The sequence below is a fragment of the Castanea sativa genome, chromosome 7 (genome assembly GCF_040712315.1).
Source record: "Castanea sativa cultivar Marrone di Chiusa Pesio chromosome 7, ASM4071231v1".
In the NCBI taxonomy this organism is placed as follows: Eukaryota; Viridiplantae; Streptophyta; class Magnoliopsida; order Fagales; family Fagaceae; genus Castanea; species Castanea sativa.
In genome coordinates this window covers 12,085,691-12,157,779 of record NC_134019.1, presented here as the reverse complement: position 1 = coordinate 12,157,779, position 72,089 = coordinate 12,085,691, and the positions used below count along the sequence as shown (strand labels likewise).

The window sequence follows — 72,089 nt, the reverse complement described above, 5'->3', positions numbered from 1 at the left end:
TTGCCAAAATCTAATGTGTCACATAATACATTGTTATTGAAAGGCGCAAAAGTAGTCTTTTACACGACCTTTTTGAATTTCTTCTCATTTCTTTTTCTTTTTTTTTTATATAAAAATTGAAAAATAGACATTTATAATTTTAAAGATTAAAGCTAAAGAAGAGGGCAGCAACCCTGACTAGGGCTACAATAACTTGAAGAAAAGTTCACAAGATTACATAACTTTGAAGGAGTCATTAGAACACAGGTGTCTGAAATTTATTAATACAAATTCTAAAGTTTTTTTTCACACACCACCTCATAGAGCCTAAAATATCGTCAATCCTTAAAATCTGAAATACCAAAGGAAAGCAGTGAGCTTGACAACTTAGTAAGTAAATTAAATTAAAGGTGTCCTTTGGCTTGTCAATGCATGGGTACTACAATACGAGTGCCTAGTATCGTTCACAGACCAAATCCTAGTGCTATATATTGTTTGATGGAACCCTAGAATAGAGGGAGAATACAAATGAAAGAGATGTATGACTATGACAGAAACCACTCTATTAATTTGAGCACTCTTTTCCGTTTAGGAAATGCTTAAATAGCCTACTCTAGTAGATTCTAAAGTTACCATTGCGTATCATTAGCGTAATGGTCACTCCACAAGTATAAACGCTTATGAGGTATAAGGGATAAGGGCTGAGGTTCAAGCTTCTAGGAAGGAATTTTACACACATATACACTTAGATTAATACTTAAATTAGGCTAAATTAGAATTTTTATCTTGTATAAAAAAAGAAAAGAAATCCTAAAATTTGGATTTTTCTAATGGCTTGTCCACATGAATGCTCGATGGGCACCAACCATATGGCCTAATGCCATTATGCTAACATCCTCTCCCTCACTCATCATTCATTAGGGTTGTACATGGTGTAGTGCGGTCGATAATGGGAGGAATTTTGTAGCACACCTATAGGGTGTGGTTTCCCTCATGTCTGACTGCACCTCACATGTGAAAGGGTAGGAATCGGTCTACTTCAGGTTTGGTTCAACCTAGTAGTGCGGCACAGGTAGTTCAGTGCAACAATAAAACAAACATATAATTTTTTTTTTTTTAAAAAAAAAAACCCCTAATGGAATTAGAATCATCTAACAACCCACATAGAATTATCAAACATCCCAAATATTCAAACAAACATGTTCATAATATTTCTCTAATATCCACAAAAGTTTCAAACAAATTCCCCATATTTCTAGAAGCATAGCAAGAAGCCAAGGTGTTAGGAGTTTTACTTGTTGCTAATGATGGCATGAGGAATGATAGCACTTGGGCGACATTAGGCCAGTCACTTGGCTTCATGTCTCCTTAACACATTGATGGTTCCTCATGCCAGATTAGTAATGCTCCTAAGTGTTCTTTAAGGAGGACACGCCCAATCTCCCTACTTAAGTTAGATAGATGAGTAGTTTGAGAGGGCAGCATATGGAGGCACTTTACTCCACATGATGCCCCAAGGCCATGATAGAGTAGAGTCATGGTAGGCAGAGTTGGTTTCAAGATGGGTGGTAGCAGGTGGTGTAAACCCCTGAGTGATGTGCATGGCATTGGTGGCTTGATGGTTAGCTGCTTATGTGGGCTTGGTGGCTTGTGTACAAGGCAAGGTTGGACTGCCATGATGATGTGCAATCAGATGCTGTGTGCAAGGCATAGGCTAGTGGGTGTTGGCCTAGTGCATGGACAAATGCTAGTGAGTTGATGGTAGTTACTTTGTGTGTGCGCTGCATGTAGGCATGCTGTGTGGACTATGTTGGCTAATGGGGGAGGGCTTAGGCATGGGTGAAGCCTCCCAAAACATGTGGAAGCACGTTGTGTAGCCTGTTAAGTGATGGGCAGAAGCCTTATGATCAGCTGAGACACAAGCTGCGAATGTGCTGATGTGTAAGAGCAATTACCAAGGAAGTTTTTGGTTTTCCTGATATTCAAACCTACTGTATAAGGACTTAAAACATGGAGAAGAAATCAAGACAGCAGCAATTCAAGGTGTCCTAAGTCAGACCACAAGTGGCAGGTTGTCCAAAACCCAGACTGTTATTAGGCTATAATTGTCATAACAGTTATTTTTATGTATATAACCCTAATGTTGTTGGGGGTGTCAACAGCAAAGTGTATATGGCTTTGAAAGAGAATTATGTGCATTTCTCTAGGCTTGTAAAGGGTTTCCTTTGTACTTGAGATTAAGTTAGGGGTGGGTTTCCTGTAAACATAGTGTGTGCAGTGTGTGTGTGTGTGGTGTTGGATGAAACTAAGTCAATGACTTAGGACCATCACAAGAAGAAAATTGAGTGAAAATTTTGACCCTATGATACAAGGAGATTTAGCCTACGTATTAAGCATTATACAAATTCACATACCTGAGCATCAAAACATACACTAAAATTTTCTAGATTACAGCCATGACAAAAAGGAGAGGAGGGAGGGGAAAACTTGGAGAATATGGCATTGAGATCAAAAGACGGTGGTGGTGAGTGGTGGCGAGTGGTAGAGAGAGAGAGAGAGAGAGAGGAGAAAGAAAAATCGTAGATCTAAAAGATTTCTCAAATTTAACCTAGGCTTTAACTAAAATGACACTGTTCCAATTTTCTTTTCTTCTTCCTTTTTTTTTAATTATTCTAATACTAAAAAAATGTCTCTTTGAACCTAATATTAAAATTTAAAATGGGTCCAAAATGACGTTGTTTTGTATCAAACTTTATAAAAAAAAAAAAAAAAAAAAAAACCCTTAAATGAAACAATGTCGCTTCAAACTCACTTAACCTAAACCTATTTTTCCTTCTTCTTCATTTGCCTCTCTCACTTTCATGCTATACTCAGTACTGGTATACTCTCTCTCTCTCTCTCTCTCTCTCTCTCTCTCTCAATTTCTTGTATTTTAAAACTGAAGCATGAGTATGTATTGTATATGTATATATATATGGTTGTTGGTTTGGTTTCTCTTTGGTTTGCAAATATTGCTGTCAACCACTGCACCAACCGACATCAATAACAGAAAAGGCCTACCGACCACTACTCTAGGAACCTTTGATGGAGCTTTCAATGGTCGGATTAGCATGGTTCCAAGTGGTTTTGTCGACGCTGGTGAGTTCTTGAACAGGCCTATCATATATGATGAGCACACAATCCAAAGTGCATCTCTCATCCACTTCTATGCATTTTTTTTTACACATATAAGTAGAAATGGTTTGTACATCGATAAGCCTAAACTATAAGATTTATATTGTCATATAGTTAAATTTGTAAGGTTTGTACTATTAAATTTGTAAGTACCTACCAATATCTCACTACAAAAAGAAATTTTCAAACTGACATGTAATGAATGTATTTGATAAATGTTAGAATTACAAACTATTTTATAATTTTTTTACAAATTGCTGATGTAGTGAATGATCATTAGTAAGAAAAAAAAGTAATATTAGTAGTGAACTCAGATAAGAATTAGTAAAAATTGATCACAACAATACTTTTTAAAATTGTTGTGAAATAATTTATGGCTATAACATTACTCTATAATGAATAAGTTCCTTAATGACTTTTTGTACTGCATTTAAATGTGGACACATCATCCTGTATAATAAAATTTGTAATATCATTATAATCATCCGATTTGTAGTAAGTATGTTCCTTAATATACTTAATACTCTATAATAAATATGTTCCTTAATTACTTATTATGTTATATTTAAATGTTAACACATCATCTTATATAATAAAATTTGCAATATACTTATAATCATCTCATTTGTAATATTCCTAATATCATTCAATTCCCAATGTAGTCTTTGCAAATAAGAATATAAGTGGAACAAATGATTTTTTAGAACTTTTCTCAATGATATTTGAAAACTATTGTGTCATTTGTTTGAGTAACTGCGTGCGTGCAAGAGATAAAGAGAGAGCACTTACTTTCAACAGACTGATGTTGATTTTGATTTTCTTGTGCGACACGTGGCATTCCTTCTTTTAATGTCGAAGAACCTGAGCTAACTCCTTTGGGTTTGTCAAGAATAATTGGTCGCTCTAGTGATGTAGAGTCCGTTTGGATACAGCTGAAAACTAAAAATTGAAAATTAAAAACTGAAAATACTGTAACAAAATAATTTTTAAATGTATAAATAGTGTTGTGGGTCCCATTTTTAATTTTAAAAAATTTGAAAAGTACATGAACAGTGCACCACTGTGCGGTTACAGTTCACACACCGTGGTAAACAGTACATGCTGTCTCTATTGGAACATGTGCGCAGGAAGGAAAAAAAAAATCTCAAACATGAAACGCTAGACGTAGACTCCCTATCCAAACTAAAGGTCCGTTTGGATAGAGTTTATTGCTGAAAACTGAAAACACTGTAGCAAAATAATTTTTAAATGTGTGAATAGTGTTATGGGACCTATTTTTAATATTTTTTTTCTAAATAAAATGCTTGTGGGTCTCATGAGCAATGCGTAAACAGTACAGCTACAGTGCGTGAACAGTAAAATTAGTCTCCTGCACAGTAAAATAACGTGTATAAACAGTACCGATTACTGTTCATGCACGTTGAAAAAAAAAAAAAAATAAGCAGAATCTCAAAATGTGGCCACAAAACGCACTATCCAAACTAAGCTTAAGCTGTAGCTGCATCGGACTTATCTGAAAAGTCACTGTAGCTCTTAAAGAAATTTCAGCTGCATAAATAGTTTGTTCTTTGTTGGATTCCAAAGTGGTGGGTTTATTCTCCAAAATAGAGAGGAAATTAGCTTTGAAGAGCACATTGTAAATGCTCTAAGCATAGTTATTATAATTGGATTGAAGCGGACTTGACAAGGTATAGGCTTTTAGGACATTGCGTCATATTGGTTGACTAGTGGGTTATCGACTTAGCTACAGGTTTAATTAAAATTTAAATAAAATATAAAATATGTTACAAAAATATAAAAGTTAAAAATTGATTGACCAATTTTTTAGAAATACAACAATAATATATAGTATAATATTCATGATAAAATATATAAGTATATATATATATACATAAATAATGCAATATTAATTATTGAACACTCTTTGTGTAAGGTTTTTTTTTTTTGGTGATAAAATTTTTTTTAATGAGCTCAACGATATATATCTCTCGAAAAATTCAACAATTTAAAAAAAAAAAACATATAGACTTACACAATACAAATAGATAACGTCAATACTCAGAAAAATATACAAAATTAAAAATGATAAGTTACAAAAGCATAGTGAATAGTGAGTCTAACTTATTAAAGAAATATATAATTAAAAGATACAATTATGAAAGCAAAATTAATTTAATTAAACATATATATTTATAAAATGTCAACAGATATATATGTAGGAATGACTCCTTTAGAGAAAAATACTACGAAATTTTTAAAAAAAAAATATTTAAAAAAATTAAACCATTTTCAAGTATATACATTTATACATTAAGAACTTTATACAAGTTAAAATCATACATTTTGGAAATTATAATTAATAAATCCTGAATGATATTGTATTCATTGATTTCTTTCTTTAAAATAGTCTTCTTCTTTTTCCAAAAGAAAATCATAAAAATAAATAAGAACAAATTTTTAAAGTTCGATAAATAAACTGTTTGAAGTAAATTCTTGAATTGTTTCAAGAACCTGTCCAAGTTAAATGCGTTACAAAAAACCCACCAAATTTGAGTTAACTATGAACGGGTCATATGCTCAAACATTCTAACTAACTACCAAAATCAAAATGTCACCAGATTTGGGCTGACGAGAGCCAAACATTGTCCGATCTGAGTGAAGGAGAGCCAAATGTTGTCAGATCTATGCGAAGGAGGGACAAACGTGGCCAGATCTTAGCAAAGAAGAGGCTAATCATCGCTGGATTTGGATACAGTCAGCCTTCTTTGAAGTGCTCGTCGATCGAGTTTGGTGGTTCCGGTTTTAAAATAGGAAACCCATCATTTGACTTGTCGGAGTTGGTTTCTGAGGGTTGATACCCGTTGTTGACTACCGGAGTCGTCGAATTGGGCGAAAAGTGAGTCAATTTCAAACGCTTTTTTTCTTCTTTTTTCTATTCGGCTTTCTCTTTAGTTTTCTATCATTCCTTTATTTCTTGTGTTTTGTTGGTTTCATCAGTGAGGCGCGCTTTTTCTTCTTTTTTTGGGAGATAATGTTGGGGTAGTTCAAGCTTTCTTTTTGGTAGAAGCTTGCGGTGGGTGGGTGTGTGTTGGGTTTGATGAAAGAGCTTATTAACAGGGCCGGTTTTATGCGGGCAAGTGAGACAGTTAAACTAAAGCCCCCAAGCCCTTTTCCAAAAACAAAAACACTAAAGCGCCCAGGCAAAAGAAGACCTTCTAATAAGGTCCCTAAATTTTAATTATTAAGGTTATTTTAATTAAATCTAGATATTAGTTAATAAATAAAATAATATTTTTTATCTAAAAAAAAATACTATGTTCTTAATAAACCTTAAGTGTCAGATTGTTACAGTCTATTATGTTGTTTTTGTCTATTATTAGTAAGACAAAAAAAGTAATTTAAGTAATAAATTGAAATTAAAATTAATAACAACTTAATACCTATAACCTATTATGAAGTAGCACTTCAAAATAAATAGCAAACAAAATAATTATTTTACGACAATTAAAATGACAAAATAACTAGTTCTTATCTATGCCTATTACTAATGTCATATTTTTACTTATCATTATCAAGCCAGCACATCAACAAAAGTGAAAAATTTGTCTTTTGTGTCATAGTTTTTTTATGAAAAAAAATATACACAGTTAATTAGTAATTTTATATCTAAAACAAAATAAAAGAGTTTAAAAATAATTTTTTTTCGCCTAAGACCCCATATGTCTTGATTATTAATAATGGATCTGGATATGGGGAGTTGATTGGAGGATTTGGCATATACATTTGGTTGTGGGACGTGTTCAAGGTGTAAAGTAAGTTGCATGTTTATACGAGTGATGAAAGAAATAGAAAAAAAAGTAGTGGATCTGTGGAAGGGTTTTGGAGATACCTGCAGGCTGCGGTACTTTTGATGCAGTCTTTGCTGCTGCTGTTGTTGGAGTCGTGACTTCGAGACTTTGATGGACTGAGCTTGAACTTCAGAGAAGCACGTGTACGAGCGAGCTTATAAAAATAACCAATGTTGGAGTTGCGAGTCTGAGGTAGATAACGAGACCAATCCGATTAAAGCTGGGTTGAAAAGTAGGTGATGGAAAAATTGTTTGCTGAGTGAATGGAAAATGGGGATTTTACTTTGGTTAGTATTTCCCCTTTACGTTTGGTTAGTACATAGGAAAGTTAAGGTCCTGGGGCCATCAACAATTCATAAATTACCTTTTACTTTTGGTTAGTACATAGTACATAGGAAAAGTTGCAACCAAAAAACAAAAAGTACATAGGAAAAGTTAAGGTGCTGGGCCATCGACAGGTAATCCATTTGGACGGAGGGAGAAATTATTGCACTATACCTACTCTACACGTTTTGTCAGAAGTTCACAAGTTCTGTCATAATTTGATTTTTCGAGTTTCATTGATGGCTTTTGTTCACGCGTGCTGTTAAATCTGCATGGGCACTATTTAAGTCAGCATGATTTTAGTAAAATAATCTTATTTTAATTAGAAAATCAAGAAAAACAACGCTACCTTGACGACGTGTGTTAGTCGGCAAAGAAAACAATACATTTGCATGCTTTTACTTAAATACCCTTTCAACCATTTATATCACCTCTTTTTAGCTCTTCCCCGTCCTTTGGTTTCTTCATTCATCCTTATCTTTAGATTCCCCCCCCCCCCCCCCCCCTTCCTACACAGCTACAACATGTGTGTCAGGTGCAAATACAAAGGTAATGTCAACTATTTATTTATTAATTATTGTTATTGTTATGCTTTAGCCTCAAAAAAAATAACTTTTTAAAAAAGAAATAAGACTCGTAAATTCAAATATTCATGAGATGGAACATTAAAAAAATTATCTGGAAAAAATAAGAATACATAGATAAAATTAGCGGCATAGTAAAAAAAAATTCAAAATAAACTTATATATTTAATATCTTATTAACATACATGGCTCTGGTTGGACTAGGTCGAGTGGTTATACTTATGTATGTTTAATCTCTTGTAAAGTTTGGAATTTCATTAACTATTTAAGCACTCTTTTTTCAATATATATTATTACAATTCACATAATATGCCTAAATATATTCCAAATTTTTAAATTCATCAAAATCAATTCTAAAAAATAAATCAAACTTAAAATTAAAATAAGGGTAACAAAATAAACTTAAAAATATGGTGGGTTGCTTTGGGTCAGACAAATTGAAAAAATTATCAATTTGAACTTGACACAACCTAAGACTTAGATTACATCCTTCCTATATATTTCTTTTACTTTGTTTTTAAATTGTAACTAGGAAAAAGAATCTTTCATTTTCTCTTATTTATGTTTAATTTTTTAACAAATAAACCAAAAATAAGCCAAATTTAAGCTTGACTATTAAATGAGCTAACCTCAAACATAATAATATGTCTATGAATGAGCTCAAAAAACATGATAAAAGATTTATAGGTAATTATAATTAATAATTCTATCCGTAGTAAAATTCATTGATTTGTGAAGGAGTAAAATACCTCTATGTAAACTAAAAATGTTGTGTTGAAAATAATCCAATGGCCCTTAAACAATGTTGAAGTGTTGAAAATACATCTATGTAAACTAAAAATATCAAAAGCAAAGTTCACTTTAAATTACAAATTTATTCCCTATAGTTGTTAGAAATGAGATAATTGTGTTCTTAATTTTGAGCTTAGCTATTTTGTGTCACTATAAAATAAGCATTCAAATTTACTATTTGATTCGTTAGGATAGATGCATCAATTGATGGAATAGGAATTAAATCTTATTTATGCAAATCTTTTTTTTTAATGAATTTAACTCATAATTTATGTGATTATTTAACAAGCAAAGTCATTACTAGTGTGTTTTTTGTTTTTCAAAAAATGTATGATCTTATTAACCATGAGTCCACCGACCTCCCATAATCCTAACCATGGGGTTTAAATTCCCTCTCCCCTATTGTGACTCACGTGGGACCCATAAAATAGTAGGGAAAATAAGCAATAAACTAGTTTATAATTGCACCCCAAGTGGGCACTTAATCTTAGTGAAGAATCAAGCCCAAAATTCACAACGTATAGCAAACAAAGGCTAATGGTGCTTTGTGGAAAGAGAAATCAAAATAAACTAAAATACAAGAAAGTTTAGAAAAGTACACAGGTCCAAAATTTCGACCCACTGATACTAAGAAGAGCAAACTAAGAGAGGTAGTGAGGAAAAGAGGGAAAGTTCCTCTATACTAGTACTTCCACCCCTAGGCTTTGGAATCGTAAATATTCTTGTTAGCAAATTGGGATTTTGTGTCGAAGTTTCAAGTCCAAGAGAAAAACATGATCCCCCTTTTGTGGGCTAATGGTGAGTATTTATTCTAAGTTTGGAAGATACTTATGATCGGTTTTTTGGTTGAGAAAAAGGCTTTTAGGCCTCGTTTGGTTGGAGGTGAAATAGGGAGGATGGGAAAAAAGAAGAAGAGTGAAAATAGGTGAGAGAGGTGTTTGATTAGGAGGGGGAGTGAAAGGAAATTTTGGTAGCGTTCAGGTATTTTCTCCCCTGGCCCACCAAAATCCTATCTCTCCAATTTTGAGAGAAAACTTGGGGGTTTTATTTCAACCCAATCAATTACATTTTTCCCCTCTTTCTGTAATGATAAACATGGAAATCTCAGGTAATCATTGGCATTTGATTCTGTTTCAACCAACTTAATAATATTTTCTTATTTTTTTGGTTCATGTTGCTCGTAATCTTTTTTTTCGTGTTTTTTTTTTTTAAATTTCTATTTCTTCTATTCACTGTTCGTACACTTCGTTGTTTGGGTTTTTTCTATTATTGTTGTTGTTGTGTGTTTGCGCTTATCTCACCTTTTGTCTATCTTTTGTTTTTATCAATTTCTTCCATAGTATCATCCGAATGGACAACCGATAGTCATGCCACAGGGGGAGGCCAAAATTTACCTTCTCGTTCTTTTTTTTTTTTCACCAATTTTGGATCCCGCTTCTACCTTTTAAAATAAAAACTTAAAAAAAAAAAGTGAAGTGTTCATATATAATTTTTTAAATAAATAAGTGTATAAAAAATTTTGTTTTCTTTTGTTATATTTAATAGGGATATAATTGTAAATTTATATCAACTTCATTTTTCATAGTTTTACATCTCTCCACTTTTTCATCCTCCCAATCAAACATATATGAGAGAATTTTTTTTTTTTTCTATCCTTACTTTTTATCATCTCCCCATTTTCTATCTTCCCACTTTTCCATCTCTCAAACCAAACGGACCCTTAAGGGTGTGAAGTTAGGAATCATCCCCCTTAACCCTTTAGCCTGCCTCACCCATATTTGAGGGAATGGTCAAGTACTCAAAAACTTTGCACGCCTATATTCATAAAAAGAGAAAAAAAAAAAATACTACTTGAATTTGTTATACTAATTTGAATGTGAATTGAATATTTGCTTTGTCTAAGGGTGAACTCCTTGACTTTTTTAATTTCTCCCATTTATTTCTATAACTTCGATAGAATTGCCCCTCTTCATATTAAAAAAAAATAGGCTAAAATATAAAACTTACCCTCTATGTTTCACCAGAATTCATTTCAATCCTTTAATTTTGTTTTCGTTCATTTCAGTCCTTTAACTTTCAAGTTTATTTAATTATGATTTTTCCATCAACTTTTGTTATATGTTGTGGTTAATTTTCCAAATTTTTTAATTTTTTGTTCAAATTTTTTAAATTAAAAAAATTAAATTGAATTAATGATGAAGAATATTTTCCAGATTTGAACAAAATTTGATGGAAAGTTTTTAATTGAATAAATTTGAAATTTAGAGAATTGAAATGAAAGAAAAGAAAGTTAGAGGACTGAAATGAATTCTAGAGAAATTTAAAGGACGGGTTTTGCATTTTAGCCTAAAAAAATTATACAAACAGTCTCATTTTTTTGCTTTTAATATTTGCTTTTGCTAACATATAACAAAAGTTTTTCATTTTTGTTTTGTAATATACTTATTTCAGAGAATATTACTGGAGAACTTGTGCTTTAAACTTGAATGAAAGTTAACAATTACCATAATATAGCCTTATATATACTCTTGGAAGGCTTATGTCTTAATCAAGATTATTCAAACTGACACATATGCAATTTTTTTTAAAATTTGAGATGAGAAGTTATGGACAGTGTGGCTGGGGGAAAATTATGCTGGTGTTGAATTACATTACTTTCATCTTCCATGTGCTCTGTTAAGGCCTCTAAATGAATACCTTATCAAAAACAGCAGTGCTGTAGTTTTTCTTCTGTCTAATCTCATAATTTGACGTTCATTTTTGCTTCTTTCTTATATATGTGTATATATGCCACATCTTTTGCTCATATCTTACATTTTAGTTTTTTTGCATTGTTTTCCCTGTACTTTGGCGTGTCTATCTTTACTCTGTGACATGAAATGCTGTGTGATGTATGCTATACTTTCTCAAGTTGATCATTTTAGCAAATTCTACTCCAAATCTCAAGCCTAAAGTCAAACTCAACTTCTGCTTCATATATGTACACACAGATTAACCAAGATGTAGAAGAGGACAAGAAACCTTTGATTGTAAATTTGTAACCTCGGCCCTGACCTCTTTTGCTCAGTTGGTTGCTCAATTAGCTACATCTTACATAGAAAAGTGTCGAATTCAAGGCTCCAAAGTCCATTGAGAGATTCTCTCAACACTGCAGGTATTTGCAATTGCATGATAAGTTCAACCTTTGTCTTAATGCAAGACGTTAACTTTTTTATTTTCATTTGCTATCTGCTTGAAGTTTCTTGGCTTTTGGGAAATAGTATAGAAGTGGTTTCCAAAAAAATAATTTTATTTTAATTATTTAAAATCAAAGAAGGATAGTTTTTGAAATGTTTTGGTAACACATGACATTAATCCAAACTTTAGGGATTGTTTTTGAATTTTATCCTTAAGATGCTCTATTCTATTGTATTATTCAACTCATCCTCAAAAGAAAAAGGGTAAATTACTCCAACCTCCATTTAGGTTTCACAAAATGACACACACCCCCAAATGCTTCAATAAATGACACTCCCCCCTTTGAAGTTTTATAATGCAACTGATAATTGCATTCTCTCTTACATTGACACTCTTATATGATAGAATATTCCATTAGGAAAGTAAATGTGAGTAGAGATGAACTTATTTGTTGTATTTATAAAACCTTTGGGTGGGATTTTCATCTCCTATTACATTTAAGGGAGCATAATTTTGTGAACCTCACAGGAGGTAAGTGTAATTTGCTCAAAGAAAAACTCACAAGTTATTTTTCTTCTTCTCTCTTGCTAAAGACTTTGCTCTTATGACACCTAAGAAGAGGCCTTCATCATCTTCAATCCCTAAAACCTCCAGTTATGCTTATGCTACAACCAAACGATCATCCTTCACTTTTGTTGAAACACATAAGACGGTTGTCCTCCAAGCTGGAGAGATCACAATTGAATGAAACCTTGTGATAACTTTGAGAACCAACATCTTTAAACACATGAAGGACCAACACAATGAAGGTTCTTCGAAGAAAGATTTCAGATAAATTCTGATTGGGCCCCACATTTGTTGATGAAAAACATTCGCACAATCCTTATTCCTTAAAACCTTTAATTTCACTTACTACAGCTGAAATGCTTAGGGGGAAAAATACAAATGAAATTTAATCAAGATAAATAATAATAATAATAATAATAATAATAATAATAATAAAGACCGATGTAGTCCAATCAAGATCATTAGAATACAATCCCAAGACACAAATTTATAGTCATGTACCGAATTGTGGTGCTTTTGAAACATTAAAAAGTCAACACTTTGAATCACTTAGACAACCACAAACAGTTCCCAATGTTAAGATTTAAATGTTTTATTTTATAATATTTATTGAAAGTATCTTTAGATATTTGGTAGTTTGACCAAGTCTTTAGATATTTTGGTTATTTGATCTCAGCCAGATTTCATGGCTGAGAAAGTGTCTCGCGTTGCTATCTTAGTCATTAGAAGTCTAGTAGTTTGTTTCTATTTGTTTCCTAGTTAATAGGAGTTGGTTTATAATGCCTATTTTCATGTGCTTTCAGTTCTAATGTAAAGCCTATTTATAGGCCTCCTTTCTTTATCAATAAAATGCAGAGAGTTTTACCATTCCATTCAAATACGTCTCTTTTGTTTTTTGTTTTTTCTTAACTCTGTATCAGTGGTATCAAAGCCAGCGAGTAAAGCAAGAGAGAAAGAGTCTCCAAACAGTATTGATGTCTTTAGATTCAAATTTTGTGCAGGCGGCAATCCCACGTTTTGATGGTCACTATGACCATTGGAGTATTCTAATGGAGAATTTTCTACTGTCCAAAGAGTATTGGCCGATTGTTGAATCTGGGATTCAAGCACCAGCACCAAATACAGTCTTGACAGATGCCCAGAAAACAGAGTTGGAAGGGAGAAAGCTCAAAGATTTGAAGGCAAAAAATTACCTTTTCCAGGCAATTGATCGTCACATCTTGGAAACAATTCTTAGCAAAGAAACTTCCAAAGATATTTGGGATTCCATGTAGAATAAATATGAAGGCTCTGCTAGACTGAAGCGTGCACATCTTCAAGCTTTGAGAAGAGATTTTGAGACTCTACAAATGAAGGATGGAGAATCTGTCACCAGCTATTATGCCAGGACTATGGAGATTAGCAACAAAATGCGCTTTCATGGTGAGAAGATGGAAGATGTCACCATTGTTGAAAAGATATTACGTTCTCTAACACCAAAGTTTGATTATGTCGTGTGTTCCATTGAAGAATTGAAAGACATAGATGCATTTTCTCTTGATGAACTACAGAGCTCCTTGTTGGTCCATGAACAGAAGATGAACTGTAGTTCAACTTCATAGGAGCAAGCTTTAAAGGCTTCTACCTTTACTCTAGAGGTAGAGGAAGGGGAGATCAAGGCAATAGAGATGGCAGCAGGCATTTCAAAGCTGATGATGGTCAATTTCAGGGCAAAGGCAGAGGACGAGATCAACATTTTGACAAATCCAAGGTAGAGTGCTTTAGATGTCATAAATTTGGACACTATCGTTCTGAATGTTATACTAGACTGCCTATAGACAAAGAAAAGGAACTGCAATCGAATATTGCTAAAAAGAAGGAAGTGGAAATTTTGTTAATGGTTGTTCAAGCTAATTAGGAACTTGAATATGATGTTTGGTATGTTGATACGGGCTGCAGTAACCACATGTGTGGAAGTAAGTCTTCTTTTTCTTATTTAAATGAATGCTTTCGTTCTACAGTAAGTTTTGGTGATTGTTCTACTGTGATGGTGATGGGAAAGGGTGATATAGAGATAAGAACCAAGAATGGTTTTGTAGAAACAATTTCTAATGTCTTTTACGTTCCTGACTTGAAAAGCAATTTGTTAAGTGCTGGCCAATTGAAAGAAAAGGGTTATGTAATCACTATTCAAAAGGGTGTTTGTGAGATTTATGATTCTACTAGAGGAGCCATTGCTGTTGTGCAAATGAGTTGAAACAAGTTGTTTCCATTGAAGATTACAAGTGCGCAATCTTGTTTAGTAGCTGAAGTAAAGGATTCTTCTTGGTTGTGGCATTTTTCGTTATGGCCACTTGAGTTTTGGTGGATTGAAGACCCTCCAACAAAAGAACATGGTGATGGGACTTCCTCAAACTACAACATTTTCTCAAGTTTGTGAAGAATGTGTTGTTAGCAAACAATACCGTAATCAATTCTCACAAGGAAAATCTTGGAGAGTGAAGAAAGTATTGGAGCTTGTTCATTTCGACATTTCTGGGCCGATAAAGGTAAAAGATAATTAATTACCTTTATTGATGATTATACTCGAAAAACTTGGGTTTATTATTTACAGGAAAAATCAGAAGCTTTTTGTGCATTTAAAAGTTTCAATGCTCGTGTGGAAAATGAAACAGGAAACACCATTAAGACCCTCCGAACAGATCGTGGTGGAGAATATTGTTCAACCAAATTTGAAGTTTTTTGTAAAGATCATGGTATTCAAAGAGAGCTGAAAGCAGCTTATACACCCCCAACAAAATGGTGTATGCGAGAGGAAGAACCGCACTATTATGAATATGGTGCGAAGCCTTTTGACTACAAGTAGCACTCCAAAAAGTTTATGGCCTGAAGCAGTTAATTGGAGCATTCATATATTGAACAGAAGTCCCACACTTGCTGTTCAAAATATAACACTAGAGGAAGCATGGAGTGGAAGGAAACCTACTGTAGATCATTTCCGAATTTTTGGGTGTATTGCCTATGCCCATATTCTAGATGAAAAAAGGAGGAAGCTAGATAACAAGGGAGAAAAATGCATTTTTCTTGGTGTTAGTGATACGTCAAAAGCTTATAAACTATACAATCCTAGCACCATGAAAATTGTCATCAGCCATGATGTGATATTTGATGATGAAGGCACCTGGTCATGGAATCAAAATGGTGTTAAAGAAAGTATTCCAGCAGATTTTGATGATGAAGAGAAAGGGCAGCAGCCTATGAAGAATGAGCAAGAAGAGAAAGTCACTCAAAATGTTCCAATAGCTGATCAAAGCCCACTTGTAGCTGAGTCACAAAGGCCTGAACGTGTTCGAAGAAGACCAACATGGATGTATGATTATGAGGTAATTGGAATTGATCAATTTGAAGACTCACCCACTCATTTTGCTCTGTTTTCAGATTGTGATCCTATCAGTTTTGAAATGGTTGTCAAAGAACCAAAATGGAGAAAGGCTATAGATGCTGAAATTGTAGCCATTGAAAGAAATGATACATGGGAGCTATGTGATCTTCCAAAAGGGAAAAAGACAATTGGTGTAAAGTGGGTTTATAAGACAAAGCTGAAGGAGAATGGTGAGGTTGACAAGCACAAGGCACGCTTGGTAGCTAAGGGTTACAAGCAGGAGTTTGGTGTTGAGTATAAAGAAGTTTTTGCTTCAGTTGCAAGGCATGATACAATCAGATTGGTGATTGCTATGGCAGCTCAAAAATCATGGCCTATCTTCCAATTGGACGAGAAATCAGCATTCCTCCAGGGAGATTTGAAAGAAGAGGTATTTATTGATCAACCCCCTGGTTATGTAAAACTTAGCAATGAGCATAAAGTGTATAAATTAAAGAAAGCTCTATATGGATTAAAACAAGCTTCACAGGCTTGGTATAATCGTATAGAAACTTATTTTTTGAAGGAAGGATTTCAAAAATGTCCTTATGAACACACACTTTTCATAAAAGTTGATGATGGAGGGAAAATGCTCATTGTTTGCTTATATGTAGATGATCTAATTTATATTGGAAGTAATACAACCATGGTTGAAAGCTCTAAGAAATCCATGATGTTTGAATTTGAAATGTCTGATCTTGGTATGATGCATTACTTCCTTGGCATAGAAGTAGTGCAATCAGCTAATGGGATCTTTATTTCTCAAAAGAAGTATGTGCAAGATGTTTTGGACAGGTTTCAGATGAAGGATTGCAATCCTGTAAGCACTCCAACTGAGTTTGGCTTGAAGCTAAACAAAGATCATGAAGGGAAGAAGGTGGACAGTACACTTTACAAGCAAATTGTTGGCAGTTTGATGTATTTAACTGCAACAAGGCCAAACATAATGTATTTTGTGAGTTTAATAAGTAGATATATGGAGAATCCAACAGAAATACACTTGTTAGCTGCCAAGAGAATCCTTCGTTACTTACAAGGAACTAGAGATTTTGGGTTGTTCTACAAGAAGGGTGAAAAGTTAGAATTGTTTGGGTTTACTGACAGTGATTATACAGGAGAGCAAGATGATAGAAGGAGCACTTCAGGCTATGTTTTTATGTTGGGCACATGGGCTGTATCGTGGTTTTCTAAAAAGCAACAAATTGGCTCCTTGTTAACTACAGAAGCTGAATTTATTGCTGCAACAGCTTGTGCTTGTCAAGCTATCTGGTTGAGAAGAATTCTTGAAGAGCTACAGTTCAAGCAAGTTGAAGCTACTACAGTTTTTTTGTAACAACAACTCAGCAATCAAACTCTCTAAGAATCTTGTGCTACATGGAAGAAGCAAACACATTGATGTGAAATATTATTTTTTAAGAGACCTCAGCAATGATGGAACAATAAAACTGGTTTATTGTCGAAGTGAAGACCAGGTTGCAGATATACAAACCAAGCCTCTCAAGTTGGCTACATTTGTGAAGTTGCGTGGTCTACTTGGAGTGTGTTCACATGCTGCTGCAAAGGAAGACTTTGTAGAGGGTTGATTTTGTTTTTTTTTAAAAAACTAATTTCTACAGATTTCAGTTTAAAGGAGGGTGTTAAGATTTAAATGTTTTATTTTATAATATTTATTGGAAGTATCTTTAGATATTTGGTAGTTTGACCAAGTCTTTAGATATTTTGGTTATTTGATCTCAGCCAGATTTCATGGCTGAGAAAGTGTCTCATGTTGCTATCCTAGTCATTAGAAGTCTAGTAGTTTGTTTCTATTTGTTTTCTAGTTAATAGGAGTTGGTTTATAATGTCTATTTTCATGTGCTTTCAGTTCTGATGTAAAGCCTATTTCTAGGCCTCCTTTCTTTATCAATAAAATGCAGAGAGTTTTACCATTCCATTCAAATATGTCTCTTTTATTTTTTGTTTTTTCTTAAATCTGTATCACCCAATTGGCATCATTGTCCATTAGAAGATTCTATGTTTACTTGGCTTAAAAAGAAACCCAGACCAGTATGTAGAGCGCATAATATCAGCCCAAAGTTGATAATGTAGCAAAACGAACACAATAATTGGGACACAAGCCGAAGCAATTATACCAATAGGAAGCCACGGCATTTCACTTTTAAAGACCAAAAAGCAGGTTGCACTGAAGGCTACCACCATGCCTACTATAGAGATGAAGAGTGCGGTGAGTCCCCACACCAACTTTGATGGTAATGAAACGAGGAAATCCATTTGCGTGAAACGTGATGTGAGAATTGACAAGAACACTAATATTGAAGTCGAAGACGATAACAGTGCTATTGCATCAAATATGAAAAACACCCTCAGCCAAATACTTTTCAAAAGAATAGGAGTGCCTATCTCTTGATTGCTACCACCCGGTACAGTGAAAGCTGCAGCAAAAACCACAGTGGTAATCAGTGTTGCCACAAGCATGCAATAGTTAGCTGTATCCTTCATCCACTTTTCACCATCTCTCCGTAGATTTTCATGTTCCTTTGTAAAATAAATCCCACGGTGTTAGGTTATCAGAGTTCCTTTTCTTCTGGAATGAAGGCGGTGCAATCATTTCTAGCCCCAACAGTTTTGGAGGTGTAAATTCATAAGTGTAACCACAAGAAAAGGAAACTAAAATAATACATACTGACACCCACCTTAAACCACAACAACTCCCGTTGCATTTGAAGAGCTGCTCCTGATACGATATTTAGTCGATTTAACGGAGCCAAATATCCAGCTAAGTGCATGACGTTCTCGTTTTTACCCTCGATAACATTGGTTAGAATTATTTCCTTGACAGCAACGGTCTCATATAATAGATTGAAGACACTCTCTTGCCGATTTATAACAGCAATGTTAAATAAACTTCGACCGTCTTTGTCTGTTGTCCATATGATATTAGGATAAGAGCAGATAAGTATATTAAGAAATTCACTATTCCCAAATTCTGCAGCATCATAAAGTAGAGCGCGAACTTCGTCCAACTTGTCTCTGTCTTCGAATAGTTGAACCTCGTTCGAGACTAGTTCAACCAATTCATGGACTAATGCCTGCATAGAAGTTTTGTTCTGGATACCTTTGTACCCTGGAATTTGGGAGAAAAAATCAATGCAAAAATCATTTAGTCAAAAAGAAATATTAATTATATAATCTAAGAACACAGTGTTGGAACAAACATTGGTGAGCTTTCCTCAGTTGCAATCCAAAACACTCGCACAACAATCAAAGAAAGTGACTCACACTTACAAAGTACATTAATAACCCGCTTTAATTGAGAGTGACTATACTGGGGCAGAGTTGGTTGTTGCTCTTATGGTTTTAAAAGCCAGAACGAACAAAGAATTAAAAAAAAAAATGTTATGGGTTTTATGGTCTGATTGGGGTAAAATCGATAATTCAATTCAAGATGTCATAAATAATTTAGTTAAATTATAAAAATAAATAATAAGTCTTTTTATATAACTAATAAGCTAATAGTAGTAAATATGTTAGTTAAAAATATATAATTTTTTTTTTAAATGATTTAAGTAAGCTTTTAGATCTTATATTTACAAAATAAAAATACTAAATTATAACCAAAGACTTATTTAGTATATGAATTAATTAATTATATATAATATATTAATATTTAGTTAATATATAATTATTTGGTTATTTAATTCATAACTATATATCAATTTATGCTCATTTTCGTGTTTTTATATTAATGAAATGAGATGATACTGTTTTTTTTAAGAAAAAGAAATGTCTTGATCACTAATGACTAATGGAAAAATAATTTACTACCTTGCATGCCATCAACGTGGCACCGCACGGAACACGCGCATTGAATGGAAATTTTTTAAAAAAAAGTCCATAACCAATAGAAAACTGAAACGTGGCACACCATTAAATATCTCAACTCACCCCACTTGGCCACTTCTCTCTGTGCTATCTCTCTATTTTGACATTTGCATTTCAGTTTCTTCAAATACCAATTTTAAACTTTCAAACGTTTCATATCAGTATACCACCATTGAAGCAGACGAGCAGCCAAAAAAGGCCTCAACTGAAGCACAGATCATATCATTGTAAAATTGTAAATCTGCTTCATCTTTGAGCTTCTTACTCAACCCAAAGATGGTAAATCTAATGTTTTTGCCTTTTTGGGGTCATTGTGGCCATTTTAGGCTTCACCACTACAAACTTAAGAGCATTTTCAAAAACAATATCTCTCTTTTTAATTATTATATTTTTTTGAAAACACAACGGCAGAATTCTTTATGAAGAATTGCTTAAAACCAGTTTAACTGTACCGGTTTTTGGTTTTGCCGGAAGAATCGACGGTTTCTGATTTTTTGCAATTTTTCTCTTATTTTTGGTTTTTAATAATAACAGGACCGGATTTATGTCTAGTTCTGATTTGAACAGAAAAGTTTGGTCCAATTTTTAAAACCATGGTTGCTCTTCCTCTCTCTCTCCCTTCAATCCAAATAGACCATAAAAAAGAAAGTAGAGAGGAAAGAGTAAGAGAATTCTTCGATGTTTATATTTCTCTCCTCTAACTCATGATTTGAACTTGACAATATAATATACCACCAACCCCTAATTTACATTTATTTTATGAAATCCTACAATCAAAAAATCTCATATATAATCTAAAGAAACTCTCCTTTGCTTTTATTACATATACTTCCCTCATTATTCTTATACCAATCTTTTTTTAATAAATAAACAAGACTCTCATAAATTAAGTTTAACTTCCAACATGCAGAAACCTTGGGTACATCATTTTAACATTCATGTTAGATCTCAAGTTGGAGTCTAATTTTATGTCATGTGTCTTATCTAATTTCCTTAATTTTGGTTAGCTATTTACTACACTACAAAAATCAAGGAATCCGATTTAATTTTCTTAATATTTTGTGCTATATGAGTTTTTAAGTGAGAAAACTATAAAATTAAAAATTAATAAACCTTAAAAAAATCACAATCATTGATTTCATTTTTTATATATTATGATGATGATGATCATTATTATTATTATAGTGGTTGGACAAACGAAAATTGAGAATTTCATAAATAACAATTTAAATAATTTTTTTTTCATTTGTTTCAAATAAAATTATATTTATTTTATTTGTAGCTATTTTATATTTTCAAATAAACAAACATTATATTATTATATATCAAATTAGTAAAATTTTAATATGCCTTAAATTATGCATATTTATAAATATATCTCATTTATATGCGTGAGGTTACAAGCTAATTATAATGAAAGCTAAGAGTTTTATAGCTCAATTGATAAATGTCTCTTAGAATGCCGATAACATCTACGGTTCAAATCCTCCGTTTCTTATTGCAACTATTGAAAAAAACAAAGGTAAATAATATTGAAAGATTTGAAAAGAAAATGACAAAGATGATTAATCGGCCAAGAGATTTGTGGCTCAAGATCATTTTTTTTTTCTGAAATTTAATATAAATTTCAAAGCACAATGAGATTAACAATTTCAAGTCTAGTAGTTTTTCTAGTTAGTTGTGCCCATTGGATGACTAACTTATCTTAAAATATAAAAAAGAATGAAAAATAAAAATAAAAGATCTTTTTTATGAAAATGAAATAAAAAGATTTATAAATGCTGCCTTCCACCACCTACCAAAATAAATAAATAAATAAATAATTTAATAGAAAGCTAACCTACAATGCTCTTATATGTCTATAAAGGAAACAGGCACAAGTATTACAACGGACAAGACATTTCAAATAGAAAAAGGTCTAGCTCATGAGAATTTGTGATGGTTTATGAAGTAAATATCATCTAAAATTTAATGAGAATATGCTACTTCTCATTCCAAGCTGATTTGAGTAAAGTTGTCTCACACACACACACACACATATATATATATATATATATATATTTGAAAAGAATCACATATTGTGTTTAATGTAACATAAAAACCTACTTGAGGTCAGAAAAATGTAACATAAAGACCTACTTGGGCAACGTTATATCTACACAGAATGAAATTGGGTTTGAGTCAGACTAACAGTTTAAGCATCTTTTCCAAAATGATAGCTGACTTTTGCTGCCAATTGCAATAGGTTTTCTGGCCAACTCATGCAGTGCTTCAATATTCTTTTCGTTGTTTGCAGTTGCTAGTGTTCCACCTTTTTTCAGAATTTTGAGTGCTATATCTGTCCATAAAAAATAAAAAATAAAAAATAAAAAACATTTGATCATTGTCAAAGTTTTCATGTCCAATCAAAATTTTCTGTAAGGACATCAAATGATGTAATGGCATTTTCAATTAATTGCCTCAAACTCACAATTATTAAGATGTGGGACATACCATACATATCATTGGTAATAGTAGCCACAAGGATCTCCATGTGTTCAGAAGGACTCAAACCTTCAAAAGAAGTCACAGTGAATAGATAAGACACCATATCTCTAAGTCCGAACAAAGCTGCTTTGTGAAGTGGCGTCCTTTCTTCTTTACTGCGGACTAATGGGAGTCTATTGTTCTTTATCACCATCTCCTTAGCAATTGCCACAATTCCTGATTTCGCAGCAAAGCAAAGGGCTGTTTCTCCTTCTTGGTTTCTCAGTTCTAAGTCGTCGTCAGACAAAATTTGCATCAGTTCTTTTACAAAAGCCATGTGTTTTGATGCGAATGCAATGTGAAGAACTGACTCCTTCGTTTGTGTAATGGAATATCGAATGATATCTCGATCACCCTCAAGTATTTTCTTAGCATCTTGCCAATTACCTTCTCGGGCAGCTCGATAGAGGCAAAGGTACTGAGATGTTGCTTGGCCTGGAATTTTAAGCAGAACATAAACTATAAAAAATTTGGGGTTGTGACGCCATAAACCCAGTTATATGAGCCAATGACTGCATTTTTTATTTATTTAAAATGACTGCATATTTTTTAAAGTTTGTCATAAAATGTAAGGTCTCACTTAAAAGTCAAAAACTACTCTACCAAAAAATAATCTTATCAAAAGAAAGGAGTGCACTTGACAGCTAAACAATGATATGAACTAGTTGTATCAAGCAAAAAATAACTAGTTCCTCAAAAAAAAAAAAAAAAAAAAAAAAAAAGCAAAAAATAACTATTCGTAAATAAAATTCATAGGCTTGGAAACCTAGTTAAGTTCATGGTTGAAATCAAATAAAAACGAATATTAAATTATACTTTGAAAGTTTTTTTTTTTTTTTTTTTGAGATAATATAGATATTTATAGGGTCTTACTCCCCAAAAAAATAAGATGAGATCAGTGCCGGCTCCACCTGGCTACCTAACGAATATATATATCTATATATATGTATATATATACTAACCTATTTCGACTACCTAAAAATATTCAGTAGGAAAATCTACATATTTTATAAGCCTACATATTAGTTTAAGTACATTAACTAATATATTAAATTAAATAAAAAATTTTAATAATTTTTTTTTCAATTATTTATTTTTTTTATTGCACTAGCAGAAACGTCATACCGGCCAATATAACCGAAATAGGTATTTTTTCCGATATGTTTTGGAAGAATACCGGTACCAATTTAATGGAAAGTACAATATATTTCCCCAGTATGGTACTGGTACACTATTGACTTCTTGGACTCGCTGTAAGGGTGACTGATGGAGAAAAAATTATGGATTTATGTGTAAGTAATAAATAACTGCTCGTAGTCTGCTGTATCATATAAGCAGGAACGGATTTATATATTGACTAGGGGGGTAATGGCTCCTTCTAATGGTCTGTTTAGCTTTAAGGGAAGGGAAGGGAAGGGAAGGGAAGTAAAGTACAATAAAGTAGATTTGACTCAAAATTAGTCTATTTTTAGCCAACTCTACTCTACTTCCCTCGATTCCCACTCCATTCAAACAAGCCCTAATTTTTTTTTAAAAAAAAAATATCAATAGGTACTAATTTTAACAATTTAGTTTAATAAAATTATTTTTTGCCCTTCTTAACAATACCATCATTTCTTTTAAGAGTAATGTTATAGTCACACTTTTTTACAATATTTTTACAAACTATTAAGATAACAAATTCTTATTGGTTTGCACATTTGCATCACTTTTCACTTATCAATAACCTCTTACCACATTAGCAATTTGTAAAATTTTTGTAATTTTAGCATTTTTCACCGTTTAAAGGCCATAAAAATTAATAGATTAAATTTAAAACAAAATATACAAGTCCAAAAAAATTAACCCAACAACAAAAATTACCAATAATAAAGTTAAAAAAAATTAAGTCAAATTAATCTATTTTACCAAAAACAAACAACTTGACCATTTAAATGTTTTAAACAAAAATCTTTAGTGATAAAATAGTAGAATCAAAGGTCGGAATTGCTACACGCAGCTAGCAGCAAACTGCCCTCTTAACTCCAAGTCCTGAATCTGTCTTTGCAACTCCGTTCTTGCATATAAGTTTGTAAAATAATTTATGATTTTAGAACTAATCCTACAACTCTACAAGTGACGAAAGCATTCCAGGACCCATTAGACAACTTTTCCCCATAGGGAGTCATTATAGAAGCAAAGCTTTCTGCTTTGGGTTGGTGGGAGTTTGTCCATACCAACCGAGAAGCTGACAAGGAGCCCATACGTTAGCACGGAATGCTCTAGGTTTAAGATCTTAACTCGCGTGGCTAGAATAGATCCCTAGTTGTATTGCTGATATTGTTCGCAATGAATCTCTGTAATGGTTAACCGTTTACAACTGTTGAAAGTTAACTACCTGTTTCTCAACCCAAAAAAAGAAGAAGAAGAAGAAGATGAAGAGCTCAACATTTTCTTTTACAAGAATTTATAATGGTAAAATCCGTACTTTACCAAGGCTTTTGGGTAAGTTAATATTCAAAAAAATATCAAAATAATAAGCCATAAACGAATATTGAGTTGAATACCCCAAAAAAAGAATATTGAGTTTCCCTTATTAAAAATTTATAATTAAAAGATACAACTTTTAAATAAAAGATATCCATTTTTCTTTTATTTTTGTGATTTTTTGGTTTCACCATGGTTTGGTATGGTTTTTTTTTTTGGGGAGCCATAATATTGGGGGTAGTTCGGGCATGATCTTCTGGTAGGAGTTCCAGCACAACAAGCATGGGAGAGGAAGAAAGCGTATATGAATGATTTGGAAAAGTGGGTGAAAGAGTTGGAGAAGAAAAATTCTGAGATGTAAGAGATGTTGTCCGCCTTACAGATCTCAAGTCCATGATAGGTTCATTGAATCCACAAGATGATAGATCTGGAATTCACTAAAGAAAACAATAGACAGAAACCTGAAATTTTATTTGCCTTTTAGAGTGATTGTTGGAGCAACATTTTTTTGTTGTACTTTCTAAATTAGAGATAATCTGCATTTGCCGCATATATATGTTCGAGATGCTCTAACTGCATGCATACAAGATATAAAGACAGAGCACTTAAGAGTCATAAGTCTTACTCTCATATGTCTGTTGATTTTGATTGTCTTCTTCCATATGCACACTTAGATCCACTGTTATATCTGTTTGCATCATATCTGTAATCCATAAATCAATAGCTTTGTAATAATGTGTAAATTTGGATATTGTTAACTTATACAAATGGTTTTTCTTTAATAAGTAGATAATGGGGATGATCGGTGGAGTTTGAACTATAAACACAAGGCACCACAAAGGATGCCATTGCACTAAATAGTTTTTTACTCAAACACATATATGCCATATTGTAGGCACTACATGCTCTAGTGGAGGATCAATCAATTAAAGAAAATAAGGAAATTCATGATATAGACGAGATTTTTAAATATGATTGGTCACCTATTAGTTATAACTAATTGAGTTTAACAACTAGACCTACATCAAGGAAAAGTTAAGAAATCTCATGTCCTAAGTATGGGTCAAAAACATGAGTTCGAAACATGAGCATGCATGAGGAACGTGTTAGACAGCTCACTACCTATATGAGGAATGCGTTTCCAAAAAATTTCAAGGTTTTAGGGGTTTTCCATAACTTTCCTACAATTTTGGGGTAAAATTGTAATTTCAATGAAGTATGTGGCTCTTAGTGTAGCAACTTGCCCATATTATGGAAAACCCCTAAAACTATAATTCACATATTAATGACTTGCCCATGTCAGGGGTTTTCCATGGTATGCGAAATTCCACATATTAATCTTCCCATGTTATTCGCATATTTAAAATATGTTATTAAAAGTAATCTATATATCTAATCTATATATATAATAATAGGTAAAGTAGAGAGAAAATCAAATTAAATTTTAAATTAAAATTTAATTAGAGTCTAATTTTGCGCCATATGTCTCATCTAATATAAATTTTAGAATTTTGTGCCAAGTGAATTAATTTAGTGTAAAAATTGAATTTCAATTAGAGTTTAATTTTTGCGCCACGTGTCTCATCTAATGTAAATTTTTAAATTTTTGAGCCAAATTAGTTAATTTAGTATAAAAAACGAGAAGTCCAATATAATAAACCATAAAAAAAACATAATCATATAACTAAAAAAAATTCAAATTTATAAGTAATATATATATATATATATATATTAATAGGTAAAACTTAGAGAAAGTTGAATTAGAATTTGAAATTATAATCCAATTTTGCACATGTCTAAATTTATATAGAGATTATACCATAATTATGCACTTATGCATGTACTATGTGTCTACTTAAGTTTATTAATCTTTGTGTCAACTGAGTTAATGAGTGCAAAATATTAAGAATCTTATATTAATGAACTATAAATTAACAAAAAAAAAAAAACAATTACATATACTCAATAAAAATCACCCTATGTTACAATTACATATACTCAATAAAAATCACCACATGTTTCTCAAAAAATAAATAAAACAAAAATCACCACACGTTCTAACTTATTAAAAATTAGAAAAAAAAATTATCATAAGTAGTATTAAATTTAAGTAAAAATTTTAATATGTGACTAATTATATTTACTTTAAAAAAATAATTTGACTAATTACCTATATATTATGATAAAAATTATGTTTAATTTTAAATGTATCTATATTTATGCATGAATACATGCGTTACATTTTTTTAAATTAATAATTTGACTAATTATTTATATTTTTATAATAAAAATTTTGTTTAATTTTAAATGCATCTATGCGTTTGCATGAAGTTACATGCTAGTATACATAACATATATACTTTTTCATAATAAAAGCATATAATGACATACTTAATGTGACAACCAATGTTTGGTACGAGCTGCACTATTTGAGATCGTTTATAATGTCTAAGATGCAGTCTTGCAAAGACCATAAGAGCATAGACAGAACTAGGATTTTAAATTAAGGAGGCCAAAGCATAAACAACAAAGAGAAAATAATCTTATAATTTTATTGCGCCAAAGATAATAAGATACTATTTTATTATTTTAATATTTTATAGTTCTATTGTGCCAAAAATTAATAAAATGAAAGGAGAAAGGTAGAGTAGTAGATAATTATCACTTCACTCAAAAAAATCAAAGGTGGAGTCGTAGAGAGAGAAGTTGACATATCAGAGAAGAGAGAGAGACTCTGAATATCATAGAGAGAGTAAAAGAGAGAGAGAGATCAGAGAAGAGAGTCCTAAGACCATACCTCAGTCAATTTGACTGTGGAGAGTTGATGAGACTAGACCAGAGAGGAAAAGAAGCGGAAGCCAACCGGACGGACTAGATCAAAGCTGCATATTAGTTCGCAATATGAAAGAAAATCTGAACTCCTTAGGAGTTGCAATGGAGCAATTGAAGCAAATTTATGAAGATTTGTAGGGGAGGATCGAATGTAATAGAAAAAGCACTTCTGCTGAAGCATTGCTGGTTTGACAGATTAAAGAAAATGGAAGCAAGCTTTAAACTATAGAGAACAAGAAAGATGGGAAAGAGAGCAGGACAGAGTTAAATGGACAAAAATTGGGACTTGAGATTTATGATTGTTTTGTGTGTATTTTTTGTTGAGTCTTTGGACCGATTTTATGGTTAATTTTGGTTTGTCTAAGGTTATTATTGTTATTCTTGGGGCTATTAGGTTTGCTTAGATTGGATTTGTTGGTATTTTTTGTTTTGTTCAAAAGGTTTTTTTTATTATTATTCTTGGGGCACATGGGAAAGAGGGGACCAAAATATTTTTTCCAGGGTATCATGGGTTCATTTGTAACATGCATCATCGTCCATTGCATTAATATAGTTTTTCCTTGGAAGGGGATTATGGGTATTATATATTTCATTGCAGTTTGTTCATTTGTTAATAAGAACCTATCATTACATGTAACATGCATGCCAACTAACTGAATAGAATTGGACTTGGAAATGGAAAGAAGAATATATAGGCATTTAAGTTTCATATATGATTGAGAAACAATTAAGGGTGCTTTGGGAGGAAGGAATATTTGATAATCGTCAAATATGATTGGTGTGGTAAGTGCTTTGGTGGTCAGATCTGTAGTCTTATCTCATTTTGCATCAATAGTACTATTGGAACATATATGACCATAACCTTAATTATTATTGACAATGAGCTGAGCTAATATGTCGTGTTTGGGGGATTATGGCCCGTGGTCATAAGTGTTGATGTGTGTGAGTGTGAGTGATGAAAGAAATAGAAATAGGTGGAAGGATTTTGGAGATACCTGCCTTTGCTGCTGCTGATGTAGACGTTGCTGTTGTTGTTGGATTTGTTTTGAGTGGCTCACTGAGCTTGGACTTCAAAGAATGTACCTGTATGAGCTTATAAATTGGACGGATATTATTTTTTAAGAACCGTCCGATTTGACAATCATTTTTTATGAAATTCTGTGTATTTAGATTTTTTATATATATATATAATATAGAATTTCTACTATAGCATAATTTAAGTGTATATATGTGTAAACTCTCTCTTAGAGACTTGAATCCTGACTCTTGCCTCCCACACCCCACAAACATTTATACTTGTGGAGTTATCACCATATCAAAGGTGCGTGGTGGTGTGTCTCTAGATCTTAAACAATGCTACTGACACAATAATTATTACAATATTTTTCATGACAGTAAAATTTTAATAAGCTTTTAATGGTTCTCAATTAAATTTATCACTGATTTTATTTTTTTCTCATACCATTAACAACTTGTTATTATAATAATTGTTAATTTTTTTTTTTAGCCGGAGAAGTAAGTGAGTGCATATCATTATTAAAAGAAAAGTAGGTGAATTAAAGTCCAAGCGAAGAAAAAAGAAACAAGTACTACCAGAATTACAAATTTTATTACATTGAACTTACAAATTGATGTGTTATATATTAAGACAAGATAATTCAAATATATATTTATAAAGTGATTAAAATCTATTAATCATACTCATTATCACATCAATTTATAAGTTTTATATAGTAAAAATTTGAAGTATTCTTTAGCATTTTTTCTTGATTAAAAAAAAATGATATATTGACAACTTTTTACTATACTTTTACAATAAATTTTAAGTGGACAAATTGTTACTTGTTATTACTGATGGACAAAAAGTCATTTTAATCATAGGTTCAAATTAGAACCCTAAAAACTTATTATTTAGATTAAAAAATTAAAATAGAAAAAAAAGAAAAAGAAAAGGAGCAAGATAGAAGAGTGAATGGGTGACCCACTAAAAGTAAATTTCACCGAAATGAGGGGAACATTAAAGAGGAAAGATAACTCTGATATCTTTTCCTCGGATGATTCCGTGCTTTTCTTTTGTTTAATGCAATTATGCTACCTTTTCAAAAAAAAGAAAAAAAAAAAGAAAAAAAGAAGCTTAGTTAGTTTTAATTTAGTTATCTACCTTCTTCTTATTATTCTTATTTCCCCCTTCCCCCCCCCCCCCCCAAAAAAAAGTTGTCTACCATCTTAAAGTTGGTGGATTAAAGCGGGATGAAGGAAAAAAAAAAGTCCGTAAAATAAAAAAAAAATGAAAATTTTATAATAAATGCCTAAATGGGAAGTCAGGGTGAGCCCACTTAAAAAGTTGATTTCATCGAAACGAGGGGAACATTAAAGAGGAAAGAATGTTTAATTAGTTAAAGTACTGGTCTACCCTTCTTTTCTGATCCATTTTGAACCAATGTCATCGATTTCCTTTGGTTCCTGTAGTAACACGCCAGTATCTTTTATACCTGTCAGCGAATCGTTACCACTTACCAATCCAATACAAGTTATACAAAACTTTCCTTCTGCTTCTCTTTATCTTTTTCATTTTTTTTAATCACATCTCTTACTCTTTAGAACATGCATTTGCGTGTATTAGACGAAAGCTGAATTGAAGCATCTTATACATTTAAATATGTTTTTTTAAAATTAAATATTATTTAAACTCAATCTATTATCTTGTTTTAAATGTAAAATTACTAATTAATTACGTAAAATTTTTTTGTATAAAGTCTTAAAACACAAAAAAATTGATAAAATATTTCACACTTGTTGATATGATAAATTGATAGTGACAAGTAAAAATTTGATGTTAGTGGTAAACTTAAATTAGAACTAGTCAAAGTTTACCAACTCAAGTATTGTGAAATTTGTTGTGTATTGCTTTTTTTTTTTTTTTTTTTTTATAGAAATTCTACATTCACAATTTTTTCACAAAAAAACCTTAGGTGTTAAGTTGTTACAACTTACTAGTTCTAGTATGAACTCACCTCACATTTAGAATTTGTTGTGAATAATGTTGTGAACGTAGCATTTCTCTCTATTTCTCCTGTTTTTCATATGATAAAAAATATTATACTATTTTATTTATTAATAAATATTTGAGTTTAATTAATGCTATTACAATGAAAGAAATAACTATATTGGTTAAACTTTGTACGACTTTGTCTACTTGAGGGCTTTAGGTGGCCATGCTTTTTACTCATTTCTACCAAAAGCTTTGTAATTAAATTAGTTGGCGCATGCTAATGTATTAATCACATCCAAGATTCAAATTATCTAAGATTCAAAAAACAAAGACTCATTTCTAAGCTCATCTCTCTCTCTCTCTCCATTCCAAATTGCGAGCAAAGATAAATGATTGGCTTGATGGATTTAAAACGTGGTCCTTGTTACTGATTTTGAGGTTCAAATTGATTGGAAGATGGAAAGATAGTGGCATTGTGGATGGTTCGTGACATTGCAGAGACGTAATGTCACATGCTACGGAGCTAGAATCAAATTAATTAATGGACAAACCAAGTAACTCGTGAACCAATTTGAGTCTAATTGACAAGAAAATAAAGCAAGCTTGAACATGTAATTAATATTATTTGGTTAATGGACAAAATCATGACGGTTGAGAGTGTGAAGGCAATGGAGTTCAATGTTGGTCAAACAGTGCGGGGCATTGCTGAATCTATACGCTTGCTCACTTCATGAAATTTAGATATTGGGGAGATCACTGCTAAAAAAATGTTTTTGGTCGTAACCATATAAAGGAACATAATTTTGAGCTTTTGATAAAATATTTGGGTCATGCTAACGAGTGCCTTTAGAGCAATGATTAACAATTCATTTTAGAAAATTTTGACATCACTTTTATGGAAAATGGAAAAAGCTGTCAAAACATTAATATATATTTTTTTTCTTTTCCCATAAAAACTTTCTTTAAATGGATTGTTAACCATTTCTTTAAAGACATCCGTTAGCATTTCCCATAAATATCACAAGGTAGATTGGATAGGTGGAAAGAGAAGAGGATTGTAGACTCCATTTATGTATAAAATATACGGCACACACACATCAGATCTCCATTTTAGCTTGGTACCAGAGAAATTATCTCCTTTTTGACCAAAAATGAGTAGGAAATGAATGCCTAGTTATATTATACTAATAAGTCATCAGTACTATGCACGGATATGGTTTTGGAGAATGTTGTATCTATATTATAGTATAATTGTTATAGAACATTATTACTAATGAGTTCATAAAAATAAAAAAAAACAACAACAATTATAATTGCATACACATATTCATTATAATTATTCAATTGAAGTAATGAGAAAAAAAAAAAAAAAAAAAACTTCAAAGGAATATTATAGAACAAAAGTTAATATATAATCTTTTTTTAAAAATGATATAGAATGTGTCTTTCTCTTTCTCTTGATTCTAAAACAAAGTACACATCTCAAACATCCATAATCAATCATATCATTTACAAAACCCACAAACTCACAATATCCGACCTTAACATCAAAACCGTAATTGCCATTGTCACTTAATAAAAAATGCAGGCCTCCCTTCCCTTATTATAGCCAAATCATACGGGTTAGGATTAAATGAAACAACAATGTTATAGTTAGGTAGGTATTGTCAAAAGATTGAAGGTAAATTACATAATTTTATATTTGTGTGTATTTGAAATGGGATGGCATGAAGGGCTATGGGTGGGTATATATAAAAGGGTAGAAGTGCAAGAGGTGAAAATAGTGAATTAAAATGCAAAAAGTTTTGTGTGTATATGTGAAGGGTGAAAAGTCTTGAAACATTGAACCAAAGGATATAAAGAATATTTATTTTTTAACCATAAAAGTCTTGAAACATTAAACCAAATAAAACAAAAAGTAAATATTTAGTTTTTTCTTATCTATTATGTGGTACTTGAGAATATTTCAATTCTTTTTGCATAAAATGCGCCACTTGACAGAATCTCATACTTTCCCACATGAAATCTCTGTTTTTATATATATACTAGCTTGTAACCTTTTGCATATACATGGATATACTTAAAAGATATACATTAAGACACATAGTATAATTCTTACATATATAATTTAAATACCATTGATATATAGCCATTCTTATATTTTGTTAACATTTTAAAAAATCTTGTAAGAATATTATTAGGTAAAAAAATGTAAATTGTCCCTTTTTTTAAATTTTTATATCGTTTTTTCTTATTTTTTACAATTCATTAATTCTAGACTCTTTAATTTTAGTACTTAATAACTCACTTGGATAAATATTTATAATGTGGTCTCACGTTTGACTCCAAAATTAAGAAATAAAACTCTCTCAAAATAAATAATTTAGGACACATGGCACAAAATTGAACTTTAATTGTAGAATCTAATTGGATTTTCTCTAAACTTTGGTTATATATATAATGTGGTCGCACATGTAGAGCGCGTGTGAAGAGGCTTTTTTTTTAAAATTTAATATAATTTTTCAATTTGAATTTATTTATTGTTAGTAAGGTTACACAAAAAGTGATTTTTATAAAACTAAAATTTAAGATTTGAAATGGAGTAAATTACTGGATTTAGTGTATACTAGTTTTTAAGAAGAAAAAAAAATGTATCAAACATACGTGAGATATGTTTAGATAGAGAGTATGCTACTTTTTAAGAAAAAATGTTTCTTTGGTAGTTTTTTTTTTTAAATTATAATTTTCATCCTATTTTTTATTTTTTAAGAATAAGAATTATCTAATAAAATTAGGGATATTTTTTAAATTTTTTGAAATTGTAACAAATTTTTTTAATCTTCTTTATATATATATATATATATATATATATATATATATATATATATATATATATATATATATATTTTGATTGAATAGATTATTAGGTTTCTTTTTTCTCAAAAGAAAAAAGATATCTTGGAAACATTTGATTGGACCACACGCATGGAGAAGTTAGGGGGCCCAGGATGGGTCGTGATTCATGACCTCTTTTTCTTTTTCTTATGTTTTATTTTGAAACCGGGCAATGACCTTTTTTAAATTCTCAATAATTAAGTATAGAAGGACTCTCTCAAAAAAAAGTATAGAACGAATTTTATAAATTAAATAAAAATTTATTCATGGCCTCCCGCCAAATTTTAGTGTTTGAAACCGAAACTTAAGATACTAGAATTAGACCTGAAATTTTAGAATTAGTCAAAGAATCCGAAAAAAAAAAATGTAATTGACACAGTACGTATAAATTATTTTTTAACACTAATGAAATTTGAGTAAGATTATCATAAATTCAATAGTTATAACAGCAAAAGAGGAATTTTAACCTTGGATGTTTTAAAAATATTAGGAAATGCTAACCAATTAAGGTATAAGGTTTTGACAAGATTATCATATGTTCATAACACAAACCCAATACTTGAATTTATTGTTTCGTACCCAACTGCGGCACTCTAAAAACCGTTAAAAAGCAGATCAGCATCTAAGTTATTTGACAACCACAAATGATTGCCCAAGTTGGTATCATCAACTAAAAGAGTCTACGTTTACATAATTGAAAAAGAAATCTATTAGTCCGTTTAGACTGAGGGAAAGGAAGGGGAATAGAGTAAAGTAGAGTAGATTTAAACAAAAATTAGTTTATTTTCAGTCAACTCTACTTTAATCTCCTCCACTCCCTCTCCTTCCCCCCCTTAATCCAAATGGCCCCTAAATTAGTTTGTTAAGTGGATTGTATCAGCCCAAAGTTAACGTTGTAGCACAACAAACAACGTATTGAGGGCACAAGCCGAAGCAATTATAACAATCTGAAGCGCATCATTTTGCTTTTGAAAATCTATTTGCTTGTTTAGACCCATTAAAAATGATTGTTTAACCTAATATATTAGCCAAGTGATTACTTAGGTTAATTATAAAATCTAGGTTAAACAAGGACAGATCATATCATGCATAGCAGCAAAAAAATAAAGAACACAACAATATGATGGCACAAAAAAACCAATAAAATCAACAGTTTCAAGGTAAAAACCAAGACCGTACTGGAAGCTATACCGATTTGGCTGGCGGTACAATATATTTCGGATACCGATTAATACCGGTGTATCGTTTCGGGTTTACCGCTATTTTATATATTCAATACACACACACACACACACACAATCTCTATTTACCATAAAACATTACCTTAAAAATTCTTGCTTACCGTAAAACATTACTTCAATTAAAAACAAATTGTTCATAGTTTTAAACTTTAGCATCAACTAAACTTTATATTGAAACACAGTAACCCAACAACAAAATAATATGGTTGAAACAACAATATATATCAACACAATAATCAATTTTGCTATCAATTCATGAACACAATAAGTCAGTAACCCAACAATATATAATGAAACAAATTAACCTAACAACAAAATAATATGGCTCAAACAACAATATATATCAACACAATAATCTATTTTGCTATCAATTCATGAATACAATAATCAATTTATTATTTATCACATCATCTGAGAGTGAAAGTGAAATTTTTTTTTTTGACTTTTTATTATACTTTCGACTAAACTACAGTTTTAGCATAAAATATCATAGAACGTAGTAATAGAAATGAATTGCAAGGCCCAATAATGAGTTAACTACTTTTAAATTTTAACTTTGCACTAATCACAACCCAAAGCCAAAGCCCAAATCTAGCAACTTTCTTCTTCTCTTTTGACTCTTTCATTTAAACCTACACAGTACACGCATCCCAATCCTCCGACCTCCTCTACTACTAATTGCACAACACACACAGATAAGTGCTCAGAGTTACAAATGTCTCCAAATTCTAATTTCACATGAAATATAATTCAACACAGCAAAAATTAAGCCAAAATTTTACTTGAGAGTGAGAGATAGCAACCGAGACTTGAGAGACAGATTGGCCAAGAGAAAGAGAGTAGAGAATGAGAAGCCGAGAGAGTGAGTGAGGGACATAGCAAATAGAGACATTGAGACAGAGAAGCCGAGAGAGTGAGAGACACAAAGCAGTTGAGAGAGAGCGTGAGAGAAAGAAAGACGGCTATGCGGCTGGGACCTTAGGGTTAGAATTAGAATTTAGTACAATTACCATATTGTCCTTGAAAACTTGTCAAATTTATTATTAAAAGAAAAAAAAAAGCTAGATGTGTTTCGGCCCGGTATCTCTTTACCGGCCAAAACAGCTGGATTTCGCTAGTATGGCCAGTATGCGTCCGGTATGGCTGGTATTTTTTCTGGTATGAAACAAAAGGTATACCTGTACTGGTGCACTGGCTAGTACGGTATATACCTGCCGTACCAGCCAGTATAGTACGAGATCAGCTTCACTGGTAAAAATCTAGGAAGGATTTGACCTAACTATCCTTAAGGTAAAACAAATCCACTTTAGAGAATTGAAGTTTTTACAATCAAATCTAACCCTAAATCTATTGCTACCTCTAGTAGTAACTTACTGACACGACTACGTGCAAGCTCTGAATCCACGGACTCCTCTCTTGTATTTGCACCACACAAGTACCCACACTTGTGACTTTGAGATCCCACTCAAAGGTTTTAGATCACAGCTTTTTGATCTTTGCAACAACTAGATTCCACGAGCATTTGATTGTAGATCGTTTTCAGGTAGATGCTTGTCTAGTTAGAAGGTACATAACTTCTCAGCTCTTACAGGAGTAACTCACAAGTCTTCCAAAAGTCTTCAAAACATAGCTAGGGTTTTCCTTTTATACACAAAAGTGTTGGACTAAAACTCTAAATGTTTTCGCCGGCTTGGGCTTGGTTAAAAATCTATAGAAATTATTTTTCTGTGATTTTTAATATATTAAGCTTCACCATTCAATCGGTTAAGCTTCACAAAAAAATAATCATTTTTCCTGCAGTTTGTACATTCTTGAGTCTTGACCTGAACCACTTTAAGCAATGTCTAACACCTATCCTAGACATGTTTTTGTTTTCGGTTTGCCAACACATACAAGTTGAAATTCTAACCATTTAATCCTAAATCTTTAGAACCTAACAATCTCCCCCTTTGGCAATTCGTGACAAAACATGCATATAAATGAATTTCTCCACTTAATAATTAGCCCAACTTACACATTGTTGCCCAAATACAATTCCATCACAATCCACTAACTATTAGTTGTTAGAATAGATAGCAGATGAGAAAGAATAAACTTGTAAATTCCTGAAACACTAAAAAAAAAACCATAAACGCATGTGTGGAAATTACAGTATAATCCAAAACTTTAAAAACTGAACTTGAATTCACAAAACATAAGATATGGATAGAATATCAAATGACTAGACATCAAATAAACTATCATAGTCAATAAACCAACAATGTTTGTGAAACAAGAATAATAAAAGAGAATATACATTAAAAAATGAAAATGAGAATATACATCAAAAACTCTAATCGACAACTAAACTGCTCCCCATGAATACAAAAACTCTCTCTACTCTCCCCCTAAGTACAAGAGCAAAAACCCCAGAACCTACTCCCTCTTTTGTTACATATTGCCAAAGGCAACTATCAAGGATCAACGGGTGAAGGAGGTGGAAATGCACTCCAATACTCAACAAAATCTACTCTCAAGATAGCAACCTCAGTAAGTAGCTCATTAATAAGCTATCCATGAGCTGCCTAAGTGGTCATAAAAGTCTCCATCATGGCACAGAGTGAGAGGGGAGAGGAGGAGCAACTATAGAATTAGTAGTATCATTAGCAACAGGACCTGCAGCAGCAGTAGGATCCACATGAATCTCCTTAGTAGCAAGCTAATCACCAGAGGTAGGAGTAGTAGTAGAGGCTTCCCCTCTTGGTCTCTTTGAAGTCCTAGTGCTTGGTTTAGCACTCTTCATTTGAGCCTGTCGCTGTCTACGAAATGTGGCTTTTATAGGGGCAGTAATAACTCAAGAGAAGAAAAATTATCTAACCCTGGAAAGAGTAAAACCCTATAGATAAAAATAGGAACGAACATATTATGTGCCTTGGATTTACTCCTATATACCTCAAAAATGGTGTGAATAAAAAGGGAAAGAGAAAACATGGACCCATCTGTGATAAAGGCATACGAAAAAGCACATCTGTCCAAAGGGATGGTGGAGATAGGAAAGATATTATGACAAGCTATCCTAAAGAAAAGATAGTGAAGCCCAATCAACTCACCTGAGTTTATTCTTGATTCAGATCCTAAGTGACCGATCTTCCACATAGCAAAGCCATTACATCATCTATAGGAGAAGACTTTGGGAAAGTAGGTCTATGAACTAAAGGTACATCTAGAGCTTCAGATAATATATGTTTAGTTATCTTAAACTCTTTACCTCTAATCCAAGTAGTCAAATAATGACCACCTGTATCCTTAGAATATACATACAGATTCAAGTAGAATTCTCAATCAAGGCAGCAGGAGGGTGATCGAAAACATCACACAAAAAACCCCAGTTCCTAGACACTAGATGCCTACGAATGGAAGGATTTGACTCATCTGGAACTAACTATCTTTCCCCCCAAACAGACCTATACTTAGTCGAGGTCTCAAAGATTTGCTCAATTTTGGCTGTAGGAAACCTAACCCTATTAACTAGAGCAAAAGTAGATGAGGATGCTGAGTTCCTATTGGCTTTAGTTTTATACTTTTTATTAACCTTAGGAGCCATGTCTAAGAGTTAAAGAAAAAGGAAAAACCAAAACAAAAACAAAAACGAATGGCAGACTGCATCAGATAAAGTTAAAGCACAAAATAACATGAAAATATAAAAACTCTATGATGCATGATGCAAAGACACATAAGATGCATGATCTAATGCACAAAAATAGTTCAATTTTATCTCAATTTTGAAAATTGACAAAAAAAAATAGAAATTTAGCAAACACCCCAACTTTGATACCCTAATTTTCCAAAAATCCTTATATTGATCAATTGAGCAACACAAAAAGTATAAAACATGTTATAATCACTCAATTAACCAATATCACAAACCAATTTTACTCAATTTCACCCAATTGAACAAAATCCCCAAATTTTCAAGAACACCTAAATCCTAATTTCGAAATTTTGTAGAAATCTTGAAATTTTTGAAATTAAAGTATGTGAATCATGTTTAAATGATGCATGAACAAAAATCCATCCAACAATTTGGATCAAAAGATTCAAAATCATCAAAAATCCTAAAATTCTTTAGTTCGAAATTTTTAGAAAAATTGATGAAAATGCATGAACGTATGTGATTTAAACAAAAAGGAATAAAAGAGTCCTACCAAGTATGGAGGAAGAAAACCATTGAAGCTTTGACTCAGAAAAAGACAAAAAAATAAATAAATAAATAAATTGACTAACAGGAATCGAGAGCAATCGAAGAGGAAGACAAAAGAATAAAGAACATTGTTCAAATTCCTTTTATTTTCTTTTAAAAAATGATTTTCAATCAGTTCGGAGGAATCAAGCTAGGAATCAAAAATGTTTTAAAAACAAGTTTGATTGATCGAAAGGAATTGAGTTAGGTTGCGTTTTAGTCTTAAAAACTAGATTTTTCGATTAGTCGAAAGATAGGTTCTATCGATCGAAACCTGAAAATTCAGAAAATTTTGAAAACTTGGAAATTTTCTGCGGAAACACTTTTAAACTAGTTTTTATGATATGAAGTGCATTTCAATGATTCTAAATGTTTCCAAAAACACTTTCTTTTCAGTCAAACCAATTTTTATCAAGATTCAAAACTTTTCCTCAAATTTTTTTCCCAAACCCCAAAAGGTATTAAACATTTCAAGAAGCACAATAATGAACACACAATCACATGTATAGTGTTTAACAAAGATTTGCGTGTGGTGTGTGCAACTAGTAAGTGTATGAGATACATAAAAAAAGGTAATATGTAGATAGATTAAACACAATTTCTACATTATCAATTACATAAGTTTGAAAGTTACTATCACCTAAAGAGTTACATCATATAATTCCAACGTCTCATAGAAAACACGCTTGCAATAATATAAACGCTTTTTATTCATTTTTTCTTTGCTTTTCTTTTGCTTTTAATTTTCACATTATTTTCACAATAAACACCTCATTTAATCTTGCTATGCAAGCGCTACACCTTACTAAGCACAGTTTTTATAATTTGCACACAGGTGTTCATAATTGACAAATAATAGTGGTGAAATGATTATTTATGTTTTTCTCCTATAATTTTTTAGTCCTTACAATCAAAAGAATTTGACTTCAAAATCAAGAGCATGTGTTTAAAAACCATAAACAACTCACACAATTTAAGCACTACATAGCACAAACTAGCATAGTGCAGAAAAATAACTTATCAAAGCTATACAAGGTACACAGTCATGAAATGCAAATTTCATAAGCCAACCTCAATTACACACTTGAATATGTGTAATACAAATATATATATATATACTTATTTATGTATTTCTGTTTTTTTGTTTTTTATTTTATTTTTTATTTTTTAAAAACTTAAAAACATCATAAACAAACCTAGAATGAAATGCATGAATGTAATGCAAAAGAAAATCATAATGAAAAACATTTTGGTCACAAGAGATTGAAAGATTAAGCACAAGGACTATGTCAAACAGACTCATTGAGACTAAGTCTTTTGCATCCACACTATCTTAGATGCAAACTTGGAATTTGAGTTTCTAGATGAACTAGAATTAAACTTAGCTCCTGTATTGGCATAAAGGTTAAGAGTCCTTACCAATTCATGAATAAGTGCCACAGGATCTTGAGATTTTGGCATAGATACTTTTTGTTTGGTTTCTTACTTTGAAGCTTGCAACTTAAAACAATTTGGGCGTGTATGCCTAGCTCCACCACAAAAATGACAAAACCATTGAGGTTGGTGTTGTTTCTTGCTTCCAAGATGATTGGGTTTCTTGGGTATTGACTCACTTAGATCTCCCCTAATTCTCTTAGTAGCTAGAGTTTCTTTCTTAGGTACCTTAACTTCAGGAGTAGAAATAGATGTAGTAGGTACAAACTTAGGAGGATGAATAACAGAAGTAGAAACACTCTCTACAAACCCTAACCCTATCTTATCAAAAAAAGATTTTTGAACATTTAACATATTATCCAATTTAGAAGTAGAAGTCCTATCAAGTTGTTCTCTAGCAACAAATAATTCAGATTCTAAGCTTTTGACTTTCTCAATCAAAGACATGTTCTTAGTCTTAACAGAGGTTATGAGTTCATTATCATCAAATAGTTTAACCAACAAATTTTTCTTTTCTTGTTCAAGAGTGTTTATCTTCTTCAAACCTATGTCAACATTCATGGCATCCGTTGCTGCAATCTTGCAAAACTTGTTGTAAACCTCTTGCAAGTCAGCATTCTTAGAGAGTTTCCTATCAGATGGATTCTCCTCAACAATTTCAAGCTAACTTACTTTAGCAAAAGTAGTGAAAGTCATGAAATTTCCTTCTTGATCACTTTTAGACTCGTGATTAGAAACTTCATCATCACTAAGGGTGATAGTCATAGCTTTTCCCTTGGATCTTAAGTAAGTAGGAAATTTTGACCTAAGGTAATCGTAACCTTGACAACCAAAACACTGTTGACCTAAAGAATTGTTAGAGGATTGAACAACCTTATCTTTTGATCTTTCAGAATTGTTATTTTTGGTTGTTTCATTCTTCTTCATATTCTTAGTGTAAGCATTGTTTCGATTTCTTGCCCCTCTATTATCATTCCTTAAAAAGTTTCTAAAGTTCTTGGCAAGATAAGCTATATCTGTAGAAGAGATTTCATCATCAAATCCACTATCATCTACATCATCAACAAATTTTAAGGCCATGGATTTGGATTTGTTGGTTTTGGGTAGATCAGACTTATAGGACTGAAGAGATCCTACAAGTTCATCAACAAAGATGCTGTCCACATACTTACTTTCTGTTATAGCAGTGACTTTGGGTTTAAAGTTTTCAATTAAGGATCTAAGAATCTTCCTAACCACTTTTGTTTGACCATATACTTCACCTAAATTAAAAGCAAAGTTCACTTTGTCATTCAATTTGACATAGAATTCATCAAAATTCTTATCATTAGACATCCTAATGTTTCAAACCTAGAGGTCAACTGTTGTAGCTTATTAATATTTACGCATAGTTTGCGAAATATTTCAAGCAGTATGAGCAACTTCTACATTAGAGATCCTTTTAAATTCTTTCATAGAATAGTATTGATTATAGCATTCATAACCTTGCTATTAAAGCTTGTTGCTTCTTTTTATTCAATGTTCCATTCACTAATAGGGGTGGTTGGTCTCTCCCAACCATTCTCAACAAAGAGCCATACTCTCTCATCTAGGGATTTCAAAAAGGGTTTCATCCTAACCTTTTAGTAAGCATAGTTATTTCCATAAAAATGGATAGAGATCATAAGAGAGTGACCGTGTTCCATGACAACAAAGGTCAATGATCAACTCAAGGTAAACTACCTAAACAAGAGCTAACCCGCTCTAATATCACTTGTTTGTTTGTTTAGACCTCTTAAAACAGATTGTTTAACCTAATATATCAGCCAAGTGATTACTTAGGTTAATTATGAGATCTAGGTTAAACAAGAATAAATTATATCATGCACAACACCGAAAAAATAAAGAACACAATGATATGATAACCTAGGAAAATCTATGAAACCAACAGTTTCAAGGTAAAAACTTGGGGAGAATTTGACCTAGCTATCCTCAAGGTAAAACAAATCCATTATAGAGAATTGAATTTTTTACAATTAGATTTAATCCTAAATCTGTTGCTACCTCTAGTAGTAACTTACTGACATGACCATGCACAAGCTCCAAATCCACAGACTTCTTTTCTCTTGGATTTGCACCACACAAGCCCACCCTTATGACTTTGAGATCCCATTCAAAGGTTTCAGTTCACGGCTTGTTGATATTTGCAGCAACTAGATTCCACAAGCACTTGATTGTAGATTTTGTTCCGGTAGATACTTAAAGAGTTAGAAGGTACAAAACTTCTCAGATCTCACAAGAGTAACTCACAAGTCTTCCAGAAGTCTTCAAAATGTAGCTAGGGATTTCCTTTTATACATAAAAGTGTTAGACTAAAACCCTAAACGTTTTTGTGGGCTTGGGCCTGTTTAAAAATTTGTAGAAATTTTTTTCTGCAATTGTTGATCGATCAAGCTTCACCATTCGATCGGTCGAGCTTTATAGAAAATAATCATTTTAAAAGCAGCTTGTACAGAACCTATCATAGACATGTTTTTGTTCTCGGTTTGCCAACACATACAAGTTGAAATTCTAAACATTTAATCCAAATCATTTAGAACCTAACAAAACCCAAAAGCAATTTGCATTGAAGGCTACCATCATGTCCAACATGGAGTTGAAGAGTGCAGTGAGTCTGAACACCAACTTTACTAGTAATGACAGGAAATTATTTCCAGAGTAACGTGATGTGAGACTTGACAAGAATATTAAGATTGAAGTCAAAGAGGAATTTTGAATTGGTGGGTGAGGGAAGAGTTTGATTTGTATGCAAAAATTTTGAAGATTTTAAGGTCAATTTGAAAATTTTAGAAACTCAAATTAAGCAAAAATACAATATTTGCACACTTGTGCATTGGACTTTGGAGCTTAGTTTTTGTTTCCAAAAAGCTATTTTATGTTATTAAAAAAAAAAGAAAACAGAGATATTTGTCTCCAGAAATGTTTGGTTGGGTGTTTGCTCTATTTTCTGAAACATGCAACTCAAAAACAAGTTATATGAGAACTCCTAAAAGGTGTATTCAATTGTTCTCTACTCTTTTGTTCTTGAAATCCGTCTAAAACACAGAATAGTGCCTCATGAATGACAAATTTGTAAACAAAATGAAGTTTAAATAATGGTAAAAAACAAATAATCGGCCATTTTATTTTAACCAAACCCAACAGCCTCTTCCCCCTCTGTCCCTCACACAAACCACCAGATCCCCACATTATATTGGCACCCCAAAATTCGCTGGTCACCAAAGTGTTAGGTTTTAAATATTTAGAATTAAATGTTTAGTTTTCAAATTTATGTATGTTGGCAAACCGAGAACAAAAACATGTCTAAATTAGATGTTAGACATTGCTTAAGATTGTTCAAGTCAAGATTCAAGAATTGTCAAGCTGCAGAAAGAAGAAGCAGGCTACTGTGAATCGAAAATCGTGTTCTGCAGAATTTAAATCAAGCCCAAGCCCGTGAAAACATTTAGGGTTTCAGTCCAACACTACTAGGTATAAATGAAAAACCCTAGTAATGTTTTAGAAACTCTTGGAAGACTTGTGAGTTACTCCTATGAGATTTGTGAAGTTTCTGTAACCTTCTAACTCTACAAGCATCTACCGGAATGAGATCTACAATCAAGAACTAGTGGAAACAAGTTACTGCATAAAGATCTACTACTGATGGTGATATAAAACCTTTGAGTGGAATCTTAAACTCACAAACGTGGGAGTTTGTGTTCAACAAATTCAAGATAGAAGAGTACGTAGAGTCAGAGCTGCATGTAGTCGTGTTAATAAGTTCTACAAGAGGTAGTTTTAGATTTAGGATTTAAATCTATTGCAAGCTTCCATTCTATCATAGTGGATTTGTTTACCTTGAAAATAACTAGGTTAAATCCTCCTTAGGGTTTTTACCTTGAAACTATTGGTTTCATTGGTTTTTCTAGGTCATCTTATTACTGTCCTCTACTTTTTCACACTAAGTAACTACTTGGCTAAGTAACTAGATCTCATAATTAGCCTAAGTAATTACTTGGCTAATTCATTAGATTAAACTAATCTGGTTTAAAAGGGGTTTAAACAAACAAACAAAAAGCTTAGAAAAAACATAAATTACAAATGACATTTGATCAAAATGAATTAAAAAAAATACTAATTAATGAAATTTTGAATAAGATTATCATAACACAATCTCAAAGACACAAATTATGATTATGTATCAAACTATGGTACTTTTACTTTGACAAACACAGACGATTGCCCCAGTTAGCATCAGGCTTCATCCACTAAAAGAGTCCTTAGCCATATATGAAGGACCAACACAAAGAAGGTTCTTCGAAGACATATATTTCAGATAAATTCTGTTTCGATCATGCCTCTGTTGCTGAAACAAATTCACAGAATCTTGAAATCCTTTAATTTCACTTATTGCAACTGAAAAGTTTAGAAGAACAAAATAGGGGTAATTACAGTAAACTCACTTATGGTTTGACCTAAAATTACTTTGCCTACTCATAATTTGAAAAGTGTCACTTTATTCACCTGAAGTAAACACGGTTTGTCTCCCGTAACACACCTCTATTAAAAATAAGGGTAAATATGTATTTCTACTGTCCTTTCTTGCCTCTTTCCTCCAAAAAAAAAAAAACACAAAAATACAAGAGAACTAAGATCAAAAACTGATATTGGTATCTTTCCATTCACACAGATTTTAAACATGATGAACATACACCCAAAAACATGAAGAACATATACCGTAGGTTTTTTTTTTTTTTTGTTGAGAATCAACATATACCGTAGGTAGTTTTACTGTAATTACCCAAAAAAATATATACAAATGAAATATGATCAAAATGAATAATAATAATAACAAAAAGATTGATGAAGTTTGATTAAGATTATTGGAACACAATTCCAAGACATGAATTCATAGTCCTGTACCAAATTCTGGTACTTTTGAAACATCAAAAGACGATACTTTGAGTTACTTTGACAACCCAGACAATACCCATTTGGCATCATTGTTCATCCATTAAAAGAGTATGTTTTTATGTTGCCTTAAAGGAAACTTTTAATGTTTTTATGTTGCCTTAAAAGAAACCTAGACAAGCATGTTGAGCGGAAGATATCAGCTGGAAATTTATAGTGTAGCCTAAAAAATGAAATAATTGGGACACCAGCCAAGGCAATTATGACAATCGGAAGCCACACCATTTTGCTTTTAAAGACCAAGAAGTAGGTTGTATAGTCAACATGCCTGCTATTGAGAGTGTTGTTAGAGTCATATTTTTTTACGTATTGACATATCTTTTGTCAAAATGCATTTTATTTGTAATTGGTTAGATCTAAAATGGGTTTAATGTATCAAAGAAGTATGTAAGTTTATAATACAAGTGGTATCATTAAAGTTCTAAAGATTGAATCAAGAAACAAGTAAAGAAAAGCTAATTCAATGAAGCTCGGCACTAGTCTCAACACTAGCATGCATCTATCGAGACTTAATGAATGATTCTCGACACAAGCTCGTTACCTTTCGATCTATCAAGCTCTGCGATTTTAAAATTCTCAGATTTGAATTTCAGCCCATGATGACTTGGATTGCTATGGTTTTGTTCTCTAAAGCTCTAGACCATAGAAAAGTATTATTTAAAAGTCATCAAAGATGTAGAGACTCAATTAGAGAACTCATACACTCTGTGAAAAGCTACTGCATTTTTATGTGTCTTAGGGTTTTGTAACCAAGTGTTTCCAGATCTTCAACCTGCTTTGCAACTAACAACAATCAATCAGTTGGTGAGAGTTAGTCATGTACTGAGATCCATGTAAATGAAAAAGTTTCTACAAGATCAAATCTAATTAATGATAGGAGTAAAGGTTTAATAGTATGTTGATATTTTGGAATAGTCCAGGATAGCAGTAAGATTCCTTATACTTGTAATCGCTTATTTTTTATTAGTAGATTCTTGGGAGTGGTGACCTAAAAATCACCCAGTAAGGCTTTTGTCTTACGAGAGATTTTCTCCATTTATCATCAAATCACCGATTAATTTAATTTCCGCTGCATATTAGTTTATATGGTGACTTGTTGGTGCCTCAACCATTTGCATGTAATTTGATCTAATTAATTAATTTAAATAAATTAATTAATTAACTGGGTCAATCTATAATCCAACAAGTGCAATGATTCCCAATAGAAACTTTGATAGTAATGACACGAGGAAATCCATTTCGGTGCATGTTGATGTTAGAATTGACAAGACCATGAATATTGAGCTCTAGGAGGAGAACAATGCTATTGCGTCTGATATGAAAAATACCCTAAACCATTTACTTTTCAAGAAAACAGGAATTCCAGTGTCCCCCTTGTTACCACCTGGTACAGTGAAAGCAGCAGCGAAAACTACAGTGGCAATCAATGCTACCACAACCATGCAATAGTTTGCTGTGTCCTTCATCCACTTTTCACCACAAGTCTTCAAATTTTTATGTTCATCTGTAAATAAATCCCAAGGTGTTCTGCCCTTTTTGCCTCCTTTGCCTTTTTTGTCTTTTGATTCCATTTGCACATATGGAGGCTGCAACATCTTTTGTACTTCCTACAATTTTACTTGCATAATTTGATAAATGTCACCAGCAAAAATGATAGAAGAAGGAAATATAATGTAACAATCCTTTCTACCTTCTACAGTTTTCAAATTGCAAATCGGTAAGTGTGCCCCCACATATTTAGAACTAGAAGAAAATGAAATTGAAATAATACAAACACCCACCTTTGCATTCATTCATAAACCCAATTTTATTATAAAGTATACTAGTTGTTAATTGTGTTGTGTACACAAAATTTTAACATACACATTTAAAACATAGAATTCTTATGGCATCCATGCTATGGTGATTATTTTATATCATCAAGCGAAGACATTAATTGATTTTTTGAATAAACGGGAATTAAAGCATAGATCTCTTATTCCACAATAAGAGACTTTACCATTTTTTTTTTTTATATAGGGAAAAGGAAGCAGTGAATTTTATTAAGAAACAAAAACCAAATTGGTTTTTGTATTATTAGTTGAGCCTAACTAGAACTTATCATGGAATAATATATAATATTAAGCATTTATTATATAAGAATTATATATTCTATCATTTAAATAAATATATGACATGCCAGGATTGTAGCGAGGATTTAAAAATATAATTGAATTTAAATTCAATATATATATAAATATAATGTATAAAATTCTTAAACCTCATAAGTTTATGCGGCATAATATTTTGGGTCAACTAAAAGTCAAGCATCTATATATATATATAATAAACGAAACTGAGAGAAAGTTGATTCCTGCATTTAAGGACGTGTTAACAAATAGGATAACTGCCTATTTAAAATTCAAACACGTGTACAATTTTAAAAAAAATAATCGTACGTTACAATGCTTGAACTTTAGAAACGTCTTACTTTAAAAAGTGATATATTACATTTTTTGGTAATGCTACAGTACCGTTTAAAAGCTACAAATTATAATTTTTCACTGCGTTAATACACTTTTTGGGAGCCCGGTATAAAAGGAAACTAACTGCTTAAAAAAAAAAAAGAAAACTTGCTCCGCGGTGATAGAAATAGAGAGGCGATGAGACTTGGAGAAAGAAATAGAGAAAGAGGCAGAGTTAGAGACCTCTCAGGCCAGTACCACCGTCGGACTTTGACCACCAAAATTCTTGCTTCCCTCGACTGGCGATACACTGTTACAGAGTGAGTTTTCTTTTTTTGCTTTCTTTGTTTTTCGATTTTTTAATAAATTTTTATAAGTAAAAACCTAAATCTGCGATAACTATAATTTATGTTTACAGCAATTTGGGTCGCTCACTAGACTTAGACCGCCAGAACTGCAAGCACACAGAAAGAAACCGTTAAGCCATACATCCGCCACCCAGATCGTCGAAACCGGCTCCGGTCTTTTTTCTTTCCATTTTTTAGATTTGGGCATGAAATGTTACTTTAATTGATTGATTTTTTTTTTTTTTTGTTGAATGGGTTTAGATTTGATTCGTTTTTGTTTTGGGATTTTGGGTATGAAATGTTATCAAAATGTTTGTTTCCTCAATTTTAGATATTTGCTTTTGTTTTGTTTTGTTTTTTGTTTTCAGTTTCATTGAGATTACTGAAACTCTTCCCCTGTTCGTTCTCTGGCCGTTTCATTTCTGCAACTCCATACACACAAGGTCAATATAGCTTTGTTAATTTTACTGTTATGGATACTAAATCTGTGTAGTTTACCGAATTTGGCCCACTTTAGTTCCATTTGTGTTTTCCGTTTCAAAGCAACAGACATAGGGAATAGAAAATCCAAAATCGCAAACCAATTTTGCCTCTTCGAAAATTGAAAAGAACCCTTTTCTTTTATCAAGAAACAATAGCATCTCTTACAATCTGACCCATTTTGTAACTGTCAAATTCTCCCATTTGATCGGACACACATGGATAAACCCTTTTCTCCGTCAAATTCCTTACGCATATTTATTCCTTATTAATTGTTGTTGCTCTCTATCAATTGGTAAGCCCTATATCTTCTCTAAATTTCATTGACTTCCTATGCATTTCATTCATCAAAGTAAGGTATTTCCATGCTCATGCATAATGATTAATTTAGCATTAGTCGAAAACTTGGGTTAGCAGATTTTCATATGAATGTTAGGATTGTGAAAGGGAAGTTTGTCCTACCCATTGCATTTGGGTGTAAAAATTTGACAAAATCAAAATATGCTGTTGTTTTTTACAGTAGCAAGTTTAATTATGCACTTGAAGTGTTCGATAAAATGCCTAAAAGATGCAAGGTTGGTTTTTATTGGGATGCTTTGGTCTCAAATTAATGTCTCTACTTTTTTTTTTTGAGAATTTTTCCAGAGTGAAATTTTGAGTAGAAACAAACAAATAAATAGTAAATAGTTTGTTAAATAAATGTGTTATTGCATATTAAGGAATTATTTACTTAATATGGTTGTGTGATTATTTACTTTTTGATAGTTTGTTTGGCGTGTTTCTATCTTTCATCTCTCTTCTGTCATTTTAAAAAACCTTCTTACCCTTTCATTTTTTGTTGCAATTCAGATTCGCTGAGTTTTTCCTGTCAAGTACTAATAATTCATTAATATGCCAAATTTTCGAGGGCATCAATTACATTTTCACTTATCAGTAATTTTGTATATTCAATGACATTTTTTTCCTCACGTGCTAATGTAGATCTATCATCTCGGCTCTGGCTTATAAGACAGTTGGTAGCTATTCAAGAAGAGCTACTTGATTAAATAGAAAGGTCAAGCCAGCCTAATTTTCCTTCGTTGCTTTCATTTAAATTTGTATCTCTTTATCATTTGTTAATATTTGATTAAAAAAAACTTTAAACAAAAGCATTTTAAAAAAGATGGGTTTAGTATTTTTCTTTGAATTCTTTGGTCTCAAAATATCATCATTAGTATTTTTTTTTTATAAAAAAAAGCACTGGGAGTATCGCCCTATTGAAAATAGATGTGTTTAGGAAAGGCCTAGGAGAAGATAGAACTATGAGAAATTTAGAAAATACAGCTACTGATGGAAGAGAAAACTAATTGCCATTAACACGTTACCATCAAATCGTCGGAACTACCATCGGTAAAGGTTTTCTTTTCTTTCTTTCTTAGATCTGAGTATGAGATTGGTTGGATTGAATTTATTTAGGTATTTGGATTACACTAGGTTTTTTTTTTTTTTTTTTTTTTGGGTTTTCACCGTAAAGAAACATGATTTTTTTTTTTTTAGATTACAGAAATCACTAAAAAATATTGGTTTTAGTTCGGGTACTTCTATTTCTAATCTTAACCAAATCGTTGGGATTAAATAAGTATAGGAAAGGCCTACAATTGATTTTTTTTTTTCCTTTTTTGATTTCCCAAAAATTGATCAATAACTTGCTGAGATGGGGGAGACTCCAGTGTAATTTGTTCATGTAATCGTGTATAGTGAATTGTGGATATAAATCAAACTTTTACTTCCTATATTAAATTTTAATTGAAATAGCTTCATAGTCTCAATAAGGATAAAGAACGCCCTGACTCTCTTGAGGCTCAAATATCCACACATTTCCTTTTTCTTGATTTTATCAATTTGAGTACTCATTGACCAACTAAAAACCTTAATAATTTAAGTATATGAATTGTGGCATTAAACCATGTGCTATCTTTGTCATATCCTGGAAAAGAAACCAAGCATTCCCAATCTTCAATGACCTGTGAAGCTTAATCCTGTGTTTTCCTGCCAAGTAGAAGCAAATTAAGGGGAAAATTAAATTTTATGATGCATACATTGATGTAAATATTTTTGTTATTGTCAACCATTTAATTTCCTGGACCTGTTTGGGCTTATAGTTGTCAATCGGACTCAAATTAGAGTTGTGAATGGAATTTACACTACTTTGATTCAAAAGAACAAAATCAAGCCCTCTCACAAAACTCTTTTTAAAAAACAGAGACTACCAAGAAGAAACCTACAGTTGACCATAAATTAGTACTCAAAATAGCTAAATTGAAATTCAGTGACTGATAGGAGTCAGTTCTTTACATGGCAGGAAGAAAAAGAGATAGAAAGTCATGCCCCTGTCAAACATCCAATCTATCTACTTTTTTCCTTTCTCTGCATTTTACAAATCCTTTGGAGATTGGTACGCCTCTCCTAGCTTATCAGATATTTACTGAATAACCTGCTTCACAGTGAGCATAAAGTATATTTGAACGCCAAATGTTTGTTGAAAATGAGTGATAAATGAGTGATAGAAAATCTAATAGCCTATGTGCAAATAAATATTAGCTACAACACATTGCCAAACCATTTAGACCAACTTTATAGCAATTCATTATTATTGTCTCTTTTACTTTCCACAAAGTTTTATGCTTAGAGCTTTAACATAATATGTAATTCATATCTATGAGAAATACCTAATTCGAGGCAACTGGCCTCCAAGAATGAGAAATAAGATTTAGAGAGAATAGAGAAGATTAGGAGAGAACGTTGCTTATTTCATTCAATGGTCCTTACAATCACCACTCAAGCAAACCACTAATATCCAGTTTTCTTGAGTATTCAAAGCTATTCCAAGTAAAGCCATATATGTTGCATTCTAACAACCTATATATCTAACTAACTGACAGCAACTAACGGATGTTAACAGCTTTTATGGTAAAAGACTAACAACTCCCTAACTCTAATGCAGCGGCTTAGGACAAGTGTACATTAGGCAACATCAACAATAACAGCCATGGCAGCAAGTCAACTTTAGCAGCAACATCACAGGTGTTGCTTGATGACTCTTAACATATACTATATTGTTAAGTAATAAAATAGTTTACTATATTTTAATATACAAGTTACAAGGAAAGTTTTGATGCATCGGTTAAATATGATCTGTCATGATTTATTATTGCATATTATTTTCCTTGAGTTTGGTAATGATTTGATTTGATGCAATGATTTTCTATGTTTGGGTTTTTACCAGAATGAGACTGATTTTCAGAATTTATGATGGCTGAACCAATGCTCATGATTGGTGGCAATAATGCTCAACATAAGTTGCTGCATAACTCATGTTGGTGCTGCTGCTGGAGGTTTAAAGTAGCTGCCTAATTGTTGGTGTTGTTGTTGCTTAAAGTCAAATTCCTTTTTTAGACACTATATGCTTAAATATATTATATTATTTAAGTTTGAATGTATGCCGTGGAAATATCATAACTAAGTTTATGTAGGATGCAAAGCTCATAATTAAAATGTAAAATGTTCCTGCGCATTGCGCGGGTTAAACACTAGTATATTTTATTTATAAAGAGATGGAGTTATAATGCATAAAATTCAAATGAAATTATGATGTTTCAGTCCTAAAATCCTTTAATTTCACTTACTACAAGTGAAAGGCTTTGAAAAAACATAAAATACAAATGAAATCTGATCAAGATGAATAAAAAAAAAAAGACTAGTGAAATTAAAGTAATATTCTTATAACACAAACCCGAGACACGAATTTATTGTTTTGTACCAAACTGTGGTACTCTTGAAACATTAAAAGTGAATTTCAAAAAAGAAAAAAAGCAACATCGAAGCCGAAACTCGGCGTCGGAGTTATTTTGAGTCTTTCACAACCACAAACAATTGCCCAGTTAGCACCACCAACTAAAAAAAGAGCCTACGTTTTCTTCCGAAAAAAAAGAATCTACGTTTACTTGGTCCAAGAAGTAACCCAGACCAGTAGGAGTGGATTGCATCAAGCCAAAGTCGACGATGTAGCCAAACAAACAAAGCAACAGGGAAACCAGCCGAAGCTATTATAACAATCGGAAGCCATGAAATTTCACTTTCATAGACCAAAAAGCAAGTTGCACTGAAGGCTGCCACCATGCCTCCTATAGACATGAAGAGTGCTGTAAGTCCAACCACCAACTTTCCAGGTAATGCACAGAGGAAATCTTCTTCGGCAAAACGGGACGTGAGAATTGACAAGAACATTAATATGGAAGTCGAAGAGCATAACAGTGCTACTGCATCTGATATGAAAAATACCCTAAACCATTTACTTTTCAAGAAAACAGGAATTCCAGTGTCCCCCTTGTTACCACCTGGTACAGTGAAAGCAGCAGCGAAAACTACAGTGGCAATCAGTGCTGCCACAACCATGCAATAGTTTGCTGTGTCCTTCATCCACTTTTCACCACAAGTCTTCAAATATTTATGTTCATCTGTAAATAAATCCCAAGGTGTTCTGCCCTTTTTGCCTCGTTTGCCTTTTTTGTCTTTTGATTCCATTTGCAAATATGGAGGTTGCACCATCTTTTGTACTTCCTACAATTTTACTTGCATAATTTGATAAATGTGACCGATAGAAGAAGGAAATATAATGTAATAATTGATTAATTCAAATACTCTTTCATTGAAAAGTTATGAAATGATGTGACATTAATTGCGTTAGGAGGCTCTAAGTCATAATTTCTCCATTACTAAGGTGATTGAAGTGGCATTACTTTCATGGGGCCATTTAGTGACACCAGTTTTATTTACACCATTTATAACATGCCATTTCAGAAAAGACGTGTGAATAATTTTGTGCCGAAAAACTTACTGATAATAAATATAGGTGGGTTTTGCACTATTTCCTTCATTTCTAGGAAGACAGCTAAAATATTAGACCGAAAGAAATCAATTAACTTAATTGAAACCTTAAATTGTTATATCCAAAAAGAAATATTGAAAAAGTTTTCATGACCGATAATGTCACCAGAAGATTAACTGAATTAGTGATTTTCAATTGAAAAAAGTTGTTAGCATTAGCAAACTTAAATACAAAAACTTAATTAATACTAAAAAAAAATTTAGTAGTAATTTTTTATATAAAAAAATGAAGAATATAGAAAGTTAAAATAAATATATTTAATTGATATTTAATATATAAAAAAATTAATTTAAATTGTCTTAAGCTTTAAAGTACTGTATCGTGATGGCCCACATGCTAATAGAGTTACATCAAATTGAAATAAAAGCACTAACTCTAACCTTAAACCACAACAACTCTCGTTGCATTTGAAGGGCTGCTCCTGATACCGTATTTAGTCGACTTGCAGGAGCCAACTTTCCAGCTAAGTGCAGGATGTTCTGGCCTTCAACATCAGTGTAGGTTAAAATCATATCCTTGATAGCGCCTATCTCATAAATCAGATTAAATACAGTCTCTTGCCGATACAAAACAGCAATATGAAATATACTTCGGCATTCTGCGTCTATTTTCCATATGAGATCAGGATAAGAGCGAATAACAATAATTAAAAGTTCAGCATTCCCCATTTTGGCAGCTTCAAAAAGAAAAGTCTCAACATGATCTGAAAATTGTCCTCCATGCAATAGTCGAACCTCTCTCCAAAGGCCTTCAACTAATTGACGAGCTAATGTCTGCATCAGAGCTTTTTTATAAATCCCTTTGAACCCTATGATTTAGAAAATAAAATATTGATTTAAAATGATAATATATATAGTCAGAATTATACTTCAAATCAAGTTCAATATTGTATAACTTTTTATTAATGTTAAATAACTAAATATTTTTTATTAGATTAATATCTTGAAATATTATGGTTGTGTTACACTTTCTCTTATTCTTAACAAGCGTATCACATCTATTTTTAAGCATAAATGATTTAATATCCTATTCATACAACCTATGTTTTGTATATAGTTTTAAAGTACAAAATTTTGATATTAGAATTATTTTTTTGAAACGATATATATATATATATATATATATATATATATATATATATATATATATATATATGTGTGTGTGTGTGTGTGTGTGTGTGTGTGTAAAATCATGTTTATATTTTAAAAATATTGAAGTATGAAGATACAATGTAATTCAATGACAAACTTGGCAAAAAAACAAAAAACCAAAAATAATTTTTATGTTTAATTTTTTAGGTTGGCAAAGCATGAGCAAAAGTGTCTTATAATAGTACTTTAAGAGTCAGTATGTGTTGTCCAGACTGCTACCCAAGTGTATTGTGGTTGTATTTTGATTGTGTGGGGGAATTGTTTCTATTATGTTGTTATCCGTGCTTATGTCTATTGGTTAATCACATTAACAAATGGACCTAATTCGATTGATAGCCTAAAATTGACTAAACCATAATTAAGACGTGGGGTCTAAATCTTCATCAAAGTTAAGTTTGATTTTTCGCAGGTTAGTTAGCCCAACTGGGGTCAAAATTTATTAGAACAATTCAATATTCCCTTCTCCCAACACACCAAACTATCCCAAAAAACCAAAAAAAAAAAAAAAAAATGGCAAAGTTAGGGTTGTAAGTAAACTTACAGGAGTTTAAGCATCGTTTTGAAACTGATAGCTGACTTCTGCTGCCAATTGCATATGGTTTCCTGGCCAATTCATACAATGCAGTCTTTCCATTTATATCCTTGGCGGTTGCTAATTGTACATCCGTTTTCATAATTATCAATGCTATATCTGCCCATAAAAACAGCACATCTAATCATTGCCAAAGGCTGGTATAAAATAAAAAAAAAACTAATTTGGTTACTAATATTGCGAAGCAACTTGTCTGACTGCGTAAAACTATAATTGTTAAATTAAAGTTACCCCACAATATAAAACTATCGATCAGTCTTGTGAAATTTATCTTATATATCATTCATGCCCTATCTAAATTTCTCTAAGGACATCAAACGATGTAATGGCATTGTAAATTAATTGGCTTAAACTCGCAATCATTGAGAAATGGGACATACCATACAAATCATTGGAAATAGTAGCAACAAGGAGCTCAATGCGTTCGCCACCATCGCCACAAGACAATTTATCAAAAGGAGTCTTACCGAATAGAAACGACACCATTTCTCTACGTCCCAGCAAAGCTGCTATGTAAAGTGGTGTACATTTCATTTCGTTTTCAGGGCGGATCAAAGTTGGTTTATCATTCTTTTCCACCATCTCCTCTGCAATTATTACATTTCCTGATGCCGCAGCAAAGTATAGCGCTGTTTGTCCATAAGAGTTTTGAAGTTCTAAATCTTCCCTTTCCATCAATTTCAGCAGTTCTTTTACGAAATTGGGGTGATTCGCGGCTGCTGCAATGTGAAGAGCTGTGTCTTTCCCTTCTGTTATTGGTTTTCCAACGATATCAGGATATATATCAAGCAGAGCCTTAGCCTTTTGCCAATTACCTTTAAAAGCAGCTTGATATAGGAGGACACACGAGTTAAGGTATTGAAATCGTTTTTGCCCTGAAATTTTTTGAAGCAGCATATGGATTAATGAGAATGCTTTGGTGATAAATCATACCCATTTCCATATCAGTAGCTTATAAAAATTTCTATGTATTAATTACAACTTCTCGTGAGGTGTGAAAATACATCATTATAAATAGTCAGATAAATGCTACTACGAATTCGTAACAATTATTCCCTTATTCTTTTAGTAGATTTTCATCCAAAGTAACCTGGAAAATGGTTAGATACTAGGAAATTCTGTAGTAGTCCAAATGTCACAAGATGAGCAGATGTCAAAAACAAGAGCTAGATTTTCATCTGATAGGGAGGATTAGAGGAGACTCTTTTGAAGCTGATCTTGTTGAGTCCATGAAGCAAAGCCTGGTCTTGATCACGAAAAAGAATGATAATTTGGCCACGGAGACTCATTATTGAGTGTAATCGTGGTTGGTGAACAAGGGTTAGAACCATAAAAAAGCCGAAGGTATTGGCGAAAAAGAAAAAGAAAAAGAAAAAGTTGGGTTCTCCAATATTGATAGTCAGTGTTGGTGAGTATGATGGATAGAAATGATGTTGGAAGTGATAAACCAAAAGGAGTCTCTTGGTATTTTATAATAATTTGTGTCTCTTGTTTTTTTATTTGTGTTTGTTGTCATTCGATAACGTTCATATCTTTATGTCTTTTACATTCTAGAATTTTATGTTATGAATTGAAGAGTCATTAGAATAAAGACAACTCTTATAATTCTACTTGATTGGAAACTCTATAAAAGGAGGTAGAGATGTGGTGTGGATGACTGTGAGAGGAAAAAAAAAAAATAGAAAGTATTCAACGTAGTAATCTAATATTTTCTAGTGTAGGAGAAAAAGTATTGGGGAGTGCTCAAGGCCACAGTCTTAATTGTGAGAGTTCTGTAAAAGGCCATAGCCTTATTTGTGGGAGTTTTGTTCAAGGTCTTAGCCTATGTTGTTGACAGTTTTGTACAAGCCAGAGCCTGATTTCTCTTCCTTTTGTGAGTTTGAAGTTGTGTCTAATTAAATATTTATCCCATCTTTCTTGTGAGTGTTTTGTCTTTTTTCTTTTTTTGTTATTCTTCCTTTTAAAGCTTCCGCTATTCCAACAAAGTAGTATCAGGACCAAGTTCCTAGAAGCCTAAAGCCTTTGTGTTGAAGTTGTATCAGAGCAGAAACTAAACGACAAAGGAGTAGAGAAAGAAAATAAGAAAACGACATCAGAAAGCTTCACGAAAAGAAATAAAGAAGTGCAAGATACGGCAGCGTTTTGCTTGATGAAGACACGGATCGGAGCCAGCACGTGCGAGACCAGCCAGATGTCATGCTCCTATTGGTTCTTGCCTTAAGCCATTACTTAGTGGAGTCTGTTAGGATTAGTTGGATTAGTTCATGAATTCCCGCTTACTTATCTTTCTCGTTTTGTATATAAAAGCAGAGTAGATATATATTTGTACTCACTCTCTCATTTTCTCATTGATTCAGTAATAGAAAATCTCAGTTCTATTTAGAGAGTTTTTTTCTTTACACTTTGTCTACATTGTTAGTGAAGATGGCTTCTAACATGATTTCACAAATTTCAAGATTGACAAAAGATAAAAAATGAGAATTGACAAATTCAAGTGAAAGCGTTGTTTGGGTCAAAAGAGCTATGGGAGCTTATCACTGATGGGTATGTAGAACCTACAATTGAGCAAAAAGCCACCTATAACACACAGCAAAAAAATATGCTCAAGTAAAGAAGCATAGAAGACCCTTGACACTTTCTTCAAGGGTGTTGATCGTGTGAAAAAGGTTCGTTTGCAAACTCTTTGAGCTGAGTTTGAAGCTGCTCATATGAAAGATGGTGAGACTATCGAAGAGTCAAAAGATTTAAAAACTCTTTCAATTGTGTAATTAATGGGATCTGTTCAAGTGCATAAGTAGCATATGCAAAACAATACTAGCTCTACTGATATCGAGCAAGCATTAGAGTCAAGGTTGACTCTGAGTATGAGCCTAGTTTCTATCAAAGTAGAGGTCATTCCAATGGCAACCGTTGTGGGGGTCATGGTAGAGGATCATTTAGAGGCAGTTTCAGTCATGGACGTGGAGGTAACAAAAATGTCCAATGTTACAATTGCAACAAGTTTGAACATTATGCATCATATTGCTGGTTCAATAATTCAGGAGCTGAATGAGCAATCTAATATTTAAAAAGCATCCCATGCTGAGAAAGAAGAATATACACTTTTTTTGTCACAAGAAGAAGCACATGTTTTGCAAAAATATGAAGCAGACTATGAAGAAGCCTTTGCTCCAATATTGCAGCACCATGGAGCAAGTAGCAGATAATTTACCAAAGCTTGACCAGCTGATAGATTCAGAAGATTGAGAATTATGCTTGGTATGAAGATTTTTTTTTGGTTTAAAGGGTGATGTTGAAAGTGGAAAACCAAAATTTGTCTCTTGGTATTTCATAACAGTTTCTGTCTCTTGTTTCTACATTACTGTTTGCGTCTTTGTGTTTTTTACATTCTAGAATTTTATGTTATGAATTGAAGAGTCATTAGAATGGAGACAACTCTTGTAATTCCACTTGGTTTGAAACTATATAAAAGAAGATAGAGATCTAGTGTGAATGGGAGAGAGAAAAATGTAAAGAGTGACAGAAAAAAATGTAGTGAGTACTCAAGGTAGCAGCCTAATATTTTCTAGTATAAGATAAAAATTATTGAAGAGCGCTCAAGGCTGTGGCCTTATTTCTGTGAGTTTTGTAAAAGGAGTTAACCTAATTTGTGGGAGGTTTTTACAAGGCCGTAGCCTTTGTTACTGAGAGTTCTGTACAAGGCAGCAACTTAAGTTCTCTTCCTTTTGTGAGTTTAAAGTTGCGCCTAATAAATATCTATCCCATCTTTCTTGTGAGTTTATTTATTTATTTGTTGTTATTCTTCCTATTTGAGCTTCCGCTATTCCAAAAAAAATTATAGGTATTTGTGGGCGAAGGTGGTGAATGCTTCATGAGACATGACTTACTGGGATGCAGAGTGGATAAAGGATAAATCATTGATAGAAGCCATTATGGAGAATTTGGCTATAACACCAAGATACAGCACAAAATTATTTTGGGTAAATTACATATTTGGTTCCTACTCTTTACATTATATTTTAATTTGGTCTCTAATCTTTTAATTGTGTCAATTTGGTTCATAACATTTCAGTGTCGTGTTAATTTAGCGTGTGTTTGGATAACTTGGAGTTTGCGTTTTGATGAAAAATTTATGCGTTTTTTTTTTTTTTTTTTTTTTTTTTCCTTCTGCTGATGCACGGGTCAGGGGGACAGCGGCTACTGTTCATGCACTGTGCATGAACAGTAGCCCGCTTTTGCTGACTTTTCAGCACATTTGTGGGTCCCGTGTACTGTTCACGGGACCCACAAACTTCACTTTTCAGATTTTTTTAAATTAAAAATGGGACCCACGGTACTATTCACACATTTAAAAATTATTTTAGTACAGTGTTTTCAGTTTTCAGTTTTCAGTTTTCAGCAATAAGCTGTATCCAAACGGACCCTTAGTCTCTATTGTTATATATTGGATGAAAATTGCTGACATAACAAACGACCAAAATAAAATTTAGTTTATTGTCACATAAATGGAAGGTAATTTTTTATTTTGGCCATTAGACACGTCATCAATTTTCATCCAAAAGATAACGACGGGGACTAAATTAACACAATACTAAAAGATTAGGAACTAAATTGACACAATTAAAAAGTTATGGATCAAATTGAAATATGGTGTATACGATAAAGATCAAATATGTAGTTTAGCTAATAATTTTTTGTAAGTCTTTCAACAATAACAAGATTAGGAGCCCGTAAAAATAATAATAATAACAAGATTGTGAGAGCAAGACCTATTAAAAAAAAGTTGTAACACTTTTTTTTTATTATCTAATATAAGGAATATAAAATGAAATAAAAATAAAAGTAGCAAACTAGGGGTTGAGTGTCATTTCCTAAATAAGATGTAAATGTTTTGACATTTTACCAAAACTAAGTGGGAGGTTGTTTTTTTCTTGTCAAAAGCCCCCCGCAGTCCCCCACACAAACATACATGCAATACTTCACAAATGCAATATTTGTAAATTAGAATAAATGGACACATATAATATAAGATATTTGAAAAACTTACTCTCTTTATCTGCCTGCACCAATTCTTGTTGTGATGGCCCAGCATCTGAGCTAGTTCCTTCTTGATCCATAACCTACAAAAAGTCACCTATTTTCACATTAAATTCAACCAAAAATAAAAGGTCCATTGTGAAATAGTTGTAATATATTGGGTAATGATGTTGTTTTCTACTAACAAAGAGGCCTCCCACCTGAAGGATGCTTGGTATTTATTCAGAGAGATATTTTTAACGACAAACTATTATTAGAGAAATTGACATATATATGTCCAGCTTGCGATACGGACGTTAAAGTTCCAGAGAGATAGAGAAAGAGAGAAATAGATGAACAAATTTATAGAAGACTTTTTATATTATTCAAATTTTGTTTTTGTTTTTTTGGTATTCCTCTCAAGTTTCCTTCCTTTAACTTAAACGATACAAACTGATGGTAGAGACACCCAAGTTGAAGGTTACTAGCATGTTAATTGACGATGATTTGAGGGACAATTTTAAGAAGACAGTCAAATTGAACTAAACCATGACTCATGAAAAAAAATTTCATTACTTTTCTCTGTTTGGCTTTTAATTAATAAACTTTTATTCAACCGAACTTGCGAAGTAGTAAAGCAGTAGGAATTACCAGGATAGAAATTATAGAATTATCAAGCTAATGGTTTTCGGGAAAAATAAAATAAAATATAAGAACAGCGACAATGACTATTTTGCTAATAATATATAACAGGTACTTGATAATACTTACTACTAGAACTCTTGCAGATTAGGAATTGAGATTTAGTCTGTTGAGTAGTAAATGGAAACAACGTTTTGATACCTAACCTTGCAGGAGCTTTTGGCTACCAAGGCGACTAGATTTATAGAACAATGTCCACTAGTATAATTATTTATATTATTATCTGTTGATAAACAAAAATGGATTAAAAAATATTAGAATATTGACTTAAAAAATTTAAAAAGTAAGTCAAGTAAATATATACTATTTTCACCACGTTTCTTATAAATATAAGGATTTAAAATAATTAAGTAAACTTTTGTTAAGGAAGAATAATTAAATAAACTTATGTACAACAATCTTCTTAAAAAAAAAAATAGTAGTCCCAATTTTATATAAACTGCCACAATTTTTACTAAAACTATTTTACATGTTAAACTGTGACCGGCTGTCTATCACTTTTACATAAACTTACCAATTTTTCTCTACCATTTATAATTTATTACATAAACAATTATGATACAAATGGTGCTATTTTACATGTTCTTTGAATTTTTCCAATAAATAAACTTTCAACAAGTTGCGCACAAAGGATAGTATTGACAAATTTGCTGTCTAATATTTCGTGACGTGTGAACGCATGTTGTGCACCGACATCTAAGATTATCTTAACCATAGAACTTAAATAAACTCATAAAGCTAGCAGTAGTGCTTCAAGTGAAGCAATGTCTAAACATTCACAAGTTAAAGATTACGAAATCCCTGCCTCTTCTTGTTTTTTTAGGCCATAGGGATATGTACGTATATATAATCACAATAACAGTGGTAGCATTTTCATGGAGGTCATTAAGATATTAAATTAAACGAAATTTAATATAAAATAACTTAAATATGTAGACTTATTGGCAAAACACACAAACACACACACAAATACATTAAGTTTTACAATATTCTTTTACGAATTTTCATATTTTCAAAACATTAAATAATAATTCATTATCAGTTTGTCATTCCATATGGGTTGATGTAACCATTTTATTTTGTTAAGTTTGTATAATATTTTTATTTTTATGCAATTATTATTATCTATTTGTTATTGTTTTTATAAAAATAGTTTAAACTAAATGACAAACTCAACCTGTATTAAATTAGTCCACAACCACACTTGTTTATATATAAATAATATATTTTTGTACTTAATTAATTAAATATTTGAAGTGTTGGCATGTGAGTGTATTCCTTTATCTCATCTCTCTTCCTCTATATATGTGTGTGTGTTTCTCAAAAAAAAAAAAAAATTTAATATTTGAAAATCACCCACTTTACTGTTTTTTTTCCTTGATCATTAACTTTATAACAAAAAGTTATTATAAATACGATAATAATAAACACATATATAACAAACTCTTTATATTTCTTAATTATTTAATTATATAAAGATATATTATAGTTGTACTAAACACATATACATTCACATATATCACAATTTACACAAATAACATTATTAAAAAAAAAACACATACAGTGTATATTTGGATACAGCTTATTTTGCTGAAAACAATAAAAAACAATTTCAGTTACTGTTCACACAAAAAAACACTGTTGATATACCTTGATGCACTATTCATATTCCATAAACTGTACACCAGACGCTGGTCCAAAAAAAAGCCTAAAATGCAAAACGTCCAAATGTGGATGCAATCCAAACGCCACCACAATGAGTATTACACACACACACACATATATAATAAAAGGAAAGACATCCACAACTCACAAACAATCACTTTTTACTCTTATAGTTGGAAATACCAAGATAGTGAGATAGAGAAAAGAAATGAAATAGATTCATGAGAGAGAGAGAGAGAGAGAGAGAGAGAGATTACTGTTTGATGTTATCAAGGGTTTTAATTAAACTCCCTTAACATAAGGTAGTGCTGCCCCTGCACAATAATAAGTGTTTATGTATTTATTTGTTTTGATAAACTAAGATTATTAAATAACCATAGTCCTTATATTATGCCGGAAAGCAATCACTCATTCACTCACAGTCACAGATCTCCCATTCACTTGTGTAGTGAATTTTAAATTTTTAACCATATTTATTGCTGAAAAAGTCCTTTCAACAATAATTGTTGCAGTTGGTATGATTAAAGGTAATATAACTAATGAGTGAACTAGATATTAACTATCAAATTTTTTTTTTCTATCATCTTTTCTACAAGCTGCCCAATCTCTTTCAAGTTTTCAAAAGTCTCATATCCAAGGTAGTAAGTTGAATTTCTAGAAAAATTATTTAGATAAAACTGATCATGCAAGTCAAATCAATTTCTCTTTATTGAATGCTAAAGAAAAATTATCTAGATTCGAGCACACAATACCGATTAATAACTCAAAATTATCTAAACAGTTACCATGTTTTGAACTTCTCTTTAGCAATTCCTCTTTATATTATTTTTAGCACAATATGTAAATGTCAACTTTTACAAACCTATAAGTATAACTCACAATTGAAAATCGCCTTGTAAGGGAAAGGTGTCCAAGAGCATATATACATATGTTTAAACTTACACTAAATCTATGTGAGACACTAGAATCATAAATTGCATAATAATAATAATAATAATAATAGTTCAACAACCCAAAAAGTATATATTAAATAAACTGCCTATAAAAAAATAGTAATAGATTAAAATACTGATTATATATCCATGTGATTTATTGACTCTGAATGGGTCAAAGAAGCAGTACAAAGTTGAAGTTAATTAATTAAATTAGCCGAACACTACATTCAACATAGTTGTTAATTTGTTATTTTAAAATTACCTCAATCTCAGAACTGACATAATATTAACGGTATTTTTTTTGAAAGAAAAACCCCATACGGTTGTTTATTAAGATTTTTAATTGGTCAGGCTGTACCCGGTGTGGTTTCTCCAAAAAAAAAAAAATTAATTGGCAAGTAGAAGTAGTACATCAAGGCACGTATCAGCCAACAACTGGGTTTGGAGGTAACTGGAAACCGTCCGTCCAAATTACAATAACACTAACATCCAAATTGCTAATATGTTAAAAAAAAAAAAAAAAAATTGCTAATCTGGTTGCCGACCAAAATACATAACTAATTAAGAGAATGATCTAGTTAATGAGTGAAAAGTATATAGATTAAGTGTTATTAAATGAGAAAGTTAACTGAATATCCTAAATGCGGCATGGTTTAGAAAATATTTTTTCAAAAAATTTATGGAAAAAAGAAAAAACAATTAACATTTTTTATGGCTTTTTAAATTTCTCATAAAAGTGGTATTGAAAGTTTTTTAAAATTAGTTATTAACAAATGTTTAAGAACACCTGTTAATTGGATCCTAAATATCAATTATAAATTGTAAAGCACACCAATTGAAAATTAAAACACTCATAGGTGAGTTGGTAATAGATTTGAGTTACAGGAGAAAAAGTATATTATATAAGTATTTCTAATCATTAAAAATAAAAAAAAAATAAAAAAACTTAGAATTCACTACGTGAATGTGTATAGATTAATTTTTTGGATTATTACCATGTGCATTGGAAGCAGACGTGCTATAATTAAAATTATTATTATTATTATTACAAACTCACCTATTATCTATTATCTATGAATGCCTAATATTAATTTCACCATGTATTGCGATGTGTGACATTTATTTTTTTGTCACAAAATTAAACTCTAATTGAAATTCAATTTTTACCTTGGGTTACCGATGGCAAGTGGAAAGTCTAAAGTGAATACTTTCAAGGACTTGCAGGAAAAAATCACAAGGAATGTGATGGGATGGAAAGAAAAGTTTATTTCAAAGGCAGGAAGGGAAGTCCAAATCAAGACGGTAGCGCAAACATTTATTTATTTTTTATTATTATAAGGAAGTAGTGTTATGGCCTTTGACGAGAGATTGTTCCATTTCCTGCCCATGAATTAAGATACATTGAAAACCCTATAATTAACTGATAGTGTAGTGAATTAAACTTAAGCCTTTAGAGTTCAAATTATGCCTCAAACCAATAAACCCATCAACAAAGCACCCCTAGAGGGTGTGAATTATTTATTTATTTTCCTAGAGGTCATTTTAGGGTGTGATTTATTTATTTATTTTTCCAAAGGTAATCAAAATGACGTCCATGTCAATTGTCAATAACAATTTTCTTAAAAGTAGTTTTCTTTTTTCCCTTTCAAGTATCAAGTTATATTTATATATTAGAGTGGCGTTTGGTATAGGGTAATGTTTTAGGATTCTTAAGAATGTTAAAAGATTTCTATATTTAGTTGTAAATCATACAAGGGAATCATTTGTCATTGGAATCTGGATTCTTGCTTAACCCCCTCTTTGTAGGAATGAAAATAACATTTAAAACAAGTGAGTATCCAAATTCTCAAGTTTAAAAAAAAATACATTTGTTATAAATTAACAATTTTACCATTTTCCTGTTTTCATTTAACCAATTGAGATAAAACATAAAACAAATCATCAATATTTATTCCCTTATATATATCTCTTCCTGCCACAGAAACATAAATTCTAAAATAAAATAAAATAAAATATTTACACTTATTAACAAAACATGATGTTGCGATTTCCATAAAGAACAGTAATTTAAAGAGTTACTTTGTATTATACATGTTATTTTGAAATGTTAGACTATAATTTTAATGAATTAGTAATAATTTATAATTTATATTTTTTGTCATTATTTATTTGGAGGAAGATTAAAAAAATTGATATTGAGTTTATAAATCTAAGGATAGTATGGGAAAAGTATATAGTCCCTATAGGATTCTTAGGAATAAAACAAGCATAGGAATCATTACATTTCAAGACATTCAGATTATAAGACATTACATTCAAAAGAATCTATATATTAGGAGTAATGTGGATTCCTTCGTACTAAATGCATATAATTTGAGAAATTACATATTTTTTCTCACAACTAGCTTAATGTTGCGCCAGATAAGACGAATCTATTTTAATTGTCATTTCTTAACGTAAATTTCCAATTTTAGATTCAGCAATATTATTTCATTATTATCATTTCTTTTGGGCTTTTATTTCTATTATAATAAATTAATGGTGGGTTCTAGGTAACTCAATTAGTAAAGTCTCTGATAGTTGAATAAGAGATTTGGGGTTCAATCCCCACCTATGCCAAAAGCCGATTGATGTTTTATTCTAATCATAATGAGTACAATCATCAGAATCAGATGTTATAAGTTGAAACTCTATAAAAATTATAGTAAGTTAATGTTCCATTTGTGTCATATCAACTATCAATAACATCTCTCTTAAAAATTATTTTCTTGTCAACTAATCTTTATGGGGGATTTAAATTGGTCACCAAGTCTATTTACGAATTTTCAATTCAAAATTTTAGTAATAGAATATATTTTCATTTCTTTTTGATGGATTCTGGCTAGATATTTGTTGCGGATTCAAATAACTCCAAATGGACTTAAGGAGTTGCGTTTAGCTATAATGAGATCTAGTCTTACTACATTTTTGTTTTCCATCAACTAATATCAAAGCTCGTTAGCATCCTAATATGGCAAAAGTCAGCAAGAAACAAGCCTATTGACAGTGATCCTGTGTTAGGAACCTAGTGGTTCCTAGTAGAGATGAATATGAAATATAGGGGAATTTGTTGGGAAATTCATATCCTGGTTGATAGAATTAATAAGTTTTAAACCCAAGTTGTTAATTAGATTTATTATAAATAAACCTTATTAAAACAAAACAAAAAAAAAATTTATATCATGCACAGTGGAAAAATAAATAAAAAAAGATATGATGACTTAGGAAAAACAATGTAACAAACTAATTTCACAATAAATAAACATGGGGAGAAACCTTCCCAAAAAGCAATTCACTATAGTAAAGAGATGTTTCAGATCTAGTACAAAATTTTTGTTCCTAGACTCTATAATCCCCGTAAATGAACATACAGTAGAAATTTTCTATTGCTTCAAAACCTCTGAACTCTTCAATATATGAACACCACTCTTTTGCACGAATTTTAATACGTGACTAACTCCAGCAACTTGAAGATGTTGTTGGCTACAAAGTTTTTTACTTCATCAACAATGAAGATCAAGAAATACTTAAGGACAAAACCCTAAGACGCAAAAGACGTAGTAACTTCCTACAGAGAGAATAAGGCATTAAGTCACTTTCTGCACGTGTTTTCTATATATAGAAGCCTTTATAATAAACCTTATATATGTCTAGAGTTGTGAGAAAAGAAACCCTACACATACATGTCACCATGAGCCGAAAATCAGATCTAAAAATTCTAATTTCCAGGATCTCGATAGATTCAGCTTCTGTCGAGCTTTTATGAAGCTTCGTTCTTAAGTCTCGATAGATACTATTTTTGTCGAGGTATCTATCGAGCTCTAATGAACAACTTTTCTTTACTTATTTATTGGTCCAATCTTCATGGCTTTAATACTTGGCTTGAACAACATGCTTCTTGAAGTACTAAACACATCTTAGATCCTAATTACAAGTAAAATGTATTTTGTCAAAGGATTAGCCAATTACATAAAATATGTCTCTAACAGAATAGTGGGAATTGTAGGGTAATTGACTTAATTCGAGGTAATCACCCTCTACAGAAAAATATTAGGAAAGAAAGAGAAGAAATGCACTAAGTAATGAGTTGGTTTATTTTTTCAATGATGGAAATGGGATTAGAAGTAGGTATTTATAGAACCATAAAACTATTTTATTGGCCCACATGACCTTATTCTAATGGTCATATTATTCTCCATGTACATTGACAATTTAAACATGTATTAAATGTGATTAACATGCTTGAAATTGTAACTAACTAACTAAATGCAACAATACAACATTTATTATCTAAATTTTTATAAAAAAAATTTAATGTTATATACTGGCATCCTATGAAAGCTTTTTTTTTTTTTTTTTTTTTCTTTTGAATCGGCATCCAATGAAAGCTTATTGTGAGAACTGCAAGTTGTTCTTTCATCACCTGATTTATAGTCTTTTTTTAATGTTATATTTGTTCTGAGAAATTTCAACGCTATTATTTGTTGTTTCCTATTTTTAACTCATGAAATGCATGGGTATGGGAAATTAGTCAAATTATTCTATATTTTCATGTCTTTAAAGTCATTGATTTAGTAATTGACCGTTTGTAGCGCCATCATATATGCACCACAGGCAAGTTGGTACCTCCTCAGAGACTTGGGGGAGCTCGAAGGTGTGCGTTGGATAATGACAGCAATACTTGAACAAAAAATGTGTAGTATTTTAATACCCAAATTAGAAAAAGATAACTAGTGACCCTACATGGGATCTGTTGAGTTTGTGCGTGAATTAAGGTTCGGTTCACCGTTGAACTGGTCAGTCCTATCTGGTTTTTAAAACCATGCTTATTAATGAATATCAAGGTTATAGATTAAGTAATAATAAATATCAATTATAAGCTACAAAGCACACCAATGAAACGATTAAAATACCCTTGATTCTAATTGGGTGAGTTGATACCTCCCCAAGCCACAAATGCCTGGGGTGGGAGGAGTGAGTTTGAGCTGTCGAAGGAATAGTGTGTATATGATATTTATTTATTTATATAAGTATTTCCAACCATGAGATACTTCGAAAACAACATGCACCGATAGTTTGGTGAATTTAACTAAGAACCTTTTAGTTTACTTTACGCCTCAAATCAATAAGCCAATCAAAAAGGTACTGGTAGGGTTGTGATTTATTTATTTATTTTTCAGAAATAATTATAAACCACGTACATGTCAATAAGGTGAAACAAGTGTCTTAAAGTAGTTTTTTTTCCCCTTTCTAGTATCAAGTTATATTTTTTATATCCAATGTAACGAATTAAAACTTAATTTGGAAAATTTAATTTTTTTTCCCACATCTAAATTTTGTATGAGAAAATATATGTGCGAGTCTGTTTTTATCAATTGTTACTTTTTTTATAATTTTTTTTTTGTAACTTTGTAATTTTAGATTCAGTGATGCTATTTTATTAATTTTTGGTATTTTCTTGTCAACTTACTTTCATGCGGTTTTAATTGGTCCCAGAGTTTGTATAATAATTTCCAATTCAGAATTTCATTAGTAAAAATATCATAAACGTTTTTCTTATTACTTTCTAGTGGATTTTAAATTTTTGTTGTTGATTCAAACAACTTCAAATAGATTTAAGGGTTTGCATTTAGCTAGAATGAGTCCTAGCCTTACTACATTTCTATTTTTCATATCAATTGGTATCGAAGTTCATTAGTATTCTGACATGCATGGCAATAGGAAGCAAAAAACACAACACTATTGCTGGTGATCATGCGGTGTAAGCCCTTAGGGTGGCGGTTCAAGCTCACTCTGAAAAAATGACCCGTGGATTTTAAGAGAATGGCAACATGCTCATTGTTTTGGGTTTGAATACCAAACAAGATCATGAAGACAGTAAGGACAATCGTGCTAGAGATTACACTCATGGCTGACCTATCAATTGGCACGTTTTTAATTTTATTTATATTTCATGCATGCTATGATGGTATATCATACAAAGAAGATTTCATAGATTAGAACTTGGATCTTGAAGATTATATTGCCTATACACAGACATCCTTGAAGATTTTAATCTACAACTTGTATCAGGAATGCTGGAAAGTGACGCAAATGAATTGGTGGAACACTATATAATATTTGGAAAGTGACGCAAAGGAATGGTGGAAAAATATTTAATATTTTTTAATGCAAAATTGTCCATTAAAAAGTTCCTATTGGCCAATAATTAAAATATTGATTGTCAATTTTTCCTTCCACTGTTATTATATAAACTACCACTTAGAGGGTTTTCCCCTATTTGAGATGGATTTTTTTGTAGTTCAAAAAAACCCTTAAACTCTACAGTAAAACATAGACAAAATTGGAAAACAATCTAGTAACAATACATCTTTAACTCTCGCTAGAATATTTTATACAAAACAGGACCATTCTCATGTTGGTTTTCAAATTGCATCCACTTATAAATTAGATTTTCAAAAAAAAATTATATAAAAAATTAAAACAAACATACTTTTATGTCATGATTTTTTCCGAAGTTGAAACCCTTGTTTCAAAACAAACCTTTGTTAAATAAAAAAAAATATAAAATAACCAAGAGAAGCCTCTTTTTAAGAAAACTCTTTCCCCAAAGTTCAACCACTGTTTGAAAACAAACCTTTCAAATCTTTCCTTTTAAATGGCACCACTTTTATGAGGTTGTTACATGTCTATGATTTACTTCCATTGAATTATTTGACTCCCTCAAGTTAACATATTCCCTCCCCCCCCCCCCCCCCCCCGCCTCCTTACACTAACCATTATATTTTTGGTTTATTGTGTTTATGCATGAGAATGAACTTGGAGATTAAAATGAGTCTAAATGCAAAAGGTAACATGTTTCATATCCTCTCTTCGTCTATTTTATGTTGTATATATTCACATGTTAGATACATAATATATATATATATATATATATATATATATATATATATATATATATATATATATATATTATTCACATGTTTTTCCTGTACATACTATTTGTAAATAATATTTACCTAACACTATATACATAAATAAATACTTGAATGTTATGTATATATGCTTTTTGTACAAAACTTTTTCAAAATAAAATGCTAAGTATTTAATTTATTTCCTAAATGTGATTGTTGGAGTTGAATTAAAATAAGGTACTTTCCCTTTGATAAGCAGAGTGAGGTGCCTAACGCCTTCACCACCCATAACCAAACTTCCGAGTACAAAATTTTTGGTTCGAAATGTTGGTTACCTTAAATTGACTTAAAACACCCTGAATTGGTTTTTAGTTAACTAGGTAACTAAAATGAATTATAGAAATATGTGACTCATCACACTTGATACAAAACCAATGGTTGCTGGCGACTCTTTCACCTCACCCTAGAAACACATCCACAGATAAACACGTCACCAAACACTACAAGAAAACTGGGCTACTGCGGCGGGCCAAAACCGCCGCTAAAGCCCCAAAAACCGCCGCTATAGGTACATTTCACCTATTGCGGCGGGGGCTATTGCGGCGGTTCTACCCGCCAGGCTTGTCGCGTCGCAGTATCTCTATTGCGGCGGTACAAAAACCCGCCGCTATAGATACGCTTTTTAGCGGCGGTTTTAGTCTATTGCGGCGGGCATAAAACCGCCGCTATACAACGTTCGAATTTGTTTCAAATGACTTTTAGCGGCGGGTCGTGCCCGCCGCTATTGTGTTCACCTTTAGCGGCGGTCAAAAAGCGCCGCAATAGGTTCCCATTTTATCTATTAAATGAAACCCTATTGCGGCGCTTTTTGACCGCCGCTATATGTTTGAACCTATAGCGGCGGTCAAAAAGCGCCGCAATAGGGTTTCATTTAATAGATAAAATGGGAACCTATTGCGGCGCTTATAGCCCGCCGCTATAGGTTCTTTTTTTTTTTTTTTTTTTTTCCATTCGAACCTGTTACAAAGAACCTATAATAGTTTTAGCTCTACTAACACAATATCACAAATGTAATTAATTAACAACACCACAAATGTCTCCAAACTAATATAATATTAACATAGAAATATATTATCAAATACAAATAACATTGTCTATAACCATAAAGTACATATCCTAGAATAATATATCCAAATAAACATATAACAGAGTACATATCCTAGACTACTCCTAACTTTAAATTCTTCTATAAAGCAATGAAAAAGCTTTCTTATGATTGCAACTCATCAGTTGGTGATTCTGATGCAAAATACGGCTCTCATGTTTATAGAAACCTACATCACACCATCAAGCTATGCTAAAAATGATATTAATATGAGCTTGCCCTTAGATTGCCACACTTTTTCTGTGCAACCTGAAGAGAAGTTTATAATTTGATTCCACAAATAACTGGATGAAAAGATGAATCCACAACCTCAACTAAGTTAGGACCTCAAGTTTGTAATGGGATTTTTTTTTTTTTAACATGAGTAATGAAATTTGATAAAGGGGTGCAA

At 31.8% G+C, this 72,089-nt stretch overlaps 2 protein-coding genes, 1 long non-coding RNA gene and 1 pseudogene across 11 annotated transcripts in view; 1 reads left to right on the top strand and 3 right to left on the bottom strand.

The window, feature by feature from the left end:
• Window positions 1–7,333, bottom strand: part of LOC142641992 (uncharacterized) — a 21,122-nt gene extending 13,789 nt beyond the window's left edge. For 2 of the 6 annotated variants that reach the window (XR_012845566.1, XM_075816323.1), the window contains exons 1-2: window positions 5,769–6,312; window positions 3,943–4,085 (exon numbers count right to left, since the gene is read on the bottom strand). Coding sequence is in view for 5 of the 6 variants with exons in the window: in XM_075816323.1 (XP_075672438.1) it covers window positions 3,943–4,085; window positions 5,769–5,890 (265 nt within the window). In the remaining variant the exon portion in view is untranslated. Of the gene's footprint in view, window positions 1–3,942; window positions 4,093–5,768; window positions 6,313–7,042 lie in introns of those variants that run through there. The other 4 variants (XM_075816327.1, XM_075816328.1, XM_075816326.1 and 1 more) reach the window with 4 other exon arrangements.
• A 10,501-nt stretch (window positions 7,334–17,834) lies between these two features.
• Window positions 17,835–25,420, bottom strand: LOC142643971 (uncharacterized; annotated as a pseudogene).
• Window positions 25,421–47,919: 22,499 nt separating this feature from the next.
• On the top strand, window positions 47,920–52,169 carry LOC142642814 (uncharacterized). 4 transcript variants are annotated; one of them, XR_012845738.1, is made up of 6 exons: window positions 47,920–48,085; window positions 48,184–48,286; window positions 48,481–48,555; window positions 49,574–49,646; window positions 51,576–51,655; window positions 51,858–52,169. It is a non-coding gene; the product is annotated as an uncharacterized LOC142642814 (long non-coding RNA). The 4 variants fall into 4 exon arrangements; XR_012845737.1 differs by having other exon boundaries at window positions 48,184–48,316; window positions 48,491–48,555; XR_012845739.1 differs by lacking the exon at window positions 48,481–48,555 and having other exon boundaries at window positions 47,921–48,085.
• A 326-nt stretch (window positions 52,170–52,495) lies between these two features.
• Window positions 52,496–60,379, bottom strand: LOC142643969 (uncharacterized). The gene is made up of 5 exons (XM_075818668.1): window positions 60,310–60,379; window positions 55,643–56,137; window positions 55,212–55,361; window positions 53,900–54,327; window positions 52,496–53,191 (listed from the first exon to the last, which is right to left on the bottom strand). The coding sequence occupies exons 1-5, from the start codon at window positions 60,377–60,379 to the stop codon at window positions 52,526–52,528; spliced, it is 1,809 nt and encodes a 602-aa protein (XP_075674783.1). The 3' UTR covers window positions 52,496–52,525.
• Window positions 60,380–72,089: the final 11,710 nt, after the last annotated feature.

What these genes read in the sequence shown, in the direction of transcription:
- LOC142643969 (XM_075818668.1), bottom strand. Translation starts at nt 60,379, where the DNA reads ATGGATCAAGAAGGAACTAGCTCAGATGCTGGGCCATCACAACAAGAA. An exon ending in GGTGCAGGCAGATAAAGAGA is followed by an intron (nt 56,138 to 60,309) that starts GTAAGTTTTTCA and finishes AAAAAATTTCAG; the next exon opens with GGCAAAAACGATTTCAATAC. An exon ending in AAAACGATGCTTAAACTCCT is followed by an intron (nt 54,328 to 55,211) that starts GTAAGTTTACTT and finishes TCTAAATCATAG; the next exon opens with GGTTCAAAGGGATTTATAAA.